The 71,615-nt window shown below is 45.2% G+C and overlaps 1 protein-coding gene across 1 annotated transcript; it reads left to right on the forward strand.

Annotated features, from left to right (window-relative positions):
- Positions 1–23,150: 23,150 nt before the first annotated feature.
- GATA6 (GATA binding protein 6) lies at positions 23,151–44,159 on the forward strand. Its single transcript, XM_058805425.1, has 7 exons — positions 23,151–23,227; positions 24,526–25,442; positions 28,881–29,047; positions 32,371–32,496; positions 33,795–33,882; positions 34,037–34,143; positions 42,535–44,159. The coding sequence occupies exons 2-7, from the start codon at positions 24,545–24,547 to the stop codon at positions 42,700–42,702; spliced, it is 1,554 nt and encodes a 517-aa protein (XP_058661408.1). The 5' UTR covers positions 23,151–23,227; positions 24,526–24,544; the 3' UTR covers positions 42,703–44,159.
- Positions 44,160–71,615: the final 27,456 nt, after the last annotated feature.

The raw sequence follows: 71,615 nt of genomic DNA on the forward strand, positions 1-71,615 counted from the left end.
AGAACATTTGAAGGCAGGAGCTTGAACTCTCGGGGACCCTCTTGCCTCGAAACCTGTTTCCTGTTTAACAAGATTTAATGAGTACAACCAAACATGCGCCATCACCAACAAAAGTCATTGTGAAGGGCCCCAGTGTGCAAAGGTGCTGGGCTTCCTCTCGGCCCCGAGCGCCGACCGACCCCGTCAGGCACTCACGGTGTGGCTGCAGTGCCCTGGTGCCACAGCACTGGCGTGGGCTCAGCCCTTTTGCTGAGAGGGCTGCAAGGAAAGAGGAAAAAGGCAGCCCTTTCAAAAGGGGTCAAAGATTGTTGGGTGAAAGCTTCAAGAGTTGGTCTTGCTGTCCCAGGAGCTTTCTACAGAGGACAGAATAACATCTACTCTGTGCTGTCTGCCTCTTCAACATAAACCACAGCCTTGCTGTGATGCAAGCCTGATGCCTTGAAGATATCACTGCCGTCAATGACATCACTGATGCTGCATGATGCCTTGAAGATATCAATGCAGTCAAAGACATCACCATGGATGTAGCCTGGGCTGTAGCCTAGGCCAAGCTCCTTGTCCTGGCAAAAGACATGCCAAAAGCAGACATCAGCCAAAGCCAGCTTTTGATTGTGCAATAAAATATGGGGAGAGTGGGCATAAGAGCCCCAAAATTTAGAGAGTCTTTCTGGTTGAAAATGCAAGGGAGACACTGAAAACCTGTTCACGGTGGCCAGGCATGAGAGCACAGTACTGCTTTCCAGAGGGCTGTGCAGTGGTAAGAGGCATCTACAGATGTGTGTGTACATATGTATTTATATATAACTACATATATACAGTATTCTTATACATAAGGTACATATGAATGCAAAAAACGTGTTATTTGTCTACATGCATCCAAGTGTTCTACATTTTTGTGCACTATTCACATAACTCATACTAGAAAGTGTTGTAGCACACTCTCTGCATCTCCCTGTATCCCCCCAGTTCAAAAAGCCTGGGACTTGGGATGAATCCTCTGGTGCTCCTGAGGTAACAACAATCAAATCACAGTAAGAGGAGCACCAATCCCATCAGTTTACTGAAAACCATGGTGTCATACTACACCAGAAAATACAAGTCTGACTAAAGTTTCCAGGTGCATAGCCCATGTCTTGCCTCTCATCTGCAATTCTTTACTCCACCTCTGCCGTCCCTACAGTAGCCAACAACCAGGGCAAGGTCTGTGAGCAAAGGGAGGATATGGGTGGAAAAGATCCAAAGAAACAAAGTAAAGTAGAGCCTAATGTGATGCAGAGAGCTCTGTCCTCAATGTAGCTCACACACTGAAAATGGCATTTCAGCCATGGATGTTAAAATTAAATCTTTAGGGAGGTCACGAGCTTGATATATAAGATTAATTTAAAACAATTTTCTCATTGTTAGAGAGGAGGAAAAGCCTGGGAATTTGATATGGGCTCCTTGGCTAAGTGCTAAGTGGGTCATCCTTTATTTGAAATCTGTCACTATGGGATATAATTCAAGTTCACATTTGCTGGGAGAAGTTTCCAGGTCTTTTCCTAGACTCCCTAGGCCATGCTCACAAGCCAAATCTGCCCTCTCTGCCTGCTGCAGCACATAGCATCCAAATAGTGAGCCCATTCTTCAAAGGAAGGTCTGCACAAGCTCCTCACCCAAAGCAAAGATGTGCTGGTGCCCTGCCTTGTGACTGAAGAGTAGACACCCCACCACATCCTCTGGGTTGGTCTTCTTTCCTCTGCAAACTGTCCATGTCTCTTCAGCACCCTGCTTGAGGCAGTTCCCATGCACCACATCCCGAAATCAGCCTCTCTTGTGTCTGTGTCATGAGGTATCTTTCTTCAGCATCCGAAACTGCCCCCAAAATAATTTTTGGTGTGAAAGCAAGACATTGTATGATGCTCTGTGGACTTCAGCAAGGCTATCCATTCCTGCTATCTTATCACAGCAGAGAGTCAGAAGTGCAATATTCTGGGATCTTGGGATCTGGCACAGCAAGAGAGAGTTTGGGGCACTTCTCCAGCAGAGAAGTATGCAGGGGGAAGGCAAGACTCCTGCTTTTGAAATCTACATTTTAGCCATGAAGCTTGGAGGAGACCTTGCAAAGTGCCCATGGGCAAAGCAGAGGCAGAGGGCAAGGCTGCACTTTGTCCTTTTGGGGCTCTGATTCACAGTGTGATGGACATGCTTAGGGCACCATTAGATCAGGACAGCTCCTGTAAGCTGAGGCTGAGGGGGCTCTCTTGGTGTTAGATGAGGGAAGGAGCCCCCAGCCTGGGGATCCTGACTAGGTAATGTACTGACAATGCAGAGGAAAGAAAGCTGTAATGTATTTCCCTCTTACAGGTGGGAAACTGAGGCAGGCTATGCTCCTGTTCTCCAAGAGTGTGACTTGGATTTATAGGAGGTCTCTGGAGCACAGCTGGGCATTAAAATCAGAAATTACATCTTATGTCTGTGCTGAGGAGGAGGAGGGGATGAGCTGACTGGCAAACATTTCCAGACAGACAGAGAGGATTAGTACAAAAGAGGATGCAGATTTTGGCTGTTCAGCTGCCAGCAGAAAGGAGGGGAAGCATTGCTAGGCAGCTGGTGGAGAAACAGGTGCAAAGAAGGTTTCCTGATAGCTGTGCTGTCATCCTGCTTTGAACCCTCAGCTCCTCAGTAAATCTTCCCTCTTGGAACTCTCTCATCAAAGTTTCATTTCCTCACGTTCCTAAAATAGTTCTTGATAAGCAATTTGTCATGCTGGTAAAGCCCTTTTGGTTACTTTTCTAGAAATCTATTTTCATGTTTTCTCACTGGGCTTCAGCTGCTTGCATTCCCATGCAGAAAAAAACCCCATTGGTGGAAAAAAAAAGGGGAGCCAAGGCTTAACACAACAAGAAGGTGAAGTGTTTATGTTTAGTAGCACAGCAGGACCTTGTCTGTCAACTGAATTTCCAAGCAGTGGCATAAAATTATAGTGGTAGAACCCACACCTAACCAGAGGGAGAGGGGGAAGAAAATATGAAAAAATATATTTTGTTAGCATGTAAAATATATGCAGGAAGTACATACTTTTGCACTTTCAGTGGCTTTTTGTGGGCATTTTGTCATCACACTCCAGTGAGAGATGGAATAAAGCCGAGGTGGTCAAGCTGCAGTTTTCAAGGCCCAAGGGGAGCCCTTGTGCAAGGCAAAGGCTGTGGCCATGCCCAGCTCAGGGATACACCAGGGTTCCATTGGCACGAGCTCCTGGGCAATCCCAGGTGCTGGGGCAAGAAAACTGGCAGAGTGGATTTGGTCTAACATGGCTAAATGACACTTTAACCAGTCCACATCCAAACCACCCCCATCTCAAAGGAAAGCAGTGGGGAATGCCTGTTATCCTCAAACAATGAACTTTTGCCAGAGCTCCTCCCTCAGCGTTCTGATGCCCACGGCGTTGTGTTGTCCCATGGCTCTCATCTGGCAAAGATTTTGACACATATGAAAGCTTGCCTGGGGGAAAGGTGGCCATCCTGCTTTGTAGGGCAGGAGTTTTCAGACTGATAACAATGTGGGAACCCAGGACTATTACAGGAATGGGGGAGCTGAAGGGAATAAAAAGATTCTGGGTGGGGAAGCACTTGGTTGAACGTGGTCTTTTCAGGTCAACTAGCTACCATTCCTCAGGGCAAGTGCAGAAGTCTCTGTATAAAAAACTACAGTAAGAGAAAGAGGCGATTTGTTGGCATGGCCAAGAAAAAGGATAAAGAATTTGATCTGGAATGATTGGGATGCATAATGGTAGAAGAGTCTGATGAGAGCATCCAGGGAAAGACTCAGTTCCCTTCATTTGATCTCAGACAAAAGTTTTGCAGCTCCTGAGGACTGGGAAAACAGGTATCAAAACTCTTGGTTTTTCTTCTGGGTGACTCTTAGCTGATTTTGGATGTCCAACAAAAAATGAAATATCTAGTGCCAAATCTGCGTCTGTCATTGGAGAATTTATTTCCACATGATGTGCAGGACTATTTCATAGGGTAAGAAAGGCAGAATGAAAATTGTGGTTGAAGCGACCTGCTCACAACAACCCTTCTTTTACATCCTCAGCAATGTGGGAAAAAAAATGGACACCAGATGCAGGTAAGGGCTGTCTGGAGCCCCCAGAACAATTTATCCAGCCTGTTGACTGGTCTTGGTAGCTTTTTTTTCCCCCCTTGGAACATATTGGCACCCCAGATGAGCTATTCTGGTGTTACAACCTGCCCATATTTGCCTTTTCTTTTCAGGACTCCTTTTTCTTGGACACAGAGTTGCTAGGAAGAAGTTGCCACTTTCCCAAAGGATCAACATTTCCAGTGCTGATTCCCCATCCATTTCACCTTTTCTCACAGGTGACAGGCAAGGGACGTGTGTGTGCACACATGCAGCAGGTCCGCAGCAGCTCAGTGTCTCCAGGAGGCACAGGAGGGACCCTGCCTGGCTGTGTGGTCCTACAGCTGACTGAGGGGAGGCAGTGCCCAGACCTCTGCTCCTCCTGCAGGACAATTCAGGACTTTTCTGAATGGAGACGTGGAAAGAAGTTCACAAGTTTTAATATTCCTAAATAGATAGGTCATCACAGTGTATCTACCCCACGAGCAAACAGCATATTTCTGTTTGGTTTTCATGTACTTCTTCCCACTCAAGTCTGACACGAACAGAAAACACTGCCCTCAGCTTTGCCCAGAGGTGACCTCTAGGCAATACAGCCTCAGAAGTACCAAACTGCACACACCCTAAACACAGACACACATTTTTCTAGAGTCAAGAAGTCTTTTGTGTGGGTTTGCAGCAACTTACAGGCATTTGGGAGGGAATCAACCAGGAACCAACACAGTAATTCCTCTCCTGTACATCAGATGTTAACAAAATAGGCTAGTACCCTGCTTTACCCTCTGTACTCAGACAATTGTCCTATAAGCAGAAGCCTTGCTTCACTGGGATCCAAGAGATCCACCATCCTACAGATTGTACTAGAAAATCACATTCATTTGGCCTGACTACAAACTCTGGATCAAATCACAGTCTCATGTGGGTTAATGGTAGCTTCTCATTGTTACTCAGAGTTTCTCTTTGAGTCTCAAAGCAGCACAAGAAGGCTGCATCCCAAAATGCACATAGAAGTGATACTTATGTTATCTTAGAATTTAAACATTTCAATATGGAGTATTTTAGCATCAGTCCTGTATAATTTTCCAATTTACCGAAGATGGGTTCCCTAGTGATGCGAGGGGCTCCTCTCTGGTGCCTGACCATAAAGAATGTTTGTTCCCACTAGTCTTAACCCTAATAATTGCAGCAAATTGATTTTAAATAGTGGACCAGGAAAGCCTGCAGAAAAGAATTACTTTTTTTGTCTATATTCCACATATTAAACATTCAGAATGAAGAAAATTGAGAGTCATCAAAGCACAATTTCCAAACAGACTTGCATCATTAAAAAGACATTTGGCTTCGTAGTTCAAGGTTAAGTTTGTTCCCAGAAGATGAGGTAATTTAGTAAAATAATAAAGCTCCCATTAAACAAACCCTGTAATAGAACTGAGCCTTAGCGGCTGCAAAGGAAGGAAACTGTAACTTCTGTCAAAGCACAGAGATGAGATTAGCGCTAATAAAGCATTCCTCACAAAGCAGAGTGATAGTGGATGGGGGAAGGCACATCCAAATAGCTCTCATTTCCACAGCATTTCCCTTCAGATATGGGCTTTTTAATTAGCCATCGGAAAGAAAACTGAAAGTGTACTTTCTCCTTCTCGCTTTCTCCCTGACTATTAATCTCCGTGCTGAAAACACTGCCACCGGTCCATCTTATTGTTATTAGCTGGTGGAGACGTAAAAGAGCCACATTCACAGTGCTTATCGCAGCCCAGAGGTATTTCCTTTGTGCTGTGAGGAGTATTTTGATTAGTTTTGGCTGTGTCTGCAGGGAAGACACAGTTTATGTTTTCCACAGCTAGAATGATTTCTAGAAATATAAAGATTTGTTCCAGCCCTTGCCAGTATTTATTGGTAGGGCTTAATGATTGAAAGAGTTTCATTGTTGTGCCAGAGTCATTCCTTTTTTAACTCCTCTTGGCTTCATGACTAAGTTTGAGGCAAAACATTGATAGTGGGATGTTCCTGGAGTAGGTTGCTGATATTTAATGAATCATTTGTTTGAGGAATGGGACTCCTCTCCCCTGTGACTGCCCTGTCCACTGGCAGATGCGGATAATCGCACATTTGAAAAGCCACAGAGAGGCTCTCTTGGGAAGGATCTTAGAGGGACACCAAATCCTTTTCTTGCTATGTCTTGACTTCACTTAAAGTGTTTAACCTACTTTTAAGAGCACAGGTGATGGCAATTCTCCAGTTTTCTCTGGTGGACCTTCCATCTGTCAATGGAGACAAAATATTCCATTTCTCTTTGCAGCATCCTAGTTTGTATATTTGAAGTTCACTACCTGAAGACTTGCTTGCTTTTCCCTCCATTTCATGAAATACTCCATTTCATTCCAGCCAAGGCAGCAGGTGGGACCTGGGGCCATGCAGCAGTTTGAGGTGGTTGCCACTGGCAGATGCTCTCAGTCCTGCTTGTGCTCCTGTTCCCCCAGAGCCACATCTGTTTGGAATTGCTGCTTTGATGACTCTCAGTTTTATTCATTCTGCATGTTTAATATGTAGAATATACACAAAAAAAAAGTAATTCTCTTCTGCAGAGGGAACCAGGCACTGTGCTGTGCTGGGCAGGAGCTGTTCTGCCCACCCCATTTCCCCCACACACAGAGCCCAGGGTACATGCACAGGCAGATGAGCAGTCACAGCACTTTTTCTTTCCAGTAAGAGAAGCTCCCTGATAAATCTGGCCATAGCGATCCAGGATGGCACAGCTCAGAGGTTCCCTGTGGCTTCTTGCCACATGGAGGGGAAAAGGAGGAGTAATGTTCCCCTTCCTTTCTCTGCAGGAAGATGGGCTGGGCTGACAGCCCCCAGGTAAGAGCCATGACAGCATTCAAAGGAAAATTTGCAGCAAAGACTGCTGCTCGCTTGTTTCTGAAGTCTCATCAAAGGGAGACAAGAAGAAAAATTACAGTGCTTCCCAGCTGTGCAGGTTTTGCTCGAGGGAACTGATGGGAAATGTAACCCACTTTTGGGTATTACAGGAGTAACATACACTTGCACTTTCCTTCTTGAGGTTGCTAATTTTACATGACTACTTCAGCTGAGGAAACCAGATTTTAAAAAATCAAGTGCTGGCAAAGTTCCTGTTGACTCGAGGATATTCAGAACTGCATTCTTCTTTGGTTTGTTTCACTCACAAACCTGAAGCAAGCAGAATGTTTAGGAGTGCTAATTTGGGATCATTAGGAGTCCCTAAATAATTTAATGATAACCTCTACTGTTTTGTATGGGGAAAATTTAAAAAACAAAACAAAACCACACAAAACAAAACCACCAAAATGCCACACCAGGGTAACCATGGAAAATGGCCCCCTGATTCATGGATTCCTGTCACTTCAGACATTTCCTACTCTGACAGACGAGGAATATAGCTCCAGAGGAAGCATCAGGGTACACTTCACTGTGAGTTTGTTTTCTGTCACTGTTGTTAAGCTGTCCAAGAGTTTTTACTCTCCACAGTTGCTATTACCCAAAACCAGGCAGGTCAGAGTTTTGCCTACTTTGGCTAATGCAGAGCAGACCCAGCTTTACTCTCTTAGTTGAGCCATTGCAAGTGGCATCTCATAAGTGGTAACAGCTAAACAGGATCTTCAGAGAGGAAACATTCTGCATCTCAGGGCTGGGTAAGGAAATGTCAGCACCCAGGGCTGACACTGGCACCCAGGAACTCAGACACTGTGTGCCTGAAGCCCCCTGCTTCTCTTTGCCTTTCTTCATCTCCAGTCTCAATAGGGCAAGAACAATATTCCTCACATTGAGGCACTGACATACCGTGAGCTAACTCTGTATTTATGGAAGGTCTGGAGCAGAATCCTTCCACTGTTACAGCATATGCCTCAGAAGAGCCTTTGCCTACTGCAGAAATCTCCCTGCACCCCACAATCAAGGGAGCAATAAAAAAGGTATCTAAAAAATGTGGCAACAGTGCATAGCCAGCAGTGCTTGAAATCATAACAAGGTCTTCAGGGAGCAAAACAAGCTTCCCACTCTGGAAGAATTCCTGAGCCCCAGTTTCCCAAAATGCCATGGCAAAATATTATTATCATGGCTCTTTCTATCTCTAGCATCTGTCATTGAAATGGCCTGAATGAAGCTGTTATTTGTAGTGTGTAGCTCAGGCAAAGCCTCTATCACCATGAAACCACCTAATTGCTTTCTTTGGGATATTATTTTGTTGGCTTTTCTGTTGCAGTTTTCCTTGTCAAGGCGATAATCTTGTGACTCACTGTCATGGGGGAGGCTTCTCTTTCCTGCCAGCCACAATAGTAATCCACTCACTCCTGGGTCTGTGCTTGCTCCTGCACATGGGAAGGCATCTCCTGGCTTTGTTGGTACCTTCAGGAACACATCAGAAACTACTGGATTCAAATGAGGGTAGTGAGGTAAAGCCCCTAAGAGAAGCTGCAGGATGGAGGAGGTGGTTGATAAAATTTCTTAAGCAGTCAATTAATGTTGAATCATTTATTGGATAAATATTTAAGAAGTATTGCTACTGCTTGATTTCAAGCAGAGAGTTGCCTGTGGAATCCTTCATAAATTCAAGCCTTCCCAGAGGCTACCCCAGACCTGAGCCATTCTGCCACAAAATCTAACTGAGGATCCCTGTTCACAAGGGTGGGGTTCCACCCAACCCTCTCATTACTGTAAAGCAGGTGCTTTAAGCTCTGTGAATGTAAAAAGTTCCTGAATGAGGGCTGGCATGAACAAGCTCCCTTACAATCCTGAAAATTAGTTGTTAAGCAGATTCCAATATTTAGATTCTCTGTCGAACAAAGCACTGCAAAAAATCAGGAGCTTGCTTCAATTAAAGCTGGAGGCATTTAGATTCCAAGGTTTTTAACCTGCTGGGGACAATAACCAGCCTTTTTGGAGGAGGTTTCTGTAAGTGCCTGCTGCTGGCAGCTCTCAGGGATGGGATGTGAGGTGAGGGAGGTCTTTGAGGGTGCAGTGCAGCATTTCTCTTCCTACTGCAGATGTTTCAGGTCTCCCTTTTTCCATGCTCTACTCTCTTTCTCTTTTTACCTTCTTTCCTTCTCAATCCTCTCCTCCTCACCAGGCACTGAGGCTGTGTAGCACCTCCCACAATCCATAAGAAGCACAGAAAATCAGGTTATAAGTATCTGGCAAAGGGGCTTTAGGTGGGCAGTCAAGCTGAAACACAGCTTTTGGAGGAGATGTGCTGCTTTGGTTTGTACTGAATTTTATGACAGATCATGAGGCCTGCTCCATCATGGCTGCTTCCCCATGGCCAGGCAGCTCCAGCAAGGCAAAGGGAGTGGTAGTTTTACTTGTGAAGCCACAAAAGCAGCCTTCATCCCTTGCTCTGTCAGCCTTTGCCAGCTACCAGAGCTTATTCTGCTGCATACCTATTAAAAAGAAGTCCAGGATTTATTTTTTTAATGGGGTTGACCCAAGCTGTCGGTCCAAGAACCAACTTTACAAGAGGTGTGTGATGCACACCCACCTCAGTGGTGGTGGAACAGAGCCCAGCAAAGCTCTGCAGGGTGCAGATGAAACATTCCCTGGCTCAGGGTCAGACACAAAGGTGATAAACAGCAGCACCTGGGGAATATTCCCCTTCCCACCTACCGCCACCACCTTCTCTCTTTCTCAAAAACACAAATAAGCCAACTCAATTTGCATTTTCATAGCTGGGAGTGATTGCTAAAATTAATGAGCACTGCTATTTATATCTAAATAATAAGCAGTCCTAAACAACTGCTCGGAGGCATCAGTATGAAAGGTAAGATTCTGGTTTCAGGCAGCACTTGTCATCTGAAGGAGGAAAATACATCCCAAAAAAAGAAAAAAAAGCTTTACGATATTTCAGACAATCTGAGGGAAACTGGAATAAGAAACTTGTGTGAGCAGTATATACAGACTTGGCTTGCTTACCAGACTGTGCTGGCCTTAGTATTATTCAGAGGAAATACTTTTGCTAAGCAGCTTCCTTTAACCATCTTAGCTGCCACAACCCTGCTAGAGACTTCAGCATCTTGAGCTGTCCTGCACAGGGTACTCAGCATTGTTCCCAGGGTGTGTGAAGAGCCCTTGCAAGCCAGCTCTGTCCTCACTGCCTTTGGCTGAGTTTCTGCAAAGTGAATCTCTTGGCTTAGTGCAGAGCTTGTGAGGCCACTTAAATCTCTCTGACCCCTTAATGAAGTTTTTAAAAGGGCTTCATAAATCTTCATCACCAAGAATTGCTTAAAGCCCTGCAGGGTTTCTCTAGTGGCATTAACCACTAAAATAACTAGACAGGCTCAGGTCTATTTATTGCATTCATCTTCATTATTTCATGGGTTTTCCTCCTTTATAGTCTTTTACATAAGCTGCAACTGAGAAAGGGAGCTCAGCAGTGGGAGCTCTGAGTCAACACTGCCTGTCTGGCAGTTTGTAGCCGTCCACTGTGACTACATCTCATCAGTCCTCTTCTTGGGAATGTTTTCTGTGCAGGCAGCAACTGAATGTTGGTCATTTATCCATCCTTTTTTAAATAATTGTGTTGTTCCTCATTAGGGAAAGAACCTCGTTTTTGCCTTTCCTGTGAAAACATACCTCAGGTCACAACCTGACAGCTTCAAAATGGATTAGTTATCTGCCTGCCCTTCAATTTTCTTTTTTTTTTTTTCTTGGAATTTTGGCTGACTTTGATAATGGCTTTTTATGAATAGCATGAGTATTCTCTGAAATAACTTCCACCCAGATGGATATGTAAAGACTGCTAGGAAAGTATGATATTTTTAAACCTTTTACATACCATGTATTGTGCTCTCCACAGTGAGTCTGTGGATTCTATATACTCTGTACAGGTTGTTTTACTCTTCACCTCTTCAAAGTGAGGACAGAAGAGTCATGACTGAAGGTCACAGACAAACAGAAAAATACTCCAGTGAAGGTAGAGTTATTGAAACCAGTGAGAGATTTTAAATAAATGGTTTCAAGACTAATTCTGCAGACAATTAAGGACTAAGGTTCTACCAAGCTTTTAAAGGATTGGAGATCCTTGTGGCCCAACATGGTCCAGCCAAGCTTGGGCTGCCCCATTCCATCACAAAACCATACTTTTGTATGATTTGTATGTGCTAGATGATTTTCAAGGTTGCCTTTTCAGTTGGCATTTTGTTTATTCCATCAAGATATGGTGGAGTGCCATGGAAGCGCTACTTTAGAGCCATTGTGATGTTATTTTATTTTGTTTTAAATGTATTTACATTACATGAAGGTCTCAGGGAGGACTAAAACTAAGTGCATGGAGCAGAAGAGAAGCATTATGCTTGTGAAAGCCAACAGGGTCTTCTTATTGAAGGGCTTGACATTGAAATATTAAATCTGCCAAAAGTGCCAGTTATGATTGGAAAAATCATCTAGGTTCCTAGTCTGGTTCAAGACTGGAAGAAAAAGTAATTAATGTCTGATAACATGGGGGAGGCTCAAAACTCAGATTGTGACGTGAAGTGAGTTACTTGAGTCATTGAAGGAGAGCTCCAGACTCAGCTGAATTGGTATTGCTTCCACTGAGGTTAGTGTGCTCTAGATGATGTCAAGCTGTGATGCTTTCACACATGAGCCAGTCAGATAATTGCTTTTAGTACAGGGAACTGTAGGATAGGTTAAATGATGCACTGATGTCTGCTCCAGAAAGCATTGGTCAATAGTGTGCTAGGGACACTCTTTTACCCTAACAAGGATGAGATTAGATATTATCTGACTTCCTGGCTGTTAAAGGCGATGCAAGTTCACCCAAGTGCTCACTTATACAACTGTTAACAAAAATTCAAATTAGGTCATGGCTTTCAAGTCCTCAAAAGACCAAAATCAAAGGCAGGGGACAGAAGATGTCAAAGGGCCACCACAGCCTGAGGTCTGTAAAATGTCAAGAAGTTGGAGAGATAGGAAAGAAGGTTTCAGCAAGTGGCTCATGCCCTGTGCTGTAAGAAAAGATGGAAGAATCCTAAATCGTGGCCCAAATGACCTGCCAAAAGTTCTCACTCAGCCCTGAGTCCCACACACAGCTTGATCCTTTGCATGAAAGCCAAACACAAAAGGGTGTGAGCAGAGACCTGGCAGGGTGGGTGGGTAGGTGGCCGCTGTCCTATGGCCACTATTGTCACTGACCATATGCCTGCTCCTAAGCCTGTCCATTTAAGCCTTCCACTGCCTGAAAGCTGGCTATCTACATGTCTTTAAGGGCATCAGCCTCGGGATTCAGCTGAGGCTTCACATACACAGTTTCTTGGTGATACATCATGGTATGAGCTGATGTAAATGAGCCAGGCTGGGGTGGGAATGCAACACTGGACAGGCTCTCCTGTACTGGGAATTTGGAGCAGAGATGCTTCATGGCCATGGAAACACTCAGGAAAGGCAAAGTTTAAGTTCATTCAGTGAACTATCACACCATAGTCCCATGATACACTGCCTTTGCCAGCCAAGCTGCTGCAGCCAGCTCCTGCCCCAGATGCTTGTCCCCACCTCTGGCCTGCAGTTTGTCACCTCCTCAGCTGTGCCAAAACAACTGCGTGTAGAGCAGTGCTTAAATCAGCACACTGAAGTGATGGAAGTTAAAAATAACCTCCTCGTGGGAGGAGCAGAGGAAGAGCTATTTTTAATTGTAATCACTTCAATGGTCTTTCTTCCAGTGTGGTCCCACAAGGAATTTCATTAATACAGCTGGGAGAAGGCAGTGGATTGCTGTGCTGGCACTGGAGTGACTCCTCCAGGCAGAAGAGTCCCTCCTGGCAGGGGGAAAAGATGTCTGGAGCCAGGATTGCACCAGGGCAGTGTGCTGCTGAATTGCACCTTCCAAGATGCACAATTGTGACTTCCCTACCTGGGCCAGAACTACACACAGGTGTCCCAGGCTCTCCAGTAGCTATTCTGTCTCCTAGATTCTCACAGCATTCATTAAAAAACTATTGCATGCAAGCCAGCATTACCATTAATAAAAACAAATAAAGAGACACTGAGGTTTTTTCCTGTTTTATAAACAAACACTCCTTGTAATCATTCTGAATACTAGCCTCCTCCACAATTTACTATAGTATGGTTAGATGTCACCCATGAAAATCTATTCAAATAAAAATGCACGGTAAATTGAGAATAAAAAAACATCAGAAGAGATGCAAAACTAGGTTTTATTTAATAAAGTTTATTACATGATGAAGAAAGGAAATATTTATATGTTCCTTAAAAAGCATTAAAAGTTTAAGGAAAAACATCTGAAAAGTGTTCAAACAGTTGCAGTGCAACAGTTGCAGCGCACAGAATAATTCAGCAGCTTACTTTTGTTTTGGCTTTGGTCATTTCTGGCTTAGATGATCTTCTCTGTGAGTGAGTGACTTGTGCAAAGCCTTGGCAATGCCTTGTGTTCAGACACCCCAGTGATTTGGTTCTGTTTGAACACGAAGCTCCTTCACTTGTATTCAAATGTTCCTGATGCATTTCTCCAGAAGCTTTGTACCAGTGAAACAAGTGAAACACAAGCAGATTTCAAACAGAGTTTTTTCTGTGATATTGACTGAGTTTCAGAGCACTCCTCAGGAAAATGGGGCAGTAGTTTAACTTCCATCACACAGGAAAATGAAGCCGTGTCCTGAGTCCCACATCAAGACATCCTTCTTTTGGGACTCATGATCTGTGTTCTGGATCACACCAGTTCCTGGATGCTTGGGTGTGCAGGCAAGATTTAAATTTAAATTCCTAGACTCTGAGTATGTTTAGTATGTCCTTCAATTCTCTTCTAATAAATAGAACCAAGGACATAGTGAGTCAGTTATGTAATTAGATTTTATAATTGTTTCATGAACTCTGTACAAATTACCTCTTCTCTGTATTGTTTTTGCGGTGCATTGTTTCTCTTGAATAATATGGCACATATCCAGTATATATTGCAGTCAATAAAGTACCCCAGTTTATAGTTTGATGGCCCACAAATGAATAACTGACATCAACAAAAATAATGAAGTCATTGCCCTTTTTAGTCCCGTCAGTATTCTTCATTTAAACCACCAACTTTATTTTTAAATATTAGCATGTTTACTTAAAAGCATCTCTTTACATTTTTTTGTTACCAAGAGATAACCACAGATAAACCATTTTGCTCAGGTTTCAACAAATTTGTGATTCCGAAGTAGACATTAGCATGTAATGATGTAAAGGAAATTGCATTTTATTGCATTTTAATTAAGCAGGTCAATTTGAGCAGGCCTTTCTCCAGGAATATTCCCATCAGAGTTCAGTCTTTCATCACCAAATTTTATTTATTTATTGAGCTTTGCACAGCAGGTTTTAGCCTTCCAAATGGAAGACTGATAAAATAATTTAATCCATTAAAGAGTGTATTTTTGACACATGGAAAAAGTGCTGTTTGGGGTCCATACTCACATTTAGAATTCAGCCAAGGTCTTCCAGGTTTGTTCCTGCTCATTGGGTCCAACAGCATTAAATTCAGGGGGGCTCCTTTTCCAGTGGAGAAGTTTGTTTTCCAATTCTCTCCCTAGGCTCAACCTAGTCAGCTCTGTGCTCCACAAGTACAAATGCTGAGCAACAGTTAACTTATTTCAGTACAGAATATTTTTAATCTTCTGGTAGCTACAGCTCACAACAATTATTTTCTCCTCTCTACGCTTATTGGAGGAATCACTTGTGAAAGATGTGTCACCTTCTGGACCTCAGAGGCACATGTAGTTCCAAGTCTCACAAGCAATTAAGTAAATTTGTTTGGAAAACTCCTGCTGAAGGAAATGTTATTCAACAGTTCTGTTGAAGCTATCAAAACCAAAACCAAGTGAATTTGAAAACTTAGCACAGGTCACAGACACAGTTTGTGATTTGAGTAGTAACTATTCTCCTAGGCAGTAGGAACTAAAATAAGAGTGCAGCATAAATCCTGGTTTCAGGCTGAATCACACCCCTCTCTAATTCCATGAGTGAAATATCTTAGAGCATATTCATGCAAGCCCCTACTTTTAAAATAAAAAAGTTTAAAATCTTCAACCCAGAGCACAGGCAACAGTTTCAACCAGCTCAGGGGTTCCCTCTTTCTCTGTGCCCTGCTGAACAAGGAGAAAACCAGAGGTTTTGCTGTCATTTTTGGTGGCTGAGAAAGAATGAAATGCTGAAGTTTTGGCTTCTGGTCCAGGCGTGACAGACCTTTCCTGCCATTTCAGATGTGAGCCTGTTACCAAACTGAAAGAGAAAACAAAATACAGAGCACTTTTTTTCTGCCCTCTCAAGATGAACTTTGTTGCATATTCAATTTCAGGCTGATTTTCTTTAAAGGGCTAAATACTTCAAAAACCACACAAAGATCTTAATTTTGGATAATATGAAATGCTTTGATTGATACAAAAATTGTTGGAGGGAAAGAGTTTGGCTTGATTTAAGTATTGGTTGGTAAAGCTGTGTCCCTAGAGCCCAGCTGGTGGAGTGGCACTGCATAGGGTGTCACCTATGGGGCATTTGGGGGAAAGCTGAAAATAGCCAGGGAAAAGCCCTGCAGCCAGCTAAGCACTGCTGAGTTTTCATCTCCCAACACTCCGAGGCTCTGACAGCCCTACCTCTGCTGGATTTATCTGTGATGCCATGAGATGCCACTGATGTCAGTGCTCGTGGTTTTCCTTTCTGCTGGAGTCGCTGGCCCCCAGAATTAAGGGCAGTGGAAGTTTATAGGGGTGTGCTGGCCATGGAGCTGGATCTGCCATCTGTAGTGTCCAATGGCATGGCATCCGTGTCGTAAATAGGGGCTGTTAAACCTGACAGAGCCTGACAGAAATAGCAGAGAGCACCTACATTACCTCTACTGTTAAGTTCCTTACAGGAGCTATGGTAGTTGCTGAGCTAGTGCTGATGAGGTTTGGGACCAACAGCAGAAAACTCTGCATTAGCTGACCAAGTATCCTTCTGAAGTTTGTATAAGAATCTGCTTAAAGCCAGTTTAGTGAAGTTGAAACAATGATTTGAAGGGCCAAGCAGCAATTCTTGCTGGTCACCTCAGAAGTGAACCACTGGCAAGGTTTATTTCTGCAGGAGGTATTTCTATGGGGGTCTGTGGCACTGGCTCTTCATGTTTAAGTCATCGTGAACAAGGACAAATTTCAGCTGAATGAGCAGCTTTTTTTTTTTTTTTAGACCTTTTTAAGATTTGGATAAATGAGCAGAGACACAGAAGCTGGGCTTCTTTGTAAGCCCCATTTCACATATCCTATCAGAAAAAAACGAACTACAGTAATGTTACAAAGAAAATGTGCTGCTGCAAAGCAAATAACCTATGTAAATTTATACTAAAACTGTGTTGTTGGGAGTTTTAGATTATTATTTCAGGGGTGAATAATAAAGTTGTGTGCTGCTGAACTTATGTTTGATTGTCATTGGCAAATGCTAAATGCATGATCCAGGTATCATCGTGGTTACTGATGGGTGCTAGCAACTCTCTGAAGTTATCCTGTAACTGTGGCATGGTATTTTCTTCAGAGTTGATTGAAAGGGCATAGGTCCATTTTTTTTTTTCTCTTGGAAATAGTAGTCTCTCAATACATCACACTGATTTACTCTGAGAAATTTTTACTCAGAAAAATGCTGCTAACTCTATCTATATTAAGAACACACTCACACAAAAAATCAAACCTCAGTAACATGAGGATTACCCCATCTCCTTTGTTACTGTGTTCCATCTTTAATACTAAAACTATTTTGTCCATCAAGTAAGACAAAACAAGAAGTTATTACAATGTGTGTATGTAAAAAATGTAAGAAATTACATCAGGAATAAACCTTACGGATATTGGGCTATGCTACTTCTTGCTCATCTAATTGGAATGAAAAGAAAGTCGTTTGACTCTTTAAAGTTCAGTCATCTGTGACCTCTTAAAATCAATCAATACCAGCAGGGGAACAATATCTTGCAGCCACCTAGTTTTGGGACGATCGGCTTTTTAATTGTTCTTTTGCCTGTTTGCAGAAACCGGCGTCCTTTACTATTGAATTGTAAATTTAATGTGAACAGCAAAAACGGATACATAAACCCAACCTTTTCCTAAAGTAATCGAAAAATGTGGATTATTTGCACGCCCTCTTCGGTCCTGGAGGCTTAGGCGAAATGGATAAACACTGGCAGTGATTACATGAACGAAATGGAAATTGCGGTATTCTCACGTCGAACGTATACATTTATACTTCTAACTGCAAATAGAGGGCTGTGTCCGCCAAGCCATTAGCACCGCGGGTAAGTAAAGCAGAAGGGGATGAAGGCGTCGCCTCCCCGGCGGTGAATTAGCAGCATCGCTCATCTTCGGGCCGGTGGGATGGGACCCGCCCGGCCGGGACCTGCCTCCGACCCCTCCATCCATCAAAAGTGGGGAGAAGCCTGCGTCTGCGGGGATGGCAGGCAACGCCAAGGGGGTACACGCGTTTTGCCCTCTCGTGGGGCCCCACAAGTCTGGTTGGAAACCTCTCCCCATCTCCTCGGTCCCCATCCTACCTCCCGTGGCATGCTTGCTCATACCCTCCCGAGGCAGGAGCCGCTCACTTACTTTTGATAGCAGCGAGGAGCAAGGCTATTAATAGGCTATCTAATTACCCCGAGCTGCTAACTCTGAAATCTCGCATTCTGTGATGTGGTTGTTTTGATTTGATTTTCCAATCTAGTAGCGCTTGCATGTACAGAACTGGTCAGACTCGCTCTGGAGGATATTATTTTAACGTTTAAAATCTACTTTCGTTCCAAGCAGGAACAAAGTCCCCAAATTTTGACGTTTCACACGAAAGCAGCAAGTTGAACCATTATTAGCTGGGATGGAGGGAAGCGGTTTGCTTGGCTAAGATTACGAATGTCGTTCTTTGGGGGTTTATTATGATTATAATTCGCACGTGTTGTCAGACTTTTCGGTCAGGCAGGTAAATGGGGAGGAAAGCGGTTTCGAAAGGGAAGGCGAGAGGTTGCCACGATGCCAAGAGAAACGGAGCGGCCCCTCCGGAGCTCAGCGCGGACACGCACGGAACGGAGCTACCCCCGAGAAATGCTTCCAAGAGAGCATGTTCATTTTGATCTGTGCAAAACATTTCACCGGAACACTGTGACCTGTTCTGATGGTTTCTTTTATTTCCTGGACAGAGAAGTAAGAAGACAACAGTCTGGGGGGTTTTCCGGCAGGTTTCGATGCATGCTTAAACCGATATTTCCTCCACGGTGTGCGGCAGTGGCGACAGCCGTCCCAGGGAGCAGTCGGTGATGTTTTTAGTTCGGTTGTTTTTTGTTGATATTTTGTTGGTTGTTTTTTGTTGGTGTTTTGTTCGGTTGTTTTTTATTGGTGTTTTATTTAGGTTCGTTTTTGTTGGAGTTCTTTTGGGAGGGGTGGGTTTAAGAGAGAAAGAATTACCTCTCTGTGCTGCGGGCGCGGGGGCGGAGGCAGGGTAGCTAATTGCAGATCGGATTTGATATTGCCTAACATCCGTGATAGAACACGGGGGGAAGATGAGGAGAAGAGAAGCTCGGCTCTGAAGCGCCGGGGAGGAGCAGGGCGGCTCCGCCGTGCCCCGCGTTCCCGGCTCTCTCCCACAACGACCTCTCGCAGCCAGAAACTTTTCCCCGGGTTTTCCTGTCAGATCCAGCAGAGGAGAGCCCTGAAAGTTTTCCCCAGCGCCCAGACAGGAACGGACAGTGATCCCCGGGAGTCGCGGCGGCGGGAAGGGCTCTGGGCTCCCATCCCCTCACCTCCCTGTTCCCCTCGACGGGACGGCGGGACCCAGGGTGGGGGCCTCTCCTTCTGGCCTTGTTGTCTCGAAACAGTTCTTTCATTAGGTGTGAAAGCCGATTCGCACACACAGCCGAGGTGCTTGATTTATCTACAGTTGTGCGCAGAAAGGGGTAGTGCAGTTAAAAATAATACACAAAATTCCTCACCGCAAGCAGTGAGTGGAACACGGCCGCGATGCTTTGTAGCAAAGGCACTGAAGTGCCCGCTGATAAAGCGGTCAGAATTAGGCCATTTTAGTCACCGATTCTCAAAACCTTTAAAACGGCCGAGGAGCAATAAAAGTAATCCCTAACTCATTTTCAAAGTCCCTGTGTGTGTTGGAAAGAGACAAAACGTGTACGCGCCGGTTGGACAGAAGCAGCTAAATGGTGTTCCTGAGGGCGCTGCGGGGTCCTGGCTGCCTCCCGCTCACCCCGGAGCCGGAGGGCATCGCCCTCGTCCTGCGCGCCCGCCGGGCTCGGTGTGCGGGTACCGCGGAGCGTCGCGAGTCAGGTTACGAGGCAACAGGAGCCTCCTCCGCGCGTTTCGTTGATCTTATTTATTTTTTTTTTTTTAAGGCTGAAATCATTAACCAGCCGGACCTCAGAGACTGGAGGGAGGGCAAATGAAAAGAAGCTACAGATCGTTATTTTAAAAAAGGCCCCAAACCTAAAAAAACCCAACACAACAAAAAAGCTCCAACCACACAGAAACCACACACTTGGGCACGTATTGCATAAATGTCCGTGCGGGGTCTCTGCTGCCTGATGCTTACTTGAGAGTCAAGTGTTTAAAGACACGGTGGAAATCACCCAAAAGCACGCAGCGGCAGGTCACCAGCTGCACTGGGGCCGCTGATTGCAGTGGGGAATATCCTTCTGCTGCCCCGCTCCCCGCCGCCGGGCACGGCTTCAGCCTGGCAGCGGGCAGGGTTCCGAGAGCCGGGTCAGGGTGCCCTGCTCCGCAGGGCCCGCTGTGTGCCACCAGCGAGGGCGGCTGGAGCTGAAGCTCGGCCTCGGAGCGCCCGGCAGCCCTTCGTTAGGAATTTCGGGGAAAGAAAAATAATCCCTCCTCATCCTTGATAGTTTGGGGGTCCGTCCTCGCCGTGGGACACATCTGATCTATCGCAAAGGGCGCATTCACCCTGCCCGCCCCTGCCCGTGCTGTGGTGTGTGTAGGGGGTCTCGCTGCTTTGGGCGTCAATTTTGGCTGACCACCACCCTTAGCTCCCCGGGCTGTCCCACCCGGCCCGAGGCAGAGGTGATGGGTGATATCACAGGCCCCTATCCCGCTGAAATCCATCCCTCCCCGGGCGGATGCGGATTGCTCCGGCCGCCGTTCCTGCGCGGCCGGCAGCTCCCGCTGGGCTGAGCGTCCCGAGAGCCGCCGGTGCCCGATCGATATGTCCGCTCCAATGTCACAGCCGCTGGGCAATGGAAACACTCCGTATCGTGGGGTGGCCTTGATAAAAGTATATTTTAAGTAGCGCGGATAAGGGAAGGGAAGAAGAGAGGGGGAGAGGTGCCGGCGCGTCGCCCGTAATAACCGCGGGGCTTATCAGCCCGGCCTAAACTCCCCAGCAGTTTCTAAAGTACATTAAGTTACATAAACACGTCTCGGAAAAGAGTACACTCCAGCCTGCGATAGCCACCAAAGTGACCCCTCGCACCCCCTGGCAGCCCAGCCCGCCGGGCCCCTGCGGCGCAGCAGCATCGGGGCCCGGCCCGCGGGCCATGCCCGGAGCTCCCGGGCTCTCCGGGCCGAGGGGCAGCGAGGGTGCGGCCGGACCGAGCCTTCCCCTCCTCCCCAGGGCACCCCTGGTAAGGGATCACGCTTGCAGAGACCCGAGGGTAGGGGAAGGAGCAACAGCTCAGCGCTTGCACACGGCTTACCCCCAACCCTTTTTTGGGAGGCTGAAGTGCCCGCCAGGGAATTTGCCTTAATTGGACACGAAACTTTTTTTTTCCCCCCAATCGGCCTTCTTCCCTCTTTGGGCGCAACCAGCAGGAGCGATGGTCACCTCGTTGGCACCTCCTCCCCGGCGGTGTCCTCCCGCAACCGAGCACCCCCTGGCCCCAAAAATGTCCCTGCACAGGCACCCCGGGTACCTAACCCAGGCGTGGTGCAGGAGACACCCGGGAGCCTCCCGGGGCACCGGGGTGAAAGCTACGTCGGCAGAGCGGGATTTGGGAAAGGAGTGACGTAACGAAGAGTTAGGAGTCTGTGATTCGAGCGGTTCCACAGCGAACCCGAAACGAAAAGGAGTGGAGAGGAAAGGGGTGACTGGGAATGGTTTCCCACGCCGGTCTCCCAGTTTAAGGCGGGTTTTCTTATCGTGTTTATCGGAGGAAATAAAATGAAGCTTGTAGCCCGGCTATAACGTAAACAGGCTAATCGGCAGGGAAAAAACCCGAGGCGCCTGAGTGTAAAACACGGGGCACTTTGGAGCCAGGGAAAGAGGCGCCTGCCAGGCCAACGTGGCCGCTCTTCCCAGCCATCCTCACCTTTCGGGCAGGCACCCTCCGGGCCCCACATGGGGACATGAGCACCGGCAAACCCCTCCCAGCGAGCAAAGCCCGTCGCTTGAAAAAAACCCTCACGGTATTTATCACTTTATATCCACCTTCACATGTGTTTGAAACACCCTCGTGTTTAACTGGAAAAGGGGCATCCAAAAGACTGAAGGAAAACGCGAGGTTTAAAGCTCGGCGCTTTTCAGCACAGAAATTCGTAGTGGCAGCGCCCAAGCTGCGGAAAAGCGGCGTGGGCACTGAGTCCCGCGGCTTCCACTGCTCTTGTCTCTCATTTGCAGGTAAAAACCACGGCAAAAGCGTTTTACGTTTCAAACTAGGATCGGAAGACGAGCCGAGCAGAAAGCAAATCACTGCCCTGTCTTGCAAAAGCTTATTTTCTATTAAATATCGCACTCGCTAAAATACACCTATAAGTAACTAGGAAAAAAGTCACTTCAGCCTGGTAGGATGACCGATATTATTTAACGATATTATTTAGAGACAACTGACAAGAAAAAAGTATCACCTTTAATCATACAATTTAATAAAGAAACGGTTTCTCGGGAAAGTGATTGTTTTCCGAACAAGCCCCTGCCGTGCTATACCGCAAAAAATACCGCGCACAATAAACTCCCAAGTCACAATCAGTTCACCCACGCCGGCAGAGCGGATCGCTACAGCCGGTGTTTTACCGTACCCCCAGCACTGCAAATTCTTCACCTCCCGTTCACCTCGCTTGGAAAGAGCGAAAGAAAAGCCGTGCCTACCCCAGGAGCGACAGCACGGCGCATCAGCAGGTTTGGGCTCGGTTTCTGCCGGGAGGGCTCACGCCTGCCGGCCGCCGAGAGCCCGGCTCTGCTCTAGTCCAGCCCTTTGCCGCAGATGACTTTCTGTACAAACTGATGATGACAGATATCCAGCTGATAACCTCTGGTGAACGAAGTTATTTTAATTTCCAGTCACTTTCCTGCTAAGTACCATATCAGTTTGTACACAGCTGAGATAAGAGGGTTGAGGAGCGGGGGGGTAATAAGAAAGAAACAGAGGAAAAATGCCTACCGCCAGCTGTTGGGATGGACACATCCCACAGCTTGCTTTGGCTTCACCTGATGGTCGGGGCAACTCAAGGAGGAGCCACATTTTTTCATCTCGGATAGCTCGGATTTGGACGAGCACAAACTAAGGAGATTTGATGGAGGGCTACGTTCCTCTGGTTGCTTAGGGCAAAAGCCAGGCACACATCTCCCCCGGGGCCGCTGCCAGGGACATTCTCTGACATGCCGGGAGGCGCGGAAAAAAGAAAAAACCCTTACAGAAGTTGAATATTCACCATTAAAAAGAAAAAAATATATCCGGGAAGGAGGGAAGAGTGTGTATTATTTCTGGGTTAAAATAAATAAAACAAAACAAAACAAAACAAAACAAAACAAAAAAAAAAAAAAAAAAAAAAAAGAGACTGGGGTATCTGTCAGAGCTCTGTGTTCGTTCCTGCCCCCCGAGCAGGGGTCCGTCGCCCCTTGGCTGTGGGCGCCCCGAGGTGCTCCCCGCCCCCGCCCCGGGGCTGCGGCGGCCCGGCCGGCCCCGGGACTGGCACCCCTGAGGAGCCCCGTGTTTGTTTAGGGCTGGCCGAGCCCAATCAGGGCCGGCTGCCTGCAGTTTTCCGGCAGGGCAGCGAGAGGCGCCTCCTCTCTCCTTTTTATACATGAGCCGCCGGCCGCCGCCGCCGGAGTCGCCGCCGCCGCTCGCCCCCGCCGCACTGGATTTACCGCCCGACGCGGCCCCGCGCCCCGGCCCCATGCGGGACACCGGCACCAGGTTTGGCCCCTCTCTTTCCTCGCCTCGCCGCGGTTTCCCTCGTTCTTTCTGGGTCTTGTGCCGCTGCCTCTCTGCCCTAGGGGAGCGCGGCGCGGCTGCGGCTGCCCCGGGCTGGGGGAGCCCGAGGGAGAGAGACTGTGTGGGCAGACATCCGATGCCGCTGCCTGGAGCGCTTATCTGCCGCAGCCTTATCTTCCAGTTATCTCGCAGGAGGCAGAGACGTATTTGGTGCCTATCTGCGAGGGGGCTCTGTGTGTGTCCTGTGTTCTTGTGCCTGTGGTTATCTGGAGTGCCCCGAGGTGGGCTGAGAGCGGAGAGCCTCTCCTGCTCTCGCTGTCACTTCTCTGTGTCCCTTTTCGCTTTCTCCCCCTTCTCCTAAGGGCCGGGCAGCGGGCTCTCTGTGTCTGTCTGTCGGGCCTTCCTCATGCCGGCAGCTCCGAACTGGCCCCGCTCGGCTCGGCACGGGTGTCCCGGCTGCAAGGTGTGCAGGGCTCGGGGCAGGCCCCCAGCCCGGGCTGTCCGCTGGATCCGGCCCCTGCGGGAGGCGCATCCCGCCCGGCTCGCTCCGATCCCGCCGCCGCCGCGCACACTTCGGGCCCGGCCCGTGCGCATCTCCCGTCCCTCAGGGGCCTTTCCCTCCTCCTCCTCCTCCTCCTTTCCGTGACCTTGGGCTGGAAATAGGCAAACAAGCGAGGAAGAGCTAACATCGCTCTCCGGCGAAGTAACCTTAAAGGGATCGCCTTACTAATTGTTTTCTCGGTGGAACCGAGTCAAATGACTCATTCATTGAAATAATCATAACAACGACAGCAGCCAAGAAAGGGCGGCAGAGACAGGGAAAAATGCCCCCTCGCCCCCCTCTGTCCCCACGCCCTTACGCCCACCTTTGCCCCGGCGTGCTTCACGTTCAAATCCGCAGCCCGGGATGCGAAGGGAGAGGGGAGCAGCCCTCCCGCCGTGCGGAGAGCGGGGCCGGAGCCGCAGCCCTGGCCCCGCGGGACTGGCGTCTCCCGGCTCGTCTTGACCTGGGCCGCCTGATCCCATCCCGTCGGGGCGAGGGACAGCACAGCGCCGAGGCGACATGACTGATTGAGCGCTCAGAGGGGCCAGATAAGCCCTGATGAATCTCATTACGGGAGGGAGACGGGCTGTCCTGTTTGCAAACTTTGTTATTATTATTTCTCTCTCCCCCACTTCCCTGCTCTTTTGTGTCCTCCCTCCCCGCCCTGCCCTGCGGATCCCCCCCTCCACTCCTCCTCCTCCTCCTCCCCTCCTCGCCCTTCCCCATCCACACCCAGCGGCTAGAAGGGGACCTGGATGGCCGTGGCTGAAGGCGGCTGGTGCGCGGTGAAGCGGTGCGCTGCTGCGGACGCCGGCGGTTCCTCCTGTCCCTTCGCGACCAGGGAGCCGCGCCCGTCTCCTCCTTCGCCTTCCTCCTCCTGCGGCTCCCAGGGTGAACGCGGATCCTGCAGCACTCCTCGGCCGGAGACCGACGGCAGCCACCGGCCGCCCCCCGCCGCCGCCGCCGAGGGCAGGTCGCTGCTCGCCCCCTACGTGCACTTCGGGACCCCGCACCCCTCCGGCCGTGCCGGCTGGGAGGACATCCTGCTCTTCGCGGACTTAGACCAAACCAGCAAGCTGATCTGGTCCAGCCGCGGCCCCAAGCTGAGCGCCCTCGGCGCCGAGCAGCCCGAGGAGATGTACCAGACCCTCGCCATCTCGGCCGCCCAGGGCCCCACGCCGTACGACGGATCTCCGGGCGGCTTCATGCACTCCACGCCCAACTCGCCCGTCTACGTGCCCACCACCCGCGTGGGCTCCATGCTGCCCACGCTGCCCTACCTGCAGGGCAGCGGGGCGGCCCAGCCCAGCCACCCGGGCGGCGGCCACGCCGTCTGGTCCCAGCCGGCCGCGGAGAGCCCCTCGTACAGCAGCGGCGGCGGCTCCCACCCCTCGGGCCGCTTCCCCTACTCGCCGAGCCCGCCGGTGGCCAACGGGGCCTCCCGGGAGCCCGGCGCCTACAGCAACAGCCTGGGCGCCAGGGACCAGTACAGCCCGCTGGCCCGGCCGCTCAATGGCTCCTACCCGGGCCCCTACACGTCCTACGTGGGGCCGCAGCTCGCCCCTGCCTGGCCCACGGCGCCCTTCGAGAACTCCATGCTGCACTGCCTCCAGGGCCGGGCCGCCCCCATCCCCGTGCGGGCACCCAGCGCAGGTAGGAGCCGCGGGCAGGGCAGGGAGGGCAGGGCCGGGCCGGGAGGGTCCCCGCACGCCGGGGCTGCCCCGGAAGGGCGGCGGGGATGCCGGGGGCGTGGGGAGCGGCGGCGGGGCTGCTCGGAGGGGGTCGCTGGCGAGGGGCGGCCCCGCTGTCCGTGTCCGTGTTAGCACGGCGGTCCCGAGACCGGGGCTGTTCTGGAGCGGAGGTAACTCCCGTCGTTTGTGCTGAGTTAGGGGAAAAATGCTCCTCCAAAAATGCTCCTCCAAAAATGCACCTCCAAAAATGCACCTCCAAAAATACCCTTCCGGCGTTGTTTGGAGTATGGCAATCGGGGTTACCAACCCTAATATCCCAAAACGGATTGCCCGGTGTAAACTTGATTTTAAAATTTTTCCAAATCAGTACATTCCTGCTTTCCTTAAGTGCGGTCATCTGGACAAGGAACGGTGACAAATTCACTGCAAATTAATCGTTCTTTGTATCATAGAGGAAAATTGCAGGGGGTCACTTAACCCATTTTGGATTATTTCAGCTATAAAACACTTCGTTGCTTCATTAAAAAAGAAAAGCAGCGAAGCAAAATCTCGTATATGAATGAGGAAACGTGATTTATAAACTGCTGCTAAAATACAACACCTCCTGAGGGTTTTTGATTTCATTTCCGAGATGCCCCATCCTTATTTTTTGTTTTAGTTAAGGAGATTCTCGGTGTCATTAAATCAATTGTAGAAGTGGAGTTTGAGCTGCGATGATTTAGTCAGAGGTAGAAAGATTAACGATTATTGTAATCTCTTCAGCTTTAGAATAAATCTATGTATATATAAATAGAGGTTTATAGAGAGGTGTGTGTGGCTATGTATATGTATTTATATATACATGCTCTGCATATATTTATAATGTATATATACATATTTATGTAAATATGTGTATGCACACAGATTTGATCATCATTCACTTTAAGCATAAACTACCCACCAGGTGCATATATTTTATAGACACCGTGATTTTCTCTTTCAGTGCAGTGTTGCAGAAAATTACCCAGTGGATTTTTGTCTTTCTGTAGGGCTGTACACACAATGCTCCTCCCGTCTGTCGATGACACCCTGTAGATTTAATTATTTTAATCCTCCCACTTGGTGTTTAGTACTCTGACAGAGGGAAGAAAATCAGTTGCAGCAGTGATAGGAGAAGCCACATCTCAGGGTAACAAGAAAGATGAGTTTCAAACTCAACTTTAAAAAGTTATAGTGTGAAACTAGGTGATGGAGAGCAAAAAAAAATCAATCGTGTTTTCAAATTTTTTTAATTATTATTTTTTAAATTTTATCGGGAGAGACGTGGGGTTGGAAAATCTCACGGCAGGGAGAGGAGAGGGGTGAGTGAGAAGGAGCAGAGAGGCGCAGGAGCCGGGCGCTGCTGGGGGAGGCTGGGGCAGGAGTGTCAGGGCAGCCGAGGAGCGCGGCAGCTTCCCCGGATCCTGCGGGTCTCTGCCGCCCCGTGCCTCCCTCCCACGGTGCTGAGGGCCGGAGGGGTCGGGATTCACCTTTTCCTGAGGGAAAGGACGGGTGCCAGCGCAGCCGAAACGCGGTGTAACGCGGGCGAAGCAGCCCGGAGCTCCAGGGCCAGGCGAATATTCTGCTCCTGTGAGGCAAAACGCGGCTGCAAAGCCGAAGGCACGCCTTGTCCCGTGTCAAAATTCTGGGAAAATTGTAGCCGAAATGTATTTTTTACGGCTAAATATTAGACAGTTTGATAAAGCTTTCTTAGCGGTACTCGTAGAGATGCTAAAACAGTATCTAAAATTAAAACTTTATTTTGTTTTCTTTGGAAATAAGTGTAGTACTTACTCTCTAAGGGGAAAAATATTTGAAAATGCCCGAGAAATATTGTCAAGGCAGAATTTATTTCTGTAAGCCCGAAGGCAGTGCTATAAAATAAATAGCCGAGACAAAATACTGTTTAAGTTCCAGAGTCCTTGACGTCCTAAACATTTTTCTGGTTACAGTCTTCAATGGCGCTTTTAGTGCAAAGATTAATAAATCTTAGCGATGTGCTAAGAGCTAGGAGCTGACACCGTAAGTTGAACTGTGCTCTCTGGGCTGTGCCGTGTGCCCGTTCCTCTTTAGCGCCTAATAATTCGCAAACGAAGGGAGGAGAGAAGCGTGTTTGGGTGGGTGCGGGCCAAAAGGCCGAGTCTTTCTCAGCTCAGTGCCCGCCGTGGCACCGCAACCCACTCTCCAAAGCTGCTCGACCTTTACGTGCTCGCTTTCGCTGTGCATTGAAACCTTAGGGAATAACCCAATGAGGGGTTTAGGCAGGTAGCAGAGGGAGGAAATAAAAAATCAGTGACGAAGCTCTGAGTCTGAAACGTACGTTCCCAGACTCGACTCGAAAGCTGCTGTAAAAATCCAAACATCTCCTTTTATTATTTCTGAACAACGTGGCACAGTCTATGTAAAACAAGTATTTATTCCCTCCTCCCCTGAAATATGGAAATATGGAGAGGTGAATCAGAACAGGGATTCGTATGGGTGAAAGTATTAGCTTTTATAGGTGGGTTTTCTCTCTCTTTTTTTTTCCTTTTTCTTCCCCCCCCCCCCCCCCCCCCGTGCTTTTATACCTTTTTTCCCCTTTCAGTAACTATGAAAGGAGGAGGCACAATATCGCTTATTTTTCCATTTCCTCTGTTTCCTACAAACCAGCTCTAATCTGACCAAATAGCCGAGGCGAAGCAGCCACTGCCCCTCGCTGCCTTGGCACACCAGGGCCCCAAACGCTGCCTCCAAACTAGAGGCTTTACCAGTTGCGAGGCATTTAAAGGCATTTTGAGAGGCGTTTTGAGAGGCATTTAAAATAAGAAGTAAGGTAGAAGAGTTCTTGCCCAGCTTCGACCCTGGGGAATATTGGGCAAAACGACATATCCAGCTCCCGGGGTGGCTCTGGAAGTGGCTATTCTGACAGCCACCTCACTCTGCTCCCCTCTGAAGGCAAGCGCACCTCCCTTTCCGCCTTGTGGGCACTACGGAGGGGTTTTCGCCCCTCGAGCGGACCCCAGGTGGGCTTCCCAAGGGTCAAATCCCGCCGGGAGTGGGCGGCGGGCCGGGGCTGAGTGTGCGGGGCGCTCCGGCTCTGCTCCGGCTCGGAGGGCAAGAGCTCCGCCGGGGCCCGCAGCGGCTCCGGCACGTTTAAATAAATAGAAAAAAAACCAAAACCCAAACCCAATAAACAAACAAAGCAAAAAAAAAAAAAAAAAAAAAAAAAGGAAAATAAAAACCAGGGATTTTGTAGAAAAAATCACGGCATGGCCGCCGTCGCTGCCGGGGAATTGCTTTTCCGAGGGCCGGTCTCTCTCCCGCCCGGGGCCCGGGTGTCGGCGGGGCCGCGCCGGGCTCGGCGGCCGTGCCCCACCGCCTCTCCCTGTGCTCCTGCCCGCAGAGCTGCTGGAGGACCTGTCCGAGAGCCGCGAGTGCGTCAACTGCGGCTCCATCCAGACCCCGCTGTGGAGGAGGGACGGCACCGGCAACTACCTGTGCAACGCCTGCGGGCTCTACACCAAGATGAACGGCCTCAGCCGGCCCCTCATCAAGCCCCAAAAGAGAGTGGTGAGTCGGGAGGGAGGGGAGGAGGGCGCCGAGAGGAGCTTTGCCCCAAGGAACCCCAGTCAGCTGAGGCGAGGGAGAAATTTGGGGCAAAGATGGGGGAGAGCAATCCCTGGATTAGCCTGGTGATCCTCTCGGCTGCAAAACTGTAGTGGGGCTCCTGAGCAGGTTTGCAGGCCAAACTGGTCACTGTGAGGGGCAACAGGGCTGGCAGCCTTTTGGAACCGCTTCGGACTCACTTCCCGGCAAAATCTCTCTCTGCCCCCTTGCGAGCTGCACACCAGGCATGGGCCAGCCTGGCTTTTCAAGCTATGAGCCCCATCTGTGAGGGGGATTCAGTGGCTTGCAAGAAATTTGTGCTGCTGATGTTGGACAGAAAAAAAAGAAAATAAAAAAGAAAGAAATCAAGGTTGGAAAATGTTTGTTCAGAGGGCTAGGAATTTCTCCAGACCTGCTTTGTTTGCTGAGAGCTCGATCCTTGGGAATGTAAGCAAGTTTTGTATATAATTCAAAGAAAACCAATTGTTTAAACAATGATAATAGCCTTTGTTTTGTTTTACTCCTAAGAAATGAGCGGCAATTTTTCTAAAAATATACTCCTAAAACTAGGGGGGGAAATAAATAGTACAAACCAGAACCCCTGTTTATAACTCAGGCTGGCACTGAATAGGCAAGGAGAAAATTTAACAAGCGGGAACTGCACATTATGTTTAGCAAATCTGGGTGGAGGTCAGCAGACAGAAAGAATACGCTCCTCAGTAATGGCTGTTACCGAGCGAGCCACAATAAATCACACCACTATAATCCAAGCTGATGTTTGGACCCTTGTGTATGGAGACAGTGTATCAAACCCATCAGCCTTTCAAGCCCCTTTCAATCATGCCTGCTGCTTTGCTCCATTCCTGTTTTCCTTGGGCTGAAACACCTACTGTTCTTTATTTCATAACCATTTAAATTTATTGCTCTTAGGGGAGCGAGGGGAAACAAGACCCAAACACTCGATGGTCGGAACAGACAGTAAGCGCTTGGGAACCAACCCACCTCTGCTTAAAGACCTTTCTTTAAGCTAAAGAGTTAATTTAACTTTAGGCCAGAGGTTTACTGCTGCTAGGTGTCTGTTTTTTCTAGCTGGCTTTCAGGTAAATTTCATGACACAAGGTGTTATCTCATTAGTGGGGACAGATGCAGCAGAGGAGCCAGATCTCCTGGTTGTCTCAAGCATCAGAGCCCAAATTGCTGTGGCACTCTGGCCCAAGGCAGATTTCTTTCAGTAGCTGACACCCTGTTCTAGCATTTCTGTGTCCTTTTTTTTTGTTTTTTCTTTTTTGTTGTTTTTTTTGAGGGAGGGGTGGGGGTGAGAAGACTAAAACAGAGTCAAACTACAGCCCGATTTCAGTCTGACACCTCAGTGAAATAACTCTGAAATAGCTCTGTGTAACAATCCCTACCAAGTGCCCTGGCCATAACTATAAATCAACCATGACTCTGTGTTCGTACAGTTGGAAATATGTAGGTGAGAAGGGAAAATGTTTTGAAAACGCTAAACATGTTTAGATTGCCCCAAAGTTTCTGATAAAATTCCTGCATCAGAAAAGTCATTTTAGCTTCAAAACATGCCAAAACTCCATGTCTGTTTAGATATGGGAATGAGCAAAAGCTATTGAAATAAAATGTATGAAGGTTCAGACCAGGCTGCATAGAATTTAACAGAGTGAAACAGCTGACAGCATTTCACTTGCAGAGAAAGAAAACGAAGCATGTGTGTTACAACCAGCTTTCTTTTACTCAATGTGATCACATAAAACGCGTATTGAGCTGAGGGCATAATTTGAGTGCTGTGTGCGTACATATTTAATAACTGTCAAAAATTCTGTTTTCATGGTACTTGGATTTTTAAAATTAAAAATTGTTTTTGTGTACTTCAGCCTATATAGCACTTGGCTGGGTGGTTAGTTCTTTTCCCCTGCGTAGTTAATAATGGATTACTGATTCAAGATTTCAAAATTTGTATTTAATCTGGAGCTCTTTCTGAGCTGTGGTGTAAAATGACGGCTTACTGCTAAAGACACTCAAACAGACAATATTCAAGAAACTCAGTTATCACTCTGGAATATTCTTCATTCTCAAAACATTTTTATTGATTTCCCCAGTGGCAGAAAGCCCTGTGGTATCAAAGGTGACCCAGTTACGTCTAACAACCCAGCAGTAAATGATTCAAGAGGAAGGGCATTGTACCCTTAAGTTAGTAATTTCAGTTATGGGCACTTTATGGTCAGAATAAGATTAATGCAATCCTCTGAAACTGACTTCTCCATGTAAACTTGTTCAGCTGCCAGACACAGAGCTAGGCACAGATTTTTTTTGTATTTTTTTGACAATGCAATACTTTGAAAAAGACTAGATTTACGATGTAGCTGGAATTCTTTGCTTGTGATGAACGTAAAAGAGATCAGTTGTTACAGGGACTTTTATAACCCATTCACCTTCATTTCACATGTTTATGAGGACTGCCTTCACTTATGATATACAGCCTGTAGCCATAAAGCTCTGGGTTATACGGTTATTTCTGATACAGAGTTGCTTCATCTTGGCTCCAAACTCCACGGAAGAGTGTCATAAATGGCTTGTTTGCAGTGGGAACTTTGTTGTCACCCACCAGCTTTTCTGCTGGCCGAGGGAGGCTCTGCTCTGTAAAACACGCTCCCAAGGCATGCTGTTTTTTGTACAATGATAAAATGGGCGATGATAAAAAGACCTTTTTATCAAAGTAAGGCTGTTGTGTGTGTTACCCTGGGGATGCCCAGGAAAGTTTTCCCCAGATGTGGTGCCACCAAGGGCAGGTGATTAAAGTGGCTGATTTTTCCAATGAGTCACGAGTATCAGTGGCAGGATCAGAGCTGCCTCTTCACCCACCACACAGGGGAGAGGGCACTGAACTGTCTGGGGAGGTGGCACGGGAGTGATGTGCCTTCTGTTCAGCTTGATGGAGCTGTAGTGGAGATATTTCCTAGCTGTCCTGCTGGAAAAAACCTGGTGCCTGGTGGTCTGAACAGTCTTCTGATCGCCAGCTCCCAGATGAGAATTTTGCCTCTGCTGTGACTGCCCAGGGTTAAAAGACATTCAGTACCTCTTCACAGCATCTTTCCACTCTCTGATATGAGGATAATTCCATTCTAATTCTGGGCTGTGGCTGACAGATACTATTAAAGAAAGGCTCCCACCATCCCCGCCATGTGTTAAAGGACTTTTTACGAAGCACAAAGACATAAATCACTCTCTGCTGCCCACCTGTTTATGCCGTGTTGCCTGTGCTTGCCCCCACGCAGCCTTCGTCGCGGCGGATGGGGCTGTCCTGTGCCAACTGCCACACCACCACCACCACGCTGTGGCGCAGGAACGCCGAGGGCGAGCCCGTCTGCAACGCCTGCGGCCTCTACATGAAGCTCCATGGGGTGAGTGGCTGCTCCACCAAGGCACATCCCCTGCCAGCCCTGGTGTGCTTGGGGGAAGGGGTGCTCCTCAAAATGTCACCAGCGAAATGCGTAGAGCAACAGAAAAATGCGTGACATCAGAAGATGATTGTACCACTTTAGCTTGTTATGCTTTTGAGTAGTTATGTGCTTGCCACTGTGGCTCTCTCAATAGATTCATATAAAGAAACCACCTCTGGATGAGCAGCAGTGGTGTTTTTGCCACTGGGATTTAAACAAGCTCTTTAGTAGGGAAAAAATCCCTAGACCTTTAATGAGACAGTTTTTCATGGGCAGACATATGGCTATTCAAGCCATAGCCAGAAAAACTTTAAAGGCAATTTCAGCCTTTGTTGGGCAATAATAAAGTAAAAAAATTAAAGGAAAAAAAAGCTCTGTCCTGAATGTGATAGAGCGTGTTTTGGGTGAGACCCCTGTGGATTGTGTTACTGTGAAGCATAAATGTTTGAAGAGCAAGGGCATTAGGAATGATTGAGACGTGGTCTAGCCTTCAATAAAATGTAAATTATGTCACAGGTTTAAATATTATAATGATAGAGTACACATGAATTTTCTTTCCTCAAACTGGTGTTAAAATATATTTTAAGCTGGTGTCTTTGTAGTGTGATTATTATTGTAGTGAACACAAAGATGATTTTTGAGCACATTTAAATACAAATTTATCCCTATAAATACAAATTTAGATACTGTAAAGCTGTATTATGGGCAGATCTGCTTATAGGAACAAATACTAAGTCAATTCTTCTATTCTAAACCTTCCGTCCTAAGACTTTTCCTTGTGATGATCTGGTTTGCAGGGCTGGTCCACAGGATGAGGATGAATTTTTTTCTCATATACATTCTTTCTTTCCAGAATCAGGCACTGGAGATAATTCCTAACTGACTGGAATAATAAATCAACGATCAGATATACCCCATCCAATTTAATTTCTTATGGCTTACTGCCAAATGATGCTGGTTTTCCCTAATTCTGTGCTGTTTTCCTGTGGATTGATTGAGGGGTTGAAAAAACTATGAAGTTTGCATAGAGAAAAAAAGTTTGCCTACTTTCTTAATTCAGCTACGACTCCCCTTGAATCAAACTATTGTTTTGCCCAAATAAAACGCAAATATTTTTTAGAATTAGTACTGTGACACAGAGAAAATTAACTTGCTATACAGATTTTTGCAACATCACATGTTGTTTTGTAGTATATTTTGATTTTTGATTAGAGTACCTATGCAACTCTGTGATTAGTGTGGAAATTTAATTTTTTCAGGTTCCTCGGCCTCTTGCTATGAAAAAAGAAGGAATTCAGACAAGGAAGCGAAAACCTAAGAATATAAATAAATCAAAGGCATGCTCTGGTAAATATAAAATATATGAAAGTGTAGCTGCAATAGTTTGTAGTTGTCTTGGTTTTTTGTTGTTGTTGTTGTTTTTGTTGTTGTTGTTGTTTTTTTTTTTTTTCTTCTCTGTCTGGAAAATATTTATTTGTAATGCCAACTCCCAATTTTCCAGGTAACAGTACTACTGCAGTTCCCATGACTCCGACGTCCACGTCCTCTACCAACTCAGACGACTGTAGCAAAACGGCTTCTCCCGGCGCACAGCCTGCAGCCTCCGGGGTGAGTGTCTGCATCTGCAGGCAGGCTGATCACTGGGCAATGTTATCACCGCTTTTATCTTATCTAGCAGAACAATAATCTAAACAAACTTTCCAGTTTTGTTAGCTGATACCAGAACAAGATTTTCGGAGGATATTACATATAGCTGTAAACAGAGACACAAGCTGAAGTACTTTGCAAACCTTCTTGATTAAGATCTATATAATTTTTATGATAGTTAGCTGCAGCTTAACCGCAGACATTTTGTTTTTAAATATTCAGGTTCTTTAATTTCAAAGGTTTTCTTTTGGACAGAAGACAATAAAACATGCTCAACTAATCCTTTCAAGAAACAATTATACATACATACATACATACATATATATATATATATATATATATATATATATATATATATATATATATATATACATGCATTATCCCAATGGGTAAAATCCAGAAAAACGTTATCCTGCCGTATGAAGTAAATCATACAGACTTTTGTCTGAAACTAAAATGTGCAATTAAACCCTGATCCAAACTCAGCTGAAGCCAGGCTGGAGCACTCTGCTGACTGCAGTGCGTGGGGGTTCAGCTCTCTGCCCACAGAGGGTTTTTCAGGGGCCAGATGCTCAGCATCTGGCAGCACCAAGCTCCAGAGGAGCACCCGAGGAGTGCTGATCAACCCCTGCTTTAGCTTTGATCCTTATTTTACATCATGTACTCCAACCATCTCAAACTTCCTTTCTTCACTCAGCATGTGTGATAAATACTGCTGCTAAAGTTGTGAAGCTGAATGTAGATTAATTTCTAACTGCTTGGCTGTACCTATCTATATCCACACTCACTTCTCAGCCTTCTGCATCCCTTAATCTGCCACATAATTTCTTTGAGAAACTTTTCTAATGTGACTTTCTTTAGTTCTTTATTAATGAAAAGAAGACATTGTTTATAATAGCTATTTTTCAGTATGTCTTGGATTTTCTACATTCAAATTACTTTCAATAGTTTAATTTCTGATGTACAAATTTTCATTGTACAAGGGGAAGAAAAACTCATTTTTTAGCAAATGTGATTGTTTGCGGACTGACAGGGCCACCCATTTTCAGAGGCACTGGATTTTGGGTTTGGATCCTGTGAGACTAGGATAGCATTTAAAGGGCTTGTCTTTGACATGAGGAAACCCTGTCAATCCAGTAAAATAAACAGATCACATAAAAAAAAAGAGAAACACTAACTGAAAAGTGAACTGTTGCAGTTTCAGAATTGGGTTTCAGACTCCCCCAAAGAGCTACTATGCACTGTTTAGGCTCTCCCTTGATATTTGCAAAGGAAAAAATGTAGCCAAATTTTCCTTAAATTTTCCTTGAGTTACCTTAAGCAGTACTAGTGGTCCTGAGTGAGGTTTATGTATTGGATAGACAGGGAAGCACAATCCCAGACCAGACTGAGGCAGCACAGCCATGTGCTGCTCGGGGAAGGAGAGGACATATAGAGGAGATCTCATTTCCACTATGCTGCTGCCTCCTTGGCTGCCTAAAACATGACTTCCTTTCTGTGGTATTTCTCCCTAGAAGGGCACATCAAACACATTATTAATAATCTTTATGTTATAATTTAAGTAGTACCATTTTTAATATGGTTTTGTCAGATGGAGTTGTGCGGGTACCAGAGGAGAGGGGTGCAGGGGCATGGATTGAGGGCTAAAAGACTCCTTGGGAACTCCTTAGCAACTAGGAACAACACCCAGGAGGGACCCTGAGGCTGCTCTTACTTACATGATGGCATCCTCGGTGACAGGACTTCAGTTCTTCCTGATTTTTCTACAGTAGATCAGACTGGGAGAGGACACCTGTACAACAGCTGGGAAAATCTGTCCCCTTATATCCAGCAGGCAGCATGGTAACATCTGCACAGCCTTTTCCCCACCATGATTTGATCAGATGTGCCTTGCATATGCAAAGCACTTGCAGATACCCCCTCATGAAAGATTTCAGTGAACGGAAGTGATGGAGAGGGGCTGTGCCATGCGCTGAAGAGAGGAAGTTGCAGTGGCAACCAGACATAGGGGCATCCTCTGACTCCATCCCAAATTATGTGAAGGGCTACTGATCTCCCACCCCTGTGCCCCAGTCCCAGATGTGTGTGAATAAAAACGGGATTTCCAAGGGAGCAGCTGTCAGGATATGTCACGGGCATGGTCATGTCCTTCACTCAGGCTTCTGGCTTTGCCCAAGCAAGCATCTGTAATTCAAAGGGATGAGGACTCAGGAGGCTGGAAGTTTAAAGCAGAAAGTGGTGGCTGTTAAGATGGGTTCTCGTTGTCCCAGACATCATTTGGGAACATGATCACTAACTGCAAAGAATGCAAAATAATTTTTAAAGGGTCTAAATCCTATGGAAGGGACTGAGCACTCATAAAGCTCATTTAAGCTGTTGTGAGTGAAGAGACATTAGTATTTAAGAGCAAGGCAGCCTGATCACATGCTGAAGCAAAGATGCTCTGCTAGACTTCTGTTTTCTTGGTTATTTTTTCTTTTTCCTTTTATGTTGATCTATTGATAGATCAAAGGTTTGTAATTATTTCTAGAATAGGCAATGGCTTTGCAAAGGAGAATAAACTTCTTCAGCTCATGTCAGGAGGGAAAAAACTAAACCCTCAGATGGATGAATCCAGGCTCTGTAGTCTTTGGTGACTTTCAAAAGACCAATGTTGATTCCTGACAGTGGTGTTGGTGATGTTGCTGAAAAACAAGCACCTGCCTGAACAGAGAACATGGCTCGTTCCGGGCCTTACACAACAGGCATGGCAACTTGTTTTTGTTTTGCTCTGTTTTTGCTTCTCTAGCCTTTATTCTGTGAAGAGGGGGAAAATGCCAAATTGACATTAGGCAGAGAAATCTGATGACGTTTTAGAAACTGTTGTGTGAAATTCACAGCAATGTTGTTGCTAAATGAAACAGAGAAGACAAATTCTTCTATTGGTACAAAAGCAATTTATTATGCCTTTTGTGCGAGGCTGCCAAAAAAGTTTCCAGTTATGTAGAAATCTAATGGAAATGAAATTCAGCAGAATTCATTTGTGTCAGTAACGTTCACTTTTTGCCCTACCTTTCTTTATCTCTTTTAAAGTAAAATAAAGAAGGGAGGGCAGAAAAAGAGGAGGGCAGCAATTACTCTTGGCAGTGTCTTTGAGACTATCCATTTCACGAAGGGAATCTTATATGATGCCAATTCTGAGACAAATTAGCAAGAACCTTAAATGTTGATTTTACGTTCTAGCTGAAGTTTAAACATTTAAGTGATACGATTAATGAATTGCTGTGGGGGCAAAGTTGATTTCAAACATCCCAAAATGTAGAAGTGTTTGGATCGGAGATATTTTGTTGTCCCATTGTAAAGGGGCTATTTGCCAAATTCACATCTGGATCTAGGATCTAGGCCTATTTCTGTTTTCCTAAGCACTATAAGTACTGGGTGTCCTGTGTTACTAATACAGAAAGGGTCCAGCTGCATGATATATGAAATTGCCTTACGTCCCCATAAAAAGAAGATTTGAAAATTTCAGACAGCCTGCATCTGCATCTATACCTGATCTCCCTTTGATGCTGCTGAAACTGTACAGGGAAAAGTTCCACCAAATAAATTGCTAAACGAAGGGCATGGTCTGTAGTGCAAACCCATCCATTTCCATGCAGGGGCTCCAACAAGTGTGATAACCAGAAGGACTTTATTCCCTTATTAGGATAAAGGCAGTATGAAACCTGCTGTAAAATCTGCTTTTTATGGCAGGACACAGAAGCTCCTTGAGCCACAACTGATGTCAGAAAAAGTCAGCAGCACCAGGGGAACTCTTGTTTCAGAAGGCTCTCCTGTGTCCTTTGCATCCAGTTTGGAGTTTTCTCAAAAGGACCATAATCTCACACCACAGAAAAACTCAGGCGGAAAAACTAGTGCTTACTTCCCATGGTGGTTTAGCTTGAGAAGTGGTTCAGGACTGGCTCTTCAGTTTTGTAGGGTGGGAAATGAGAGAGCTGACTGAGATGGCCTCAGCATGTGGTGAGCTAGCAGGAAAAATGCAGTTTTAACTGTCTCCAAAATGCTGGACAAGTGGGGCTGGATTGGACTAATGCCTTCTCCTGCATTTGCCTTCTCTTTTTTCCTGTCAGAAGAAGAAGAGTGAGCTGGTTAGAGGTGGTGTTTAGGCAGCAAATTGATAGGACATTCATGCTGGCTACAGGGAAATCAGCCTCCAGAGAGTACGTCCTGTGTCTGCATGAACCAGAGATTCAACCTCTTAAAACAATGTGCTAACCACCTGGATATAGGGGAGCTGAATGTCCAGGGGTCCTTCAGATTATCTGATAATAATATTCCAGTTGTATGGAATAATTTTGTAGGTGTTGGGACAGAGTTTCCATGAGAAAGTCTCACCAGCATGGTTGGTAGGACTTTCACCTGGAAAATGGGAACACGGTGCCTCAGTCCTGGTATGAGTAAATATTTATCTAAACCAGGTGGAATAAGATCAACAGGAGGCATGAGGAACGTGGCAACCTAAAATACCAAAGAGCATGGCAGACAGGGCAGTATGCTGGGAGATATGATACTCTAGACTCTAGTTGAAATTTTTCTTGGTCTCCTACCTCTTCTGCATCAGTGCTCAGTCCTGGACAAAATGGGAAGCTACTTTCTTCTCCCCACTCAGTTTCATACACTGAGTCTTTTGCTTCTTTTGCTTTTACATTGAGTAATTTTCTTTGCTCTGTGTATATGTATCCAAAAAAAAGGCATTTCATTTTTATATCAAACAGAAGGAAGCAATCCAACTTTTTTGTTTCAGTGGGGAAAAGCAAGGAAAAAGTATTTTTGCTTCTATCCCAAAATTCTACATGCACATGGACGCATACCTTTTGCTTGGTTTTGTTTTATTGCCAAAGCAATAAAGCCAGTTACTCATACAGCCCTTGACAGCAGTGGGTCATCAGTTTTCCAAGCCATGCTGGAAGTTGCCTCCCTTAGGAAATTAATGAAGTATTAACCACAGATTTATGTTGCTATAATACAAAGGAGAGATTAGAAGATATGTAAACTTACACATCTGCAGTATAAACAAAAGGATCAATTGGACTAGCAAGAAATGACAGCTTTGTGTACTAAGAGGGTCGTTACATCAGTAAAAAAAGCTGTCATTTTGCAGTGCCAAGACTTGCTCTTTGGATTCCAGGGAGTGACAGTGTTGGGAAAACGTGCTCTTTGTGGGGATGGGAGTTATTGCAGGGAGGCTGAGGCTGGGAAATTAGGGACTCCACCAGCTTGCCACAACACTTCATGTGTGAAAGAATTCTTTGCAAATGTATTTTAACTGACCGTATATATCATTTACGCGTTGCGAAAGTAAACTAGGCTGAGGAGGAAGAGAGTCTCAGCTGAGGCTCAGCTTATTGCTGACTTAATGTAATGTCCAAAATTCATGGAGCATTTTGAATGTGTTAAGTGGATGGAGCAAAGGTCTATCTGATAGACCAAAGGTCTGGATCAAGGCCCTTTGCCCCCCTCCAGCTGACCTTGCCCAGCGCTTTTCCCTCTTGGCTGCGGAGGTGTGGGGGAAGGCCAGAGGGGAAAGTGTCCATCCCCTCTCCCTGCTCTCTGTGGTGGGCAGATGGTGCAGGAAGGAGTGGGTGGAAAAAGCAGGAGTCTTTCAGCCGGAGCTGCTGCTGCTGTTCCCCGAGTGCTGGCAAGTGCAGCCTGAGCAGCCTGACTTTGATGTGGAGCAGCTTTAGTGGGGGTTAATCTGCCTCTAAGGTCATGATGTCACGTTTGGGTGCAATCTAGTTTTCTTTGTGGATCTGGCAGGGGTCTTCCTCTGTATGGGATGGGCAGGTCCTCTACAGAAAGGCCACCTCAGATACAGACCACCTGCCTGGGGGCTGACCCATGACCAGATCCTCCTGGTTTGGGTAAAAAGAAGAATGTTTGCAGATACAAACACAACTTCCCTGTTTGTTTGAGAGGCAGGCTCTTCCCAGTGGACTTCATTAATTTTTTCCTCTGGAAGCTGACCTTCAGTTGATTTTCTGTTATCTATTATCTATTATCAGATTTCACCAATAAAAATAAAGTCATTACTTTTTTATAGATAGAGCCAGTAGCTGTGAATTAGACCCCATTGACTTAATCAGCATTGTTTAGCTTATTTATTTCAGCTGAAAAAAGTCCTCTAATAACTAAGTGCAACTTCTGTTGTCTTTCATCCCTTAAAGCTGGAAAAGGAAGAGCAAAGGTAGGGAGGCTCAGGAACAGACTTGTGATTCTGTCACGTCCTTTTCATGAGCCAAGGTTTGTTTTCCATGTCTCACTTTGGGAGCTGCCCAAGCTGCCTGGATTTGTCATGACTTTACTGGGGTGGGGTTTCCAGGGCTGGCAGTCCTGCCCGGGTCCTGCCCGTCCTGGCTCAACAGAGCCAGAATCCGGCCTTGGACAGGCAGGGATGGGCAGTCCTCAAACAGGACGTGCCTCCACGTCCTCCCTTCTGGGGTGCCCGAGGGAGGGGTACCTCATAACCCCATATGGAAACTGTGGGTCCCTGCACCCCACCTTCGTAGGGCTGAATCAGGAAAAGGTGAATTACACTTTCCAAGCCCGGAAAAAACAGGTACTGATAAGATATTTGCCTACCAGAACAGCAGTGGTAAGTATGGGCAAATGGGAATGTTTCAGAGCAGCTCCTTTAGTATTTTTAGCTCAGGTTTAGCAAACACTGCTCGACTAATTTAAACCCTTCTTCCACTATGGGGAGACTGAAGCTGTTAAAAATTATGTCTATTGTGCTAACAGAAATGTTTGAGGCATTAGAAATAAAAGGAAGGCTTTGAAAAGCTGGGCTGATGCAAGACCAGGGCTGTACACAAAGGTTAGCATGGAACCTGCGTCCCTGAATTCTCCATGCACAGTCACAGGGAAAGAGGATACAGAGATTCATTGTCAGTGATTGGCAACTGTCTGTTCAAGGGAGGGATAAAACTTATCTCTTAGGATTAGAGCTGTTTCAGCTGGATTTGGGGGACAGCTTTTTTTCCTTCCTTCTCTGCATTTCTGGGTAGTGACTAATGAAGTGGGATCAGGGTTGATGACTGGGTGGAACAATACTGACGGTCAATCATTTTAATAAAAGGTTAAGAAAATACTGGAGCCCAGGTTATTTCAGACAAAAATGAGTGCTAGCAGTGAGTATCTTATCTCTTTCAGAAGGTGAGGTTTTCCTTGGGTTAAGCACGGCAACAAGAGCCCTGCTCCACACCATTTGGAAATTACCTTTGAATTAATGAAGTCTTGCTTTTCCTATGTCAGGACTGCTCACTTGGCACAGCTCCAGGAGAGCCAAGAGCTCTACTCGTGTAAAATGATTAAATATGTATACTTCGTACTTAAACAGCAGGCAGGAAGCTTCTGCAGTCACAGTTTAGGATAGTTTTTTTTTTTTTAAGGAATTTCATCCAAAGACTATCCATTAACAAGTAAATTAAGGCTTTAAAGTTGACATATCCAAGAGTTAATTTTGCATGAAGTCACCTCTTAAACATTTCCTTTATCAGGTGAAAATGTTGCCCCTTCTCTGTCTGGCACTGCAAACTTTTCCTCTTTAGCAGATCTGCTCAGCCTCATGGAAAAAATGATTGTTCCTTTGTCTTTTTAACTCTCCATTTCTCTGTTAAAATAAATGGACTGATTCCAGTGTGGTTCAGAGGTTCATCTCCGTGCCTACCAGGGCTTCCCTGCATGTTGTCTTGTGCAGTCAGCAGAACAAAAATATTCTTGCTTCAAAGGCATAGTGTTTCTCTGCTGAAGATTAAAAGAGCATCTCCTTTAGTGGCCAGTCCTACCGGGATGAAGTGGTTTTGGCTGGTGTTTTGAAGGGTCAAGAATGATTTTAAGCATTTCAAGGGCTGAAGAGCCCAAAGAAAGCTGCTTTCCAGAAGGTGCTCCGTATCTGCTCCTGGAGAATTAGGATGTATTGGACTTCTCCCATGGGGACGAAAAACTAGAGCTGCCACCTCTCACAGATCACATTTTTGGTGCTGGCAGCTGTGTCTTTTCAGTAGGGGGCAGTGGGACACATGCACATTTCCTTCTTCATCATGAGCTGATTTCCAACTTTTTTGCACATCACGTGGTTTTGTTTCTACCTCTCCAAACACAGACATCACTGCCATCAGCAGGGCTGGGCTCATGCTGAGACATTTATGTTTCAGGATTTCAAGGCACAGGGGCAAGCAGAGGGCAAAGCCTGTTTTTGCACAGAAATCCTGTCGTGATGGCTGTGCTTCAGGCCCGCTGTAGTCTCACTCATGCCCCAGTGTATGCCAAGCTCACCTGCTCAATGAATCTCTGTGTGCTCTCCCCTCCCTGCAGGCGAGCTCGTCCGTGATGTCTGGCCCCGGAGAGAGCACCAGCCCCGAGAGCAGCAACCTCAAGTATTCAGGTCAAGATGGGCTGTACACAGGAGTCAGCCTGAGCTCCACGGCCGAGGTGACAGCATCTGTGAGGCAGGATCCCTGGTGTGCCCTGGCTCTGGCGTGACCTGGTGCGAGGGAAGCTGGATCCTGGCAGCCCCCAGACATCTGCGCGCAGTTTCCTCTGTGGAGCGAGCGGTCGCAGCGGCAGTGAGAGTGCAGGCAAAGACCATTCCTCTGAAACGGTTTTTGAGCCTTGGTGGCAGAGGTGGTTTTCTACTTCTGAAAGAGGCTTTGCCAAAGCATCCAGTTCCTCAACTATGCAAGAAAAACGTAGGGAAAGCAAATGACCACCGGGGATAGCTAATGCAGCCTTACACTCTTAAAAAGCTCTTCAAAGCCCCCCTCAAAAAAACTTAAAAAAAAAAAAAAAAAAGGAAAAGAAAACAACAAAAAAGAAGAAATAAACCCACATCTATTGTTAGATTCCAGAAATACATCCTCAACTTACCCTGCAGCGCTGCCTTTCTGATTATGTAGTTGTTTTCACTCTCTCGTTGCCTTTTCCCCTAAGAATTTGGTGGAAGTTGTCAATGTCAAGGAGGGAGTAGCAAAGACTTTATTTACCAGAGATAGTGAGATACTTTTTAATGAGTGTCAGAAGCGCTTACAGCTTGAGTTGACACAGACTTCTCGCACCGAAGATTTGGTGTCTTCGCCCCGTCAGACCTCTCCTTCCATGCTCTTCATCTTCAGCGTGCCTTGCTCTGCTCTTCAGAGCCCAGCTATGTCCCTGGAAGGAATCACAACATTTGGTACAAGTCCCACAAGGTCCAGCTGGTTAAGGAGATTTTGGGATTGGTGTTTTTTGGTTTAAAATATTTACTCACTTTTCAAGACTGCGATATAACTTTTAAAGTACACTGTGACTGAGATTTATGAAAGTCCATATTTCCTGGCTGAACTGTGTGTAGAGTCAGTCAAAATTTGTAAACAGGGTAGCAATCAGATATTTTTCTTCCATATATACAATAATTTTTTTAAAGAAGTGCAATTTGCGTTGCAGCAATCAGTGTTAAATCATTTGCATAAGATTTAACAACGGTTTTTATACGAATGAATGAATGTAAACATTTTAACTTAATGGTACGTAAATAATTTAAGAGAAAAACTTAACTAGGCATCCTTAGGCTTTTTAGCGCAACAAAAATGCATCCACCTCCTGTATTTCCAGTTGTTAAAGCAAGAGTTTCAAAGAACAAGCCTTCTCTCAGGAAAATTGCCCTAGCCGTTTGCTCCAAAGTGTTGTACAAAAATGCAAATGCATACCCAAGGGGTTTTTTTGCCATTGAGTAAGTGTGTGGTGGAAAGAACCAAATTGCAATGAAACTTTACTACCTAACTGATACATGTGTAAATATTACAGAAGATATCTAGGCATCTCAAGAATGTAGGATGCAATCTGTATAGTGTGACTGAGGCATAGTTAGGTTGGTTTTCATTGGTTTAAAAGTGGGACATCATTTGGAAAGTTGTTTCATCAGAGCTTTACAAATAAAAGGGTATCATTTTAGATTTTTCTTTCTGTACAGTGTGCCTTTTCCTTTGTCTCCAACACAATTGTTAAGCTGCATTAAAAGCTATGGAAATGTACCTGGTACAGGTGGCATGTCTGATGGTTGCAAGGAAGGTCTCCAGCTGAGGTGCCTGCTCTGCACTGTGGGCTTTTCCTGCAATCCCCTTCACTACACCTTCTGATGATCTGTAAAACTAGGGCTTCCACCTACCAACACAGGCTCCTCATGGGCACACGTGAGGTTTTTGTGATGAAAGTTTGGGGAACTGAGCCCATGCCCTGAGGACTATCACACCATAGCTAAAGGGTGTCAGCCAGGTTCCCTGAGTAGGCAAATATCAGAATGTTACCCACTACAGGTGTAGCTGCTGAGTGGCAGAGTCTTTGAGTGCTTTGCTGGCATCTTCCTGTGGCCAAAGGTGAAGGGCAGCAAAAACTGAAGGCACTGCTGCTGAAAAGAGAAGACTGAATTTTAGCTACTCAGGGAAGTGGAAAACCTTTTCCACTTGATGGGTCTGAGGGCTGGTTCTCTACATTGCTCAGTTCATTGGGGCCAGACTAATTGCCAGGTGTGATTTCCAGCTATGGCAGCAGTGCTGTTGGACTGGGAATGCCCAACCTCCATACCCATGGAGTGGCTGCACTGTGTCCCTTGGTCTCTATGCCAGACCTTCTTTTGGAGTGAATTGGGGTAGCTCCTTGGCCTCCAGTGAAGCTGTGCTGACTTGCACCAGCCAAGAATATACTGACTTGCACCAGCCAAGAGTTTGCCTCTTGGTTTTCCAAACCTGACACTTGGGGCCGCCTCCTTATGCCTGAGGTGTTGTGAGGACTGCGGGATGAATGGTGCAGCACAGCCTCAGGAGGAAAACTGATCCTAGCACAAAGGGATCAGGCTGAGCCCTGCCTGGGGTTTGGGTTGCTGTGGCCAGCCAGGAGTGGGGACCACTCGCCCTTCTTGGCAGGGTTGTCATGCCATGCTCACTGCTGGGCCACCTCAGGTCCTGGCTACCTGTGGGTGAATGTAGCCAGGTACCTCAGCCCTGCTGGCTCTGGGGCCATGTGGGTTTGGATCTGGCTTCTGATTTATAGAAATAAATACCTCTGGTGATTTACAGAAATAAATACCTATCTAGGTGCAAATTGAGCCATGCAGAGAAACACTGCGCTTAAAAAACAAAAGGTGTGGACAAGAATGTGGATATCTTTCCTCTTGAAGCATCTACTGGCTAAAATGCCCTGATTTGTGATTTTACAAGTGTTGGCACTTAAATGGATAAAAAAGCTGTTGCTAACTGGTGTTGCAGTGTTCAGCCTTAGCTAGAGTCAACATCCTTTCTTGTTTCCCTTTTTCTTTTCCACTTTTCTTGCTGGGGAGATGTTTAGTGTGCCATGTGCCATTTCTGAAAAGCTTAGCACATAACCCGTACCTGCTGGGTGTGTCTGAGCTGCATTGCTCAGAGTTACCATAGAGGTTTAGACCAGCATGTTCCAGTTTCAGGCTGCTGACCCAGCAGGAAATGTTATCTGGTTGCTGATGCTCTTGCTGGTGGCCTGTGGACGCCACGTTGCCTTGAAACCCTGTGGCAGCTGTTTCAGAGGGCTCCTCGGAGGCCCTGCTCTCTTCTCAGCACCACCTTAGCCCAGGGTCTATTTTAGGGTGGTTCTTCAGGGGGGCATATAAATATGCCCTATGTGGAAACCTTCCTCTTGGGTCTGAGGATGAAAATGCTCTTTTAGGTGATACCAGGAGAAAAAAACCCCTAGAAACCCCCAAATTTTCATAGGGAAGGTGTTTCCAATTACTTCTTATCAGCAAAACCATCAAGAATGGAATGCTTTGCCTCCTTGGACCAGAAGCACAGCTGTCAGGTTTTCAACCCTCTGTAAGAGTCAAAGGAAGTGTAGCACTATGTTGCTTTCGTGAAAAGGTGCTGAGGATCTCAAAATCAGGTTCTGTGTTATGAATTTACATAGAAAAAGACTGCGAGAAGGCACCTCCATACTTACCAAACCTGCTTTCCAAATCTACTGATTGCTGGCGCTGTTACTCCTACACAAAATAAAGGGTTCTTCTTTTTTTTTTAATAATTATTTCACATGTTGGTCCTGCTGAGCCAGCACAGCTCTGAGTGTGTGAGCTGGACTTTGCTCTGGCTCTTATATTGCTGATATCACTGCTCCTGCAGGATGACCTGGCCAAAAGCTTTTCTCACTTATCACCGTTTCTCTGCAGTGACAGCCCTGGGCTGGGCTGCAAAAGAGCAAAGAAAGAGTTTTGTTTACTAGTGAGGCTGAACAGGCCAGGTTGACCCCAGAGAATCTTTCTAGTACCAGAATGAAACTTCAGAGTTGACATTTGGAGATGGGGGGAAAAGGCATATGGCCACTTTCCATCTTAGCACCTTTTCTCTGGAAAGAGTAAAAATGAAATACCAAATGTCCCAGGGCATCTGCTTCAGAGTCCCCCATCAAGCAATATTAGAAGGCTCAAATTTCCTTGAGTGGTCCCTCAAGATCAGACTGCTCCTGTCCATGTGTGTTACCCTGGCATCCAATCTTCCCTAGATCCTGTTTTAGTAATATTCCTGACACCCTCACCCAGAATCAAAATTTCTTCTGTTCAAAGTGTTTGAAATAAGAAGAGGTCCCTACCGTGACTCAGAGTGGTATTTTTCAGCATGGCAGTGAGGGTGTGTGCAGTGGGTGCAGCAGCTGCCAGGCTTGGGTTGGTGACCTGGAGAACCACCCCAGGCAAAGAACCAGCCTTGGACAGGCTGCCCAAAGGGAGCAAAGGGTGCTTGGCTCTTTCCAGAACTGCAGGTGGGCTTTTTTCCTGTGAATGATCAGAGGGCAAAAATCTGGGTATGAAGTGAGGAGCCAAAGTAGCTGATTTTTGTTTTGCTGCTGCAGAGCTAGGCAAAGGCATACATCAGCTCTGTAACATTTGCCATCTAGAACTCGGGTAATTTAATTAATGTCTGTTCCTGCACCAAAATAATATAACTTCTGCTCCTTTGTGAGAGAAGAAATTATTTTGGAGTGACATCCTTTCCTGCACAGGCTGCAGAAACCCAAAATGGACTTCAACTCTTCCTGTGTAATCACAACTCCAGATCTTCCTTTATCCATCTGTCATGAACTTCATTCCTCACAGATCCTCCAGTTCCTAAGTCTGTATACACTGGACATTCCAGGGTTTTGTCAAACACACTGAATTCAGTATTAAAATATGGGGCAAGGGTTGTTGCAGTGGGCCAGTGAGAAGGAAACTGAAGGCTTGAGGAGCATTTTCATGTGCCTTCTGCTCCATATGTTGCAAAAGGCTTGAGGCCTCCACTACATATTTGTAACATGTTTTGGAAACACTTCTCAATATTTCCTCAAAGCTATCTGATGGAAGTTGGTATATCTAGGAGAGAGGAGTAGAATTTCACAGAATCACAGAATCATTTAGGTTGGAAAAGACCTTCAGGATCATCAAGTCCAACCTTTGATCTGTAAATTTAGATGCCTGGGTGGACGTGCAATCAAACAAGAGTTGCCAATGTTGTAGCCAAGAGTGCTTATGTACTCCTTGAACAAGTAATCAGGAAAACAGCGAGTAGGAGTAAGGAGGCAATTCTACTTTGGAATGCTGCATCCAGACCTGGCATCCACATTTGAAAAGGCTGTTTAAAAATTGGCAAAGGTAGGGAAAAGAATCACTAAAAGGATTTATGAACTGAGGAAAATATCTGGTCTTGATAAATTTCAAGACTAGTCTGCTTAGACTATCTAAAGGAAGACTAAAACATGATAGGTGTAGTTATTTTCCTTACGGAGAGAAAATGATAGGTGCTAAGAGGATTTTGACCTTGCACAGAAAGACATAACAGAATCTGGTGGCTATGAGGTGAAGCTGGATTAATTAAAAAATAATATAACTTCAGCTGAAACAATCAACATAATTAGTGATGGGAGCAATAGCAAGGGAAGAAGATTAGTACTCAATCTCTTGTTGCCTTTGCAACAAAGCTGTCTGGAAGATCAGCTTTAGCTGACCAAAAGTGACTGGGTTCAGGACTGAGCAAGTTGCATTTACTGCATCATGATTTATAGGCTGGATTAGTTTCCATTTGGTCTGAAACCATATTACTTTTTGGGATGAGACCCAATGCTGAGATCTTGAATTTTTGTTCTTATTAAAAAACCCATGGCACTCTTCCTGCAAGCCGTGGTAAACACTGTGGTGTTTTGACCCAGTTTCAGCATAAGTAATTATTTTTTTGCATATCTAAAACATCCTACTTCCTCTCCAAAACTGTCCTGCATCTTTACTGTTTCCTAAATACATCCTGAGTCTCATGGAAGAAAAGTTTCGAAGTTGAACAAACAAGACTTGAAAATCTGTCCCCTCTTACAGCACAGCACAGAGACAGAGGCTGCTGAGCAGCCCCTGCTCTTGGAGAAGCAGGAAGGAAACCTTCTCTGAAAATGGTAGTCTGCAGTCTTCAGTCTGCGGCTTTTCAATGCTGTGAAGATCACAGCCTGAAGAAGGAACAAAGGTGTGTGAGTCACCTCACAAAAGTGGCAATTAGAAAAAAAAAAGAGTGCAATGGGGGGTTTAGTTAGTGCACTGAAGCCCAACTGAAACCCAAATTCTACTTGTTCTTCTCATGGGAATAAATAACACTTAGAATAGTGCTGCTTTTTGTGCCTTGCTTACAGAGGACCCAGTCTTGTGGCACAAGAGAAAGGGATGAGTTTTGTCTGTTTGGCTGGCTGTCTATTTGATCCCTTTGCAGCAGAGAGGAGCCCAGACCATCCAGGCAGATCCTGGTGAGTTCCCACTCTGAGGGGTTTTGCACAGGCTTGGCAGATGTGCCTCCCAGGAGCATCCTTCCTGGCAGGAGAGGATGTGCGTGCTTGGCCAGGGCTCTGGGGAGGGAGAGGGAAGGAGGCCTGGAGGAGGAGGAGGGGAGATCTGCCCTGCCTCAGCTGCAGCATCACGGGGAGCTGCTCGTGGGCAGCCTCTGGGGCACAAGGACCAAGGACCTGGAACTGGCCTTCTCTGAGCCGGCAGGGACTTCTGGCAAGCTGTGGATCCCCATCTTCTGTGTGTGTGTGTGTGTGTGTGTATGTGTGTGCAGTGTCTTCATTTTCTTAAAATTAGATCTTTTACTCTATGCCTTTTTTTCTATCACAATCCACACTTGCCTGTGATTGTTCCATTTTACCTGAATAGAAGTTCATTGAAAATGGAAGAGTGGGGATGATGAGTCCCTCTGGATCAGTGACAGAGGTGAAAAATGGTGCCTGTGACATCTGGGGTGACCCACCTGTCCCAACATTGTGCACACTATGCCTGGGTCTTCCCAGGACTTGGACAAGACATAAAGCATACCCTCTGTTCTTCACAGAGCTAATGAAGTGTGTCACAAGATTAATTTGATGCAATTTTATTTTGAACTGTTAGAAACCTTTCAGCCTGAAACAGGGTCCTAAAGCGGCAATACTCCCTTCCTTATGATAAGGTAATGTTCTGTAGTTTCCTGTAACTTTGACATGTGGATTTTTTTTTTCTTTCCAGATCAAGGCAAGAGCCTAGAGGCTGAAAAATAGTAATACTATTTTAACCAAACAAAAAAAAAAAAAAACAACATCGCTCAGAAGTTTGACTAATAAAATGTTTATTCTCATTGCAAGCAACAAGTGATACTTTCAAGGTTTTTAAAAAATGTGGCTCAGAATAAGCATAGAATAATTTTACTTTGTACACTTTGGGGACTCTCAGAAAATTAAAAGACAACTTCTCAAAAAAAGGATTTATAGGATTAAATGTGCTCTGGGTGGAAGGAGGCCAGCGATGTCTTTAAAGTTAGAGCTCTCACTTTGTTACCCAGTCTTTTGCTTTGCTCCGGGTAGTGATAAAGTTTCTGGGACTAAATGAAAGCTTTGTGTAAGCAGGAAATTCAGGGGAAACAGCTTGTCTTTCTAAGTTTCAGCAAAAGTAAGAACCTTCAAACACAGATTCCAGCAGATTTGGGCTTGGTAAACAAGATGCAGATATCTTAAAATTTCTCTGTGTCAGAGCTCATCAGGGAAGGCATGGACAGGCACTGACAGCTGTGTGCTGTCCCCCTTCTCCAGTATAAACCAGTCCTGATCCTTGTGCAGGCAGCTAGGGATACAAGCTGGAGTACTCACTTCAGCATTGGGCAACAGGATCAAATCTGTCACACTGCAAAGCACTTTCTTATCTGAAGCAAAGGATTAGCACTTCTGAAATGAGCCACATATAGAAAACTCAGGGAAAACCTGAAAGAAACTCATGTTTCACACCAGTTATGCCCAGAGGCACTGTGATATTGGAGTACACTCTACTTTTTCTGTTCCTGTTGGGCAACCCAAGAGGTGGCCAGGATGCTTCACTTGTGTTTCAATGGGCTCCACTGATGGGGAAACCTATGGGAGTGACATGTTAACCCTCACATACACAATTCTGAGAAATCTTACCCTTTCCTCTCTATTCCCACAGATTTACACTGAGATCTTCCATATCCCTCCTGGCCCTAGGTCTGCTCCTGAGACAGCTTGCACTTCAGGCCTAGAAATTCAGTTTTGAGCAAAAAATGTCCTGTTGAAAGGAGACCAGATACTCCTTGTGGTTAAAAATAAATATGTGTGCTACCTAATCAGCATGGGTGGGTGGGAGGGAAGTGAGGTAGTAAGGGTCAGGTGGAGCTCTACTGATAAAGGCATGGTAATGTAAGCAGTGGGAATATACCTTTTCAGGGAGAAGACTTGGCATTAGGGACAGTTGCAACACAAGAGAAAAGCAGGAGGAACCAGAAGCTGTAGTGTGATCAGAAAATCAAGTATTTTCAACAGAAGCTTTGGAAGACATTTAAATTGCTGTCCTAAATTACTGAGTTGAAAGTATCTGGTTTAAAAAAAAAAAAATTCATTACAGCCAGGCTTCTTTGACAGGACTACAAAGATTTTGCAGAGCCTCTTTGATTGAGAAAATGAATTTTTTGATTATATCTTCTATTGTAGATTTTCTGATAGCAAACTTATTATTGGAGCTAAGGGAAATGTATAATTTTCCAAACTGTGTTTTGCAGTAATTTTGACATAGTCTGTTGTTGCCCTGCTTGCATCAGAGAATGTTTATAGACACCCACAGGCATTGTGGCTACATGCTGTCCTGAAGACAACTGCCCCCAAAAGAGAGTCGTCCAGAAGGGCTTATCCTGGCCCATAAAGTCTGCATGAGTCTGGGGATGTGTAGAGGAAATGTAGCCCAGATTAAATGGATCATTGAGGTAAAACCCCTCTAAGCAGAGAGAGGTCTTAGCTCTGTAAGCAGACAAGGTAGAAGCACTGATGAGAGTCAGCAGTGCTATCTGAGCTCTCTTAATCACCTCAGCTCATTAGCCATGCTGTCTTCATCAGGAGGCGAGTGGGGGAAAGGGGAAGCCGCCACCACTGCTTTTCTGGGGTGCCACCCTCAGCTGCAGGGTGGCCCCCGACACGTGAGCAGCAAAGCTGTGTCTCAGCCAGCAGGCTTGGACAGTGTGCATCTGGAGAGGGCTTCCCCAGCCCTAGGGAGAAGGGAGGCTCGTTTTCCAACCATAGATAAGATTAGATTCGCTCCTCTGTTCTGTGTGCACTGCTCTGCTTCTATGTGTTAAACATGCAGCCAGAGAACAGGACAGCATCCTTCCATCAATAAATACAGAGCAGATAATTTAAAGAATGATTGTGAGAATTTCATTGTTTGAAAAGTTAAGCAGTGGATTTGAGGCATGCAGTATGTTTTTAATTAGCATTATTATTCAAAGTGAGCAATACTGGACAGGCTCCTTGAGTTCTCTGATAGCATATTCATTAGCTAATCAGCAGAGCTATTATTTTCCTTGAAGTATGCCCTACTTTGTGGTACTAAAGTGCACGCACTGATTTACTGGTAAGGGTAATTAAAGACCATATCATAAACACCACTGACGTCATGGAATTCTGCTCTTTAACTGCCTCTCCAGCTAACCCTTCCACATGGAAAAACAGATATTTCACAGCTGACCCTCACCTGGAGTCAGGCATTCATTCTCCCTCTTCTAGCATCTCTGCAGCTTTGTGAACACATGGCAGCAGAGGACGCATTTATGGTTTCCCACACCCATGAAGAACATGAATTTGAAAGTCTTTCATACATCAGCCTCTGCAAAACTCTCAATGCTGCTCAGAAGCTTTGTCACAAAACAGTCTTGTCACAAGTTTCAAAGGAGAGCCTACACATATCTAACCTATGTTATTCAGAGGTAAAGCCCTGATGGGGCTGGGGAACTCAACAGAAAATAAGAGCTTTCCACAACACATCCCTTGCACTTAGAGCTTTGCTGAAGGTGGAAATACAACCCCTGGTGGTATATTCCTTTCAGGTTCTAAATGGACATCTAATGTATGAGGGGAAGGCCAGGTAGGTTGGAAGAACTGTAGCTAAACTATACATTTCTCCCTCTATGCTTTTGTTTCATCCCGTGCATTTTGGTTTGTTTTTTCCCAGCTACAGGTCTGTCACCCATATATTTCTGGACAGTTGAGAATCAGAAAATCTTTAAAGCCACGGCACTGAATAAAACAACTTCCTGATTTTTTTTCCACCCCATTTATTAGATTCCTCAGTATAAGAAAGTTGTGTCTGTCTTTACTGAAGTTCATTTAGTGATATCATTCCCGATAGCAGCAGTAAGTAGGTCATAAAATAAAATAAAATGGATAATCATCTTTCACTGTCACAAATGAAAGAAGCAAAAAGATATATACCAGTAACAAACAAAATGCAAAACACTTTATTTCAGAATATGGCATAAATATTTTTATATTTCAAAGTTATATATTTATGTTTATCTTAAAGATGCCCGTTTCCAGTGCAGATGACTCTCTTCATTTGTAATTTAAAGCAATGGCCAAAGTTCTGTTCTGATTATCAATTACTCACTTAAATGAGTTTGCTCTCTGTTTAAATGAAAATTACCAAACACAATGGGTTAAGCCCACTTGTCCAGCCAGAGTCTTGTCATGTTTTCCTGTTACTTTTGAGCTGGAAAGTGCTCTGTCCTCCCTCCACAGCTCAGACATACAATGGGGTTTATTATCCCCATTTTATGGATCAACAGGGATTTAGAAAGCCTCTATAATTTTCCTAAAATCTCACAGGAGTCATTCACAGACAAGACATTTACTGAGTATCTTTTAGATTCTGGGCAATGTCCCAGCTTGGGACTCCTGTAGTATCTCACCAGTGCCAGGGCACAGGCAGTGGTGTGTGACAGCTCCTGTTAGTAGTGACTACCTGGCATGGCTTGGTTTTGGTTGGGACCACCTAGCATTTTCCCAGCTGTTGCCCCTGGTGAGGGAAAAGCAGCTGGGCCAGGGACTGGTCCTGGTTTGGATTGTTGCCCTCCTGCTCTGGAGAGTGAGAGCTTAGCCAGAGGGACGTAGGATGTGCTTTGCAGTGCTCCTCCTCCTTTAGCTGTTCCCTGGCCCATTTTATTTCCCAGCATAGGTACAGCCACTTGGCATGCATTTGTGGTTTGTGTTTGTCTGCTGGCACGGAAGTGACATATTTCAAGACTGGTTGGTGAAGAAAGAAGAGGAAACATGATATGAAATGTGGATGAGTCTTGTGTGACCCCAAGCCAAGCCCTGCCTCTAGACTGGGGATATGTTTTCATGAAGGATCGTGATTCTCTGCCCATGCAGTGTCAGCACAAAGCACAGATAGGCCCCAACACGTGACCCTTTAGTGACTAGTTTGAATGGAAATGTGTGATTTCTGAACAGATTTATTGTGCAAGCAAAAATGTATTTGCTAAAGATTACAGCAGTGTGTTTGCTCTGAATGATGAGCCTAGGAAAAAAAGACTGCCCTGGGTGACTTTTCATAACACAGTGAAACAAGGTCTGTGGTGTCAAATACCTGCTTTAACTTTGTTAGCCCTATCCCATGGACAGGGATCAGGCAATGGCAGCAGAATAGAGCTGGGGATGCAGAGATCCCTCTCTGGCTCAGCCTCCAGCTCTACCCACCCTGTGGATGGGGGTGACAGACCTATTTGCCACCCACATAGCTTCAAGGTCTGTGCCAGCAGTGTCACCTGCGTGCCCATTGCTCCCCGACCTTGCCAAAACCCTTCTCTGCCCATGTGTGGGGGCACATCAAGGAGCCCCCTGGGGTCCCTGGAGTCCTTCCCTAGCCTTCCTCCACCTTCCTTCTGCCACCTCCTTCTCAGGATGTCAGAAACCCAGGATGCTCTGCTGTTGAGAACCAGGACTCAGCCTTGGACCTCTAATTAATCATTATTGCTTCAGATAGCCAATATTATTACCCTTATATTAGTGGTGTCACATTGTGTAATTGCATAGCTGGAAGGTTTGTGGAGGAGTTGGAACCATGACTCTGCTACAGTGACCATTACCCTTGAAATGCACCTGCCAGATGAGGAGCAGGGTCCCCTCCCCTTCAGAGCTATTTTTCAGAGCGGGTTCATGAGCATTTCCACTGAAGATAACTCATGGGCCACATAGTTCAGCAGGCCACCAACACTCCTGGGCTGAGACCATCTGTGTTCTGGGATTGGGAACCACATGGGTGGAGGGCAGGGGTGTCTCAGGCTTTTTGATGAAGGAAAGCGGATGCAGAGTGCCATCTGGGGAATTCCATAAGTCTAAATCGACTCTTTTTCTTTTGTCTTTTTAAAAAAAAGGTTTAAAGCACTCAAGTGACTGATCTGCAACATGCAGACCTCAGTTTGGTTTGGAACTGAGATTCAGACGCACTTGTAGACAAAAATTAAAAAATGTGATCTTATAGGCATCCTTGGGGTCAGCTCATAAAAATAATACTTTTGCCAGTGTGTTGAATCCAGTTACCAGTTCCATCACTCAGTTTCCCTGGCAGAAACATTCCTGGGACTTTCTTTTTGCTGATACTCTGCTGCACTGTTTGGACAAAATTTTTTGTTTGGAAATAGAAATGCAGCCAACTGGCAAGTTATCTTGGAGTTGTCCTTGTACAAGGGAAAATGGGGCTCGATTTGGTCTGGAAGTCTGCTAACATTTGCTGCCATGGCATTTTTGCCAGTCTTCATGACGCCAGCATATGGAGGAATGCTGCAGCACATGTATTTGAGGGGGTTTGTTTAGTGTAAGGGCATCTGTAGGAGGAGTAGTTTCCTGAAAGGAACAAGTGGAGTGGCTGACCTTGCACTGATTCTGCTGACAGTTCCTGCTTGAAATAAGGTTGCACTGGTCTAGTGCAATATCACTCACCTCCAGTCAGGGAGTCTCAAACTGTTAGGAGGCATAAAAGAGCTATATAAGGAGTAACACATCCACAGGCATCCCCCTGCACCGAACACGGGATCTGAGCACATGAAGGCTCTAAAGGAACTCAGCTCCAGACTGAAGGTTGCAGTCAGTTTGTGAAAGAAGTCTCTCAGGCCTGCACATCTTCAGCCATCAGAATTCAAATCTAGTTCTGGACCCCAAGTCATGTTAAAGGCAAGAAAATGGGAAATACCCTGAAACAGGAATAAAAATGATCTCCGAAGTACTTGTTTTGCAAGGCCAGCAGGAACAGCATCTGCAGAGCTGTTACTCAAAAACATGAAAATCAAGAAGCATTGTTGAAAACTGATTTAAGGGGCTGGGCAGATTCAGGTGCAAGGCAGGAGATTGAATGTTTTGCCTCTTTGCCCTCCTCATGCTTTATGCCTTGGAAACCTACCTATGTCCTGCCTGTTAATGAACATCTGCTTTCGATTGTCACAAACCCATATACTTCAGTAAAATAAACATACCTGATCTCCACTTGGGAAAGAGCCTATTGTTTCTGCTGTGCCAGGTTCAAATATTGCTTTTAAATCAGAGATGGACATTTTTTTTCTCACTTGCTTAATAGTTACCTTTAAGTGCTAAATGACTCCATCAGGAATTATGCTTCTGTGTTTGGACTAGCTGCAGGACATGGGCTGAAATGTTGCCTTTTCTTAGGTGTCTGATGGGTCCTCTGCTGAAGGACTATCTCCTGGCTGTACCTGCTGGTGGTGTTAGAAAATAATTATATCTTTCCAAAGCTAATTCTGTGTTAGTCCAGCTGGAGACTGAACTAAAGGCAAGTGACAACAATAAAACATAGCCTTACCAAGTCTGTTCATCTTACCTGGTAAATCTGAACTACTGTCCTTTTTGAAGCCTAGATAGTTGTTACCATTGTTACCATTGTCAATCTGTCCATGTAACTTCATGCCTGATAAGGGCTCCAGAAACCTGCATGATAAACAAATTGGGTAAAAAAACATATGTGCAGTCACCAAGAAAGATGTGCAGGGCCAGAGCTCCTGGCTCCCCAGAACAGATTGACCTTGACATGTCATCACATGGTGTTTGCTGTCAGTCTTATTCTACAATATGCAAATCACTGTTTCTACATGTGGGAGAAACAACATCTATTGGTTTCGTGTTGACTATTGGACTATATGATCATGACCATTTTTATTGTGATTTTGGTCTTGCCTTAAAACAGCACTGCAAGCAGTTGAGGTTCCTCACCTTCACATTTTCAGTCTTGGTTTTAACTAAACCCTGCAATTAGTTGTGAAATAATGGGGGTAGGAGTGATTTTCTACTTGAGCAAGTGAAAGGTTCAAGATTTAATCCCACTTATTTATATATTTATTATGTCCTACCTAGATGTCAGAAAGAGCATTTAGCAGTTTAGTTGTAGGGAAAGCATCTGTGCAAATGTTCTGGTTGAAACAGAATACCCTTCTAGTCCAGTACTCTGTTAATAAACTGTTTACAAAAAACTGGCTGCATGCTTGGGAGACATGAGAACAGGACACATATGTATATTTTCCTCAAAGTCCCTTGCACACTGACCATTTTCAGCTCAGAATGTTTTGGACTTTCCTAGACATCAGTTTGTCTATCTAGTAGCTTGCAATGGATCTCTTGTCCAGAGCTTGTTCTGTTCCTTCCTGAGGCACAGATTGCTGCAAGAGCCAACACTTCCTCTGACTTGCTATGAACTGTGATCCTATTTGCTTTATTTGATGGTTTTTTATTTATCTTTTGAAGATGCTGTGGGCAGCTGATCCTTCTCAAGTCACTTCTGATAGATGACTGCCTTTAATGTCTCAAAACCTGGATCCTCCAAGAAGATGTGGTCCACATCAAATTGACACTGCTGATTGCTTTTTGAGAGGCGGGTGGTTGCCCACACGCAGTGTTTTGCCATCAAAGGCTGTGTTCATCTTGGGAGAGCTAGTTGTGAGAAAATGGCCAGAAGTGGCTTAATCCATAAGGAAGCCTGTGCTGCAGAACTGGCCTGTTTGTGCACAGCAGGTCTCTCAGTGACATCCAAAATCATCAAGCCAAAAGCACAAGCACAATGAGGCTGTCCTACACCCTGAACCTGCCCAAAGGCACAGGACTTGCTGCTGAGGAGAGCAGATGGCCAAGGGCACGCCACAGCTCATAAGGAACATGTTCAACCTATGCCTGGACACAGGGCCAGCTGGAAAAAGAGGATTTCTCAAGGATTCCAAAGTGTCTCCTGACATGTCTGGTTGGAAAGAAGTATGTTTTGGGAGATGCTTTCAACTCTCTCTATTGTGCATTTCCTTTTTGGCTTGCTGGTCACCAGCCTGTCCTCACAGGAAGTTTCTGCTTTGCTAAAATTAATGCATGGCTGACTCCCAGCAGATATCTCCAGTTTCCCAGGTATTGGAGGGTTCTTCACTCACATCTCAAATCTAGGTCAAATTAAGGCCAAATCTGTGCTCTTCCACCCCTTTGAGCTTCTAGTCAAAGACAGCCCATTGTGCATAATTTATTTTTTCTTTATCTTTTACCCTTCTCAAGTATCCACCAAAAAATGGATCATGATTTGTGCATAACAATCATGCAGCTGCCAGAATACAGGGACTGTGGAGTGGGCAGTGAGGGAATACTCTGCCATCTTGAGAAATCCTCAGCAACTGAGAATACTGCACAGAATGACTCAGTGAACTATTAGCTCACATTGCTCATGTGAGCAGCATCATGGAAAGGCTGGAACAGCAGCAGCCTTTACCTTCCCCTGCCCCCAAAGGCAAATGAACCATTAATGGTGCAGTAAAGCAGCAGAGCAAAGGTGTGTTTGCTGCACAAGGCTGGTCTCATAAAACTGAACTTTGCCCAAGACTGAACAAAATTGTAAGAAAGTCATAGTCAACAATTAAGGACATGTTTTTTTATATGGCAAAGTTATTTATGACCTTCATCTGGCATTTTATAAAGTTTTAATTTTGTTACACAACATCCATTCCTTTCATGCTTTGGCAGGAGAGATGTTAAGGCATTAGGATAGATGCAATAACCACATTTTTTTATGCTTACTTGTTATTGAACTACCTTCTCCTCTTTAAAGTGTTTTATGGTCGAGTTACTCTATTTGCATAATTACTGCCACATCACCAGTCAATCAATTTTATGTGTTTCTCTCCTAAACCAATCTAAAATATGGTACGTATATAAAAACATCACCCATGATTATACAGACTTCACATTTATTACTGCTTCAGGTCAAAGATATATGATAAAATTACTCTCTGTTATTTCCCCTCCCTTCCTGCTTCTTTAATGCACAACTCTGAACACTTCCTTTAGTATTGTTTATCAGCAATTTTACTTTTCTCTGAATGGGAGACAAAAGAAAATAAGTAATGGAACTAGTCAAAACAAAGCAAGTAACTACCACAAGCAGCTATGAGGATTGCTTATTTTTACAAGCATGTGGAATCATGAGCGACTGTACACATTGATAAACTTGTCACACAGATATCTGCAGGAAAGACAAAATATTGCCACTTTCTGGGTAAATTACAGACTTGAAAATAAGTGGTTCCAATGGAACCTGGGCTCCTGTGACAGATGAAACTTGATGGTTCTATTTCACGTCTTGGTGAAATATAAAAACCAAGAGAACCCAACTTCAAGTTAGATGATGTGACTGACATAAGTGCCATCAGAAGCCAAGATGAACAAATTCCTTTCTGCATTTTACATACCAATTACACAGTGTTACACAATTCCTTGCTGTTATAAGTTGCACCAGTTGAATCTTGCCACCAGTCCATGTGCAGGGAGAAAATTCAGAGATAGTAGAAATCATTTATAATGAGAAGTACTTTATTTCTTCATGGCAGGAGTTAGCTTCCAGTTATGAGTTATCACAGAATAAACAATCTGATATGTTCTCCAAAATTTTTTGCTGATCCTTGCTAATCTTCCATCCAAGGTACACCACAATGGACTTGACTTTTTATCCTTCTTACTGCGGACTTACTGAGTGTAAAAATCACTTCTGAACATTTGAAGGAAAAATGAAAAACTAGCTTGTTTCCTGCAAAAAGTAAAATATAACAGTAAGCATACTTATCAAAATCTCGGCTCCAGAAGATCCCAAACAGAGCCAAAAAATATGTAATATCTCACTTCTGCTGACGACTAATTTATCTTGTTCTCCTCAGTGTCCAAAGTATCAGTGCTGTGTTTTTGTGTTTAGATTCAAATTCTAATGGATCAGAGCACAGCGGTTTGAAGTGAATGGCAAAATTCCCACTTATTTTCATGAAACAAGAATTTACATCTGCTCCAGTAAAAGGTTTCTTGGTTCTCACTATCCTGGTCTGGGTGGTGTGATCCTCTGTTTCTATGTGCTCTACTTTAGCTCATTGTTGATTCAAACTCTGCTTTTTGCATGCTGCTAGGAAATAATCCAGTGTGCTTTAAATTGGAAAACTCTAGAAGCAACCAGAAGGTGAGCTGATTGCTATTTGTGGTTTTAAAGTAAGTTCTTCATTGCTGACAAAATTTTATAGGCAAATAGTGGTTTCTTTTAAGCAGCTTTCACGGCAGCTGTTGACAGCTTCCTTCAGAAAAGCCAAGCTTCACCACTGTACAAATAATGTGTTCAGTCTTATCCTGACAGGGACAACATTATCAACAAGCTCCTGTCTTCTGATTGATAAAAAAGGCTTGATAAAGCAGCCTTTGTAAAAAAAATACCGTGACAAAAGCAGCATGCGAGCAAAGACAAGGTAGATCATTTGACTAACTCATATTGGGAGAAAATTTGGGGTAGATGTTTGTAGGTAGGTGCTGATCCCTGCTTGAGCTGAGGGATTGGACCAGCTGACCTCCAAAGGCGCTGTTGTGGTTTGGCCCCAACCAGCAACTAAGCACCACACAGGTGCTCACTCATTTTCCACCCACCAGGGCTAGTGGGAGGAGAATTGGAAGGGTAAAAGTGTGAAAACTTGTGGGTTGAGATAAAAGCAACTTAACAATAATAATATTACTACTAATAGTAATATAACAACAAAAATAATAGCAATAATATAATGAAAAGGAAGAAAAACTAAAAAAAAAAAAAAAAAAAAGAGTGAGAGCAAAATAACCCACAAAAAAGATGAGTCATGCAAATTAAAAACAACTGCTCACCACCAACCAACTGACCAGCCAGCCTCCAAGCAGCTTCCCCTGGTCAACTTTCCCCCACAGCTGAATAAGTTAAGCATGACACCATGCAGTCTGTGATACCCCTGTGGTCAGCTGGGGTCAGCTGGCCAGGCTGAGTCCCCTCCCAGCCTCTTGTGCACCCCCAGTCTCCTCACTGGTGGGGTGGAGTGAGGAGGAGAAAAGGCCCTGAGGCTGTGCAAGTGCTGCTCAGCAATAACAGAAACATCCCTGAATTATCAATGCCATTTCCAGCACAAATCCAAACCGCAGTCCCTGTTAGAAGACAATGAACCCCACCCCAAACCCTTGGGGGCTTCCAGCCTCCACCATTCTGTGATTCTGCAAGTACTTAATCCAAGAGAAACCACTACCTTCCCAGTTGAGCCATATGTTTTTTCCTCTTCCCCAGGCAGTGTTTCCTACCACCTACCAAACCTGCAAGTGTTTCCAGTGGTTTTGCAGCCCTTCCTGGATCCTGACAATGTGCTCCTGTGGTTGTCCCTGAAAGGCTGGGGTATCATACACCTCTCTGTGTACATATAACAATGTTCAAACATAACAAACGTGTAATGCAAAGACTAATCTGTCTTGCCACTCTTTTCCAAGCATAACACAAGTTCCTCTGCTCTGTTGAGCCAGATTCTCTTAGGCTCCAGGGTGCTTTTTTGGAGTACTCTTTCTGGAGGGCTAAGCAAGAAATTGCATTAAGAGGCTGTAACTCTGCACTTCTCAGAGCTGTGGGCTTGGTCTCCTTAGGAGAGAATCCTTGATTTAGGAATTCACTTCCCCCTTCCTGTGAGAAACCCTGGGTTTGTTGACTTTCCCAACACATTGCACAGGCTATCTATTTACTCAGGCTTTTTCTGAGCGGGTGGGTTTCGTGTGGAGGATCTTTGAAATTTCCGTGTGCTCGCATTTCTTTGAAAGACATCCCTTTAAATGCTTACAAGTTTCCAGGCTTAACTACTCGTCCCTTATGACTCCTAAAAACTTGTAGATGGACTAAGATAGAAAAGAAAAATTTGCTTTCCTCACCACACAAGCCTGTGTACCAGTCCTTTAGCAATTAAGGGAGGAAACCAGACTTCCTCCTTCTCAGGGATGCCAGACGTTGCTGCCCCAGCCGTTGGCAGTGCCGGAGCAGGAAGCGTCCCTCGTCCTCAGGCACTCACATCCTCACTCACGGTCTGAGGAGAAGCTGGCAGATGAGTGCAGCAGGGCCAGCCTTACCAACAGGAACAATCTCCTGGGGAGCACTTTGGAGATCAAAAAGGATGTGCTGTTATTAGCTGGGCTCTCCACCAGCTGCAGCAGGACAAGAGGGGCCAAGGCAGCACCAATCCTCCTGCCCAGGGAGGCGAGGGAGGAAGGATGAAGGGAGCAGGGAAAGGGAGAGTTTTGGACTGAGTTGATAGCAGAATAAAATATTTTTCAAGTTGTAAATCTACTAGATAAACTAATCTCAGGCTTTATGAGATTCCAGATGAAATGCAGGAATATGCCAAGCTTCTCGTTTTTATTTCCAAATGTTGAGTTAATTTGGATCCAAGCTGAGCCAAATTTCGCCTTAGTGTAAGCAGGTGCAACTCCACTGGATTGAACAGAGTTACACCCATTTACAACAGGGATGGATTTGTCCTGAAGTGATTTAAATAGGGCAGAGAAGAGCACATGTTTCCAGTGTTTCATCTTTGAACCATGAGATACATGAATTGAAAAAAAAAAGTGTTCTCAGTCTCTCTCACATGAATTTGTGGCCTAGTGGAAGGCTCTATTTAAACACAGCAGCTTACTATCTTTCCTTCTTTTGTTCATTTGTTGCCACTTCCACCCACTTTCTTTTCTTCCTCATCCTTGCTTTTAATCTGTAATTAATATGTTTTTTTTTTTTTTTTTTGCAAAAGATGTACCACAATTGTGGATGAGGATTTTTGAATTCACATTACCTAGATGCTATCTCATTTCCTTCAGATTTCAGTCCAATTAGATACTGAAATAATGCCTAATTTGTAATTTTCACTGCAATTTTTGTGGGCACAGTGTTTTTTCCTGTTCTCTGTATTATTTAAAATAGAAAGCAAACCATAATATTGGGAAATACATGCCTCCCAGCAAAACCAGTGACTGTTACTTGCTTCCCTGCTTCAGTAAGGATGAACCTAGAAAACAATCTTATGTGCAAAAGAGAATAAATTATACATTGACTTGACACCAAAACTTCTTTTTTAACACAGAAAATAGGTATATAACCACGGATAGTGTGAAAAACTACAGTGTAGCTACAACGGTTTCCTTGAAGGGTTTGGGGAGGGAGGAGAGTATCTGTTAACTCATTACCTCAATTTTTAAGTTTTTTTGTCTTTCTCCTGCTTGGGATTTTTTTCATCCACAACACACTGGCCACTCACTTTGGCTCAGGTGAGAGGCAGCACGGCAGGATGGCAGGATGGTAGGATTGCAGGATGGCTGGATGACAGGATGGCTGGATGGCTGTCTGTCAGGACAGCAGGATAGCAGAATGGCAGGATGGCTGGATGGTGGGATGGCTGGATGGCTGTCTAGCAGGATAGCAGAATGGCAGGATGTCTGGATGGTGGGATGGCTGGATGGCTGGATGGCTGTCTAGCAGGATAGCAGAATGGCAGGATGGCTGGATGGTGGGATGGTTGGATGGCTGTCTAGCAGGATAGCAGAATGGCAGGATGGCTGGATGGTGGGATGGTTGGATGGCTGTCTAGCAGGATAGCAGAATGGCAGGATGGCTGGATGGTAGGATGGCTAGATGGCTGTCTAGCAGGATAGCAGAATGGCAGGATGGCAGGATGGCTGGATGGCAGAATAGCTGGACAGCAAGTTCTACCCAAGGCATGCAGGAGGGCCTCAGCTCCTGCATGTTTCTCACAGATCCAGCAGCAGCTATGGGGGGCAGCTCTGGCTGCTTCTGGAGATCAGCACCACCTGGCTTTTATTCTCCACCCCAGATATTCCCAGCTCACAGCCTCTGAGTGCTGCCCCGTGCCCCTTGGGTGCGTGCAGGACGGCTGTGTGTTATCCGCTTCCTTCCTCATTGCCCCCTGTCATGACACAGCCCAGGGAGCCCCACAGTCCCATTAAGGAAGGAAGCCACTAACCTGCTGCCCTCTGCCTTTGTGGGAAACATTCTCTGAGCCTTCAAGGGCTTATTTTGTGCAAGGGGGTTGTGAAAACAAAAGCCCATGCATTAGGTTGCCGATTTGTGCCTGGTAGCATGTTCTGACCAGAACTATTATTTGCATGAGTAACCATTTTTCACATTTCAGCATGTCTGTGAGGAGCCCAGAAGTGTTCAGCATCACAGTCAGGGTGCCAGCAGATCCCTCCTTGCCAGTCACCTTGGCACAAACACCCACCTGCTCCAACACCAGGACAAGTACACCAGGCAGGTCTCTGGCCAGTCCTTGGCTCAGCACTTCACCAGCACTGATGAAAATGCAAAAGCTCTGGGTTTATCCAGAGGAAAGAGAAAGATGCAGTGTCCTGTGGGGATGGAGGGCTGTGTGAGCTGAGACACTTTGTCTGCTCCGAGGTCTCCTGTGACTCAGCTGACCCAGGCACTGCAAGCCTGGCCATGGCACCAAGGCTGACCACTCCAGTCCTTCCCACCCCTCCAGGCAGCACAGCTGTCAAGTGGTCTGGCTGGGGGAGAGTCAGACATCTTCAGAGCTTTCAGAGGATACTCGTTAATCCTTAACAGCTAGGAAAATATGAACCCTCATAAAGATGCATATGAGAACATCTTCTGGATATTCCCAAACAACAAGATACTCTGCTCACACTGTAAATCCAGTAACTTATTCCCCTTAAATTTCAAGTAATACAGACAAAGAAATATAGATAAAGGTTCCAGTGTCCCTGAACTCACAGCAGCCCTTTTAGCAACAATAGCAGCTTTGGCTGCAGAAAGTACTTTAGGTTCAGGCCTGGAGGATGTTAAGCCTCATCTTGCACTTCCCCTTCAGCCATCCCTTTTGTTACTCAGGTTAATATTCTTGGCTAGAGTAGCTCATGCTGAAGGAAAAGGAACAAACATTTAGTCTTTTAAATGATCAGACCTATAGTTGCTTTTTCTCTACTACTGCAAAAATTTTACCTAGTCTGCATTCAGCATAGGACTTAACAGAATTTCTGTCTCAGGCACAAATGGATCAATATGCTCTTGGACTTCAGTAAGATAAATCTGTGCATATGCCACATCAAAACAGTGTTTAAAATGAAAAAAGATAGAAATAAACACCAATAGTTATACAATTTCTAGGTTTTCTTGCTGTAAATTTATTACATTTGAAATAATAAAAACTTGCAAGGGGCTGGGCGGGTATTCAGAATATGGTATTTCTCTGCTACCAAAGTCCTTCAGGATAAGTTTTCACTAGAGGGTTGGTAGTTGGTTGCTTTCTTTTTAAGTTGTTTGTTTGTTTGTTTCTGCTGAGTTGGTATACAGAGACCTCAGCTACATCATTGTTTGAAGGATAATATAAGCGATGGTAAGTCCTTCCCACTCCGAATGCTAAAATGGATTTGACAGGCAATGGTCCAGCCTCACTTCCATCTGTGACACTCTTTCAAATGATTCATCATCTTGAACATGAAAGTAACTTGATGATGTTATGACTTACCCCTAGATAAGACAACCAGTTCATCTGAAAGCAATTGCTCCAACTGACTGTCATGCAGATGCCTCAACAGTGACACTGGCATTTGCTTATGCATTTAATATCTTTTATGTGTGTTTTACAGGCACTGGGATCTCAGACCTGGGCAGGATGCTGGTGTGGAGGAGCATACAGTGTCTGCAACACTACCAAGCAACATCCTTGGTTAAGTAACTAGCCTTCTGCTCTATTTATTATTCAGCCTAATAAAGCTCAGTAATTCCCAACTTTCCTTGATCTGGGGTAAGTTAAATAATACAATTTCTTATCAAGCTGTAGTTTCCATTTCTAGTAATTCTTCTAGGAAGCTCAGTAGAATAAACTAATAATCTGACAAACCTTGATTCCTATCTACAACTCAATGCTTCAGCAACCCTGCTTTGGCCAGGAGGCTGGACCAGGCAGCCTCCAGGGCTGCTTCCCAGCTGGTGTGACTCTGTGAGTCTAAAATGTGACTCTCTTAAAATGTACATATGCTTTTGGCATTATGCAGGTCTTTTCTGAAACCTGTGTGGGTTTGGCTTTGCACATCTATCAATTTTTTTTAAGGCAGTCACATTAGCCCTCCCCTTCAAAATTTAATCCTGTCACCCAGTTTGGCTCTTGCAAAGAAATACTTCCTTTAACATCTTCTAAATGGTTCATGCTTTTACTTCAGTCACTGCTGTCCCTGTAACTTTGAGGTAAAAGCCTGTCAGCCCTGAAGTTAATATGCATTTTTTCTTGTTTCTGTTTTTCACGTCAATAATGCTCGATTCTCTCAGAGACATGCAGGCTTTTGGGTCTCTGGTTCTTAATCAGCACCTAATTAGTGTCCAGTCACTGGGAGGAGACTCATGGCTTAGGAAGGCAAAGAGCACAGAGTGTCTCCAGAATATCCAAAAGTCAGTTTTGATACTCACCACTGTACACACATACTGCCTTCTCCTTCATTCAGACCATGCTTTATAGGCAGAGCAATGCTGTCCATTTCCTGTGAACATGTGCAAAGCCTGTGGCTGGATTTTCTTCCCTTTAAACTCAGCCAAAAAGAGCAGTTCTCACTTTGCAAGTGTTGTCCAGCTGATGGGCACAGGCAGAACAAGGAACCTCTCCCAAAGCAAAGTGTTTGCTGCAGGCTCTGGAGCATGTGCTAAGAGAGTGATGAATTCCCATTTCCTTTGAGAGAGAACAAGGCAAACTCTGCTTTTAAAAGTACTCAGATCTGTTAAATATGTGCACAGATATTCCATTTCCTCTTAAATAGATGCTGATAAATCAGTAGGACACAGGCACCAATTCTGATACTCCAACAGAGCTGTCACAAGTGAAAGAGGAATTTAATCTCATATTTTCATAGATCTAATCTATCCCATTCCTCAAGTTGCTTTGAAATATCCAATTACATCTGACTTAATAAAATTGGAAGACATTTATTACCATCATTAGTGGCTTGGGTTGAAATCAGCTGTGAAATTGTGTGCACATTAACTTGCAGAGAACTTAGGAAGCCCGGAACCCATGGAACTGATTTTCTAAATGGCTGCAGAACTCTCTTACTGCATACAGAGCTGTTGACACATATGGCTGGCCTGGGCTGTGGGGCAAGAAAAGGCATAAGATAAATGCTCAGTCCTCTTTTCCAGGCCCTTTCTTGTGTCTCTGCCCTGAGCTGAACCATCTCTCACCTTCCATTGGAGAGAGAGATTGAAGCTGTCAGGGAGGGATCAATCTTTGTTACTTAAAACTGGGTTACTAATTCTGCAAGTAAGAAGGTAAATACAAAAGATAGACTAAATTGCTATTTGCATTGTAAGCACAAGTTTATAAAGAAAAACTCTGACAAGGGGAGAACATGAAAAGATCTCATTTTCTCACACATTTCAAGACAGCCCATGAGACTGAACCACCTGTGAAATCTTAGAGTATTATTCCACAGCATCACTCAGCTCTCAGGTATCATACTTATTCATTATCAATTGCTAAAATTCCAGAGCACAGTCTGATTGTGGCTGTGCTTCCATCCTTCATAATTTACTCATTAAGCTGAAGTTTTTGTTCTTCTCTGTCAAGTGTTTGCCACAAGGAATTTTCCCATCGTGATGCCACAAGACAGCATCATGTGAGAGGACTAAAGATGTGCCCAGACACCCCCAGTTATAGACAGCTGCAGGGGTAGACAGGTGAATTTTTAGTTTTTAGTAAATGCTGCAATAGGAAAAGCAAGACACTTAGCAATAAGTAATGATCAGGAGCTGCTTTGAGTATTGCCTGTGGGGTGAAAAACCAGTTACATACCGGGGCGTTTTGCTGCAAGAAATGGCTTCCAGAATGTTTTCCTGTTAATCTACACTAACGCCTGAAGCATTTCACTAATCAGTCCATGTCCTCTCCTATTTATTCCATGGCTCAGATCCCCATCTGTCGAAGGAAAAAAAAGTCCTTTCACTCTCTCACAGAGGTGTTGGTAGGAAAATATATTAAAGATTAGGAGGCAGTGTAAATAGTGCAGGTACTGGTCCATGCAAATCCTTCAGCAATAGAGGACATTTTAATACCTTCATTGATTTTTTTTAAAGAAGCTTCTCTTTTTGAAAAAATGGTCTCACATTTCTGTTTCACCTTACTGTTGGTAGTTTGGCAGTGTCATTAAACAATGTAGATAGTTAATTATTTTTAGTCAAGCAATGTAACACAGCAATAAAATTTTCAAAAAGAGACCTGTTTTAAAGGTCGATGACCCTCATATAAATTGCTAAGTGTCAATGAATATCTTTCAGCACGGGTGGAACAATATTTGTACTTATGGACAGAGCTATAGAGTTTAGCTTGCTCAAGACCATTAAAGATCTCCTGCTTATGGCTGCACAATAAATGTCACCAATGCAACCCATAAAACTATGCCCATTCAGCCTTGATTTTTTTAGAAAAAGCATTGCTGGTTTTGAAAATTGAAAGCCATTGTGAAAACAGAAAGATTTTCATGTAAAGAAAAAATGGTCAATTATCTTAGTAAAATTTCAGTTTCTTTTGATTTCCCTGAAACATAAATACTGAATCATAGAGCTTTACACTTCCCCAAGCAGAAACAACACTGTAGTAAGCATCTTATTTTGGTTTTGGACTCCTGGAAGTAAGTTATTATGTGACTGCTTACTAAAGAAAGAACACAGAGGAAATTTATAACTAAAGTTTTCTCACGTACTAATATAATCTCTTGGACAGAAATTACTTTTCTGTAAGATGCATCTATAGCTGCTACCTGTTGTGCCACCAACAGAAATGTGAGAGGAAACACATAAAATTCTCTTTCTCAAGGACTTTCCAGCTTCATCCTCTGTTTGGATGCACACCTGCTAGGTGATCGGGATGCCAGGTCTGTATGAATGGAGGAGAACATACACAGAATGATCTCATTGGTATTCCACATGCAATTTCAAAGCTAAACAATATATGTCTTTTATATATGATTCATCTCCTAGGAATTCATGCCTTCATGGCACCTTTTCTAAAACAGGAAATAAATACGGGTTGCTAAGTTACTTTCATGCTTTGAAAAATCCCACTGCCGTTTCTATTGTCCAGTTTGTGTTCTGAAGGCTGTGCTCCATCACAGGGATATTTTTCCTTCCATAATGAATACTTGCTCCTTTTACCTTTGTCTTACTTTCTGGTGAAGGTAAAGTCACACAGATTCCCTGCATGCTTTGCCTCTTAGACCTGCACCAAATGTGCCTCACATTGTACCACTTTGCTGGGAAGTGCCTAGAAGATGCAGACAAATATTCTCCAGGCACAGACAAAACTCCTCTGGGCAGCGAGGCACCAAGCCAGTGCTGGTGACCTTAGGCTCCTTGCTGGAGCACTCTCTCAAGAACATGTCGATGTCTGGGCTGGGACACTTGATGCTCCATTCAAGGCCAGTGCTTTTGCCTAGCAGCTGAAGTAATCTGCATCTCAAGGATCTACTCCCCCCATCTTTCCATCGTCAACTTGATTGCACGTAAACTTTATACAGTATGCAGTTTATACAGAGTTACTTCCCATCTGTATCCCTTAAGAGCGGCTGTATTAAGGTTAACTAGCTTAGTAGTCATAAATAGGAATTGCTAATGTGATTGTACAAGCTTCCCCCCAGATCCTGGTCAATATTGTAACTCTGACCTGTAATGCACTCTCCCTGCAATTCCAGTACTGGGCGTCTCTTGAGCAAATACAGCTAATCACTTCAACAGGTTGCTGACTTTTATGAATTGAATTGCATAGCAAATAGCTGTGACAGTGTGTACAACACTGCCAGACAAGAAAACAACATCATTATGGAGGGAAGAATGTTCCCCAACTCAAGAGAAGAGAGAAAAAAATGTTTTACACTACTTCTTAAAGGGTGTTACTTGGGGTTGCTGCCTGGGGGAGAGGGCATGGGGGTGTGGGAGGGAGGTTTTTTGTTGAGGTTTTTTTTTGCATGTATCTGGGAAGTTTGTACTGAAATGGTGAGTCAGATACCCAGAGTGTACATACATAGATTCTGCCTCTCCATTTTCCAAGATGGGGACTTGATGCCAAATAATATGTGATGGTGCCATTAAGCAAAGGCAGATAAGAAGCAAATAATGCAAGATACCCAGCCACCTCTGCAGGGGCAGAGATGAGACTACTCTGAACAAACCAAATGCATGCTGAGACAGCAACTTTCTCCCAGGACCCATATGTGTTTCAGCTGCCTCCCCCTCACATTAGCTTCTTCCTCTTCTCCCTAAGCCTCGCAGGCTCAGGGTGCTTCTGGCCCTGGTACCCCAGACAGGCTTTAACAACCAAGCTAATTACCCCAGTAGATGAAACATCTTATTTCATCAATTCTACCTTTGGTGATCTTCTCCCACTTCCAATTTCCACCTCTTGCCTTAGTTAATTTCAATGACTTCAGTTTTGTCACACCTGAAACACATTTGGCCACATCTTTCTCGGAAGGTGCAGACTGAATTTACACTATAGTAATTTAATTTTCTGAAGGTTTTAAAATAATTAGCCAGCCAAGCCAGTTAAGCTGTAGGTTGCTTTGTGCTGTACATTCAAAGAGCATTCAGAGCTGCTGGAATACTCTGGAAATAATTTCCCTGCAATTTTCAGCAATGTAATACAAATTCTTGGTGAAATGGTACATTAGTCACATATTACACAACACGTCTCTCTCTAATAACTTATAGCAAATTTTAGCTGTACTAAAAATAGTAGTTACAGCCCTCATTAATTATAAGGATGTTGGATAGTAAATTGCTGAAAAAAGCTTTCATGCCAGGAACTGCAGCTCCCATGTTTGTATTTGATGTCTGTATTATGAGACAAATAATGTTTCCTCTTCCAAAACCACAGGCCCTGGCCAGAATATCTGGCAAAACTCTCCTGAAAAAACCAGGAGACAGACATTGAGGACACACAAGCTTCAGGGCTTGCCCCTGGTTTTGTGTCACTGGCTTTAGCAAGCTCGTGTAGCTAGATGCCTGGGGTTGCTGGTGGCCTTTTGGAGAAAGATTCTGATAATGCTGTAGAGGGCATGACTCTGCAGGGAATCCATTGCTTTCAGGAGGTTATTTTCAGCATGTAGGACAAAGGTCATCATAATTGGCAGCACTGCAGTGAGGTTAAACCAGCAATCTTCAGGAGAATTGTATTTGGAAATCTGTTTGCATCCAGTGGGAACACAGACAAGTGTTGGGAGAGATGATATTAGTTTACAGAGAAGTGACTGGTGTGAAAAAAATGAAATGGGAACGACTATCACATTCCTAGAATTAAAGTTACACATCCAGAGCAGCCTAAACTAGGACAGACCTTGGCCAGACCTTGTCTTCTCATAGGTTGGAAAACAAATCAAGTCAATAGTATTGGGTTGGTCTGGCTGCATGAGGCAGCTTGGCAGAGAGCTGGATGGGCTCCTCCAGAGCTTGTGTGAGGCCAGGGCTGGGGCCAGGAGGAAGGGCAGCATATCCCAGCCCTGGTGCCCTCCCTGGGGCTGGTGAGGCCTGCCCACCCTTCCAGAGCAGTGCAATCTCCCAGGCAGATGGTACCACAAGCCCCTTGGCAAATACATCCAGGGAAAAGTCCAGCAGCACACAAACACAAGGGGATCCTTTTTCTCCTGTACAAACTCAGAATGAAATGGTGGTACTTGTTTCCCCCAGGATGTAATGAAAGGATGAATTCTGCAGGTCTGGGGAGGGATTAGAGAAATTCTGTGCT

This window comes from Ammospiza caudacuta, chromosome 1 (assembly GCF_027887145.1).
Source record: "Ammospiza caudacuta isolate bAmmCau1 chromosome 1, bAmmCau1.pri, whole genome shotgun sequence".
Classification (NCBI taxonomy): Eukaryota; Metazoa; Chordata; class Aves; order Passeriformes; family Passerellidae; genus Ammospiza; species Ammospiza caudacuta.

What these genes read in the sequence shown, in the direction of transcription:
- GATA6 (XM_058805425.1), top strand. Translation starts at nt 24,545, where the DNA reads ATGGCCGTGGCTGAAGGCGGCTGGTGCGCGGTGAAGCGGTGCGCTGCT. An exon ending in TCAAGCCCCAAAAGAGAGTG is followed by an intron (nt 29,048 to 32,370) that starts GTGAGTCGGGAG and finishes GCCCCCACGCAG; the next exon opens with CCTTCGTCGCGGCGGATGGG. An exon ending in CACAGCCTGCAGCCTCCGGG is followed by an intron (nt 34,144 to 42,534) that starts GTGAGTGTCTGC and finishes CCCTCCCTGCAG; the next exon opens with GCGAGCTCGTCCGTGATGTC.